Source organism: Hyla sarda, unplaced genomic scaffold, assembly GCF_029499605.1.
Source record: "Hyla sarda isolate aHylSar1 unplaced genomic scaffold, aHylSar1.hap1 scaffold_1789, whole genome shotgun sequence".
NCBI lineage: Eukaryota > Metazoa > Chordata > Amphibia > Anura > Hylidae > Hyla > Hyla sarda.
Window position 1 is genome coordinate 1 of NW_026608434.1, and position 69,197 is coordinate 69,197.

At 45.4% G+C, this 69,197-nt stretch overlaps 17 non-coding genes and 6 pseudogenes across 17 annotated transcripts; all 23 read right to left on the reverse strand.

Annotated features, from left to right (window-relative positions):
* Nucleotides 1-2,057: 2,057 nt before the first annotated feature.
* Nucleotides 2,058-2,248, reverse strand: LOC130313904 (U2 spliceosomal RNA). The gene has a single exon (XR_008861744.1). It is a non-coding gene; the product is annotated as a U2 spliceosomal RNA (small nuclear RNA).
* A 2,095-nt stretch (nt 2,249-4,343) lies between these two features.
* On the reverse strand, nt 4,344-4,527 carry LOC130313905 (U2 spliceosomal RNA). Its single transcript, XR_008861745.1, has one exon. It is a non-coding gene; the product is annotated as a U2 spliceosomal RNA (small nuclear RNA).
* A 1,452-nt stretch (nt 4,528-5,979) lies between these two features.
* LOC130313910 (U2 spliceosomal RNA) lies at nt 5,980-6,116 on the reverse strand (annotated as a pseudogene).
* A 2,101-nt stretch (nt 6,117-8,217) lies between these two features.
* LOC130313906 (U2 spliceosomal RNA) lies at nt 8,218-8,401 on the reverse strand. Its single transcript, XR_008861746.1, has one exon. It is a non-coding gene; the product is annotated as a U2 spliceosomal RNA (small nuclear RNA).
* A 1,452-nt stretch (nt 8,402-9,853) lies between these two features.
* Nucleotides 9,854-9,990, reverse strand: LOC130313911 (U2 spliceosomal RNA; annotated as a pseudogene).
* A 2,083-nt stretch (nt 9,991-12,073) lies between these two features.
* On the reverse strand, nt 12,074-12,264 carry LOC130313892 (U2 spliceosomal RNA). Its single transcript, XR_008861734.1, has one exon. It is a non-coding gene; the product is annotated as a U2 spliceosomal RNA (small nuclear RNA).
* Nucleotides 12,265-14,352: 2,088 nt separating this feature from the next.
* Nucleotides 14,353-14,543, reverse strand: LOC130313914 (U2 spliceosomal RNA). The gene has a single exon (XR_008861748.1). It is a non-coding gene; the product is annotated as a U2 spliceosomal RNA (small nuclear RNA).
* Nucleotides 14,544-16,627: 2,084 nt separating this feature from the next.
* LOC130313908 (U2 spliceosomal RNA) lies at nt 16,628-16,798 on the reverse strand (annotated as a pseudogene).
* Nucleotides 16,799-23,720: 6,922 nt separating this feature from the next.
* On the reverse strand, nt 23,721-23,911 carry LOC130313915 (U2 spliceosomal RNA). The gene has a single exon (XR_008861749.1). It is a non-coding gene; the product is annotated as a U2 spliceosomal RNA (small nuclear RNA).
* Nucleotides 23,912-26,004: 2,093 nt separating this feature from the next.
* LOC130313916 (U2 spliceosomal RNA) lies at nt 26,005-26,195 on the reverse strand. The gene has a single exon (XR_008861750.1). It is a non-coding gene; the product is annotated as a U2 spliceosomal RNA (small nuclear RNA).
* Nucleotides 26,196-28,283: 2,088 nt separating this feature from the next.
* LOC130313893 (U2 spliceosomal RNA) lies at nt 28,284-28,474 on the reverse strand. The gene has a single exon (XR_008861735.1). It is a non-coding gene; the product is annotated as a U2 spliceosomal RNA (small nuclear RNA).
* A 2,084-nt stretch (nt 28,475-30,558) lies between these two features.
* On the reverse strand, nt 30,559-30,749 carry LOC130313894 (U2 spliceosomal RNA). Its single transcript, XR_008861736.1, has one exon. It is a non-coding gene; the product is annotated as a U2 spliceosomal RNA (small nuclear RNA).
* A 2,103-nt stretch (nt 30,750-32,852) lies between these two features.
* Nucleotides 32,853-33,050, reverse strand: LOC130313907 (U2 spliceosomal RNA). Its single transcript, XR_008861747.1, has one exon. It is a non-coding gene; the product is annotated as a U2 spliceosomal RNA (small nuclear RNA).
* A 7,232-nt stretch (nt 33,051-40,282) lies between these two features.
* LOC130313895 (U2 spliceosomal RNA) lies at nt 40,283-40,473 on the reverse strand. The gene has a single exon (XR_008861737.1). It is a non-coding gene; the product is annotated as a U2 spliceosomal RNA (small nuclear RNA).
* Nucleotides 40,474-42,572: 2,099 nt separating this feature from the next.
* On the reverse strand, nt 42,573-42,763 carry LOC130313896 (U2 spliceosomal RNA). Its single transcript, XR_008861738.1, has one exon. It is a non-coding gene; the product is annotated as a U2 spliceosomal RNA (small nuclear RNA).
* A 2,095-nt stretch (nt 42,764-44,858) lies between these two features.
* On the reverse strand, nt 44,859-45,049 carry LOC130313897 (U2 spliceosomal RNA). The gene has a single exon (XR_008861739.1). It is a non-coding gene; the product is annotated as a U2 spliceosomal RNA (small nuclear RNA).
* A 2,080-nt stretch (nt 45,050-47,129) lies between these two features.
* Nucleotides 47,130-47,320, reverse strand: LOC130313901 (U2 spliceosomal RNA). The gene has a single exon (XR_008861743.1). It is a non-coding gene; the product is annotated as a U2 spliceosomal RNA (small nuclear RNA).
* A 2,097-nt stretch (nt 47,321-49,417) lies between these two features.
* Nucleotides 49,418-49,608, reverse strand: LOC130313898 (U2 spliceosomal RNA). The gene has a single exon (XR_008861740.1). It is a non-coding gene; the product is annotated as a U2 spliceosomal RNA (small nuclear RNA).
* A 5,153-nt stretch (nt 49,609-54,761) lies between these two features.
* On the reverse strand, nt 54,762-54,952 carry LOC130313899 (U2 spliceosomal RNA). The gene has a single exon (XR_008861741.1). It is a non-coding gene; the product is annotated as a U2 spliceosomal RNA (small nuclear RNA).
* Nucleotides 54,953-57,047: 2,095 nt separating this feature from the next.
* On the reverse strand, nt 57,048-57,217 carry LOC130313903 (U2 spliceosomal RNA; annotated as a pseudogene).
* Nucleotides 57,218-59,320: 2,103 nt separating this feature from the next.
* LOC130313909 (U2 spliceosomal RNA) lies at nt 59,321-59,475 on the reverse strand (annotated as a pseudogene).
* A 5,528-nt stretch (nt 59,476-65,003) lies between these two features.
* LOC130313912 (U2 spliceosomal RNA) lies at nt 65,004-65,082 on the reverse strand (annotated as a pseudogene).
* A 2,084-nt stretch (nt 65,083-67,166) lies between these two features.
* On the reverse strand, nt 67,167-67,357 carry LOC130313900 (U2 spliceosomal RNA). Its single transcript, XR_008861742.1, has one exon. It is a non-coding gene; the product is annotated as a U2 spliceosomal RNA (small nuclear RNA).
* Nucleotides 67,358-69,197: the final 1,840 nt, after the last annotated feature.

Below are 69,197 nucleotides of genomic sequence, written 5' to 3' on the forward strand. Positions count from 1 at the left end.
TCATGGGCACTATCACTGCTTGCTGTCAGGGAGGCTGCCAGACAATTTTCCATGCACACTCTGGGCTGGGGGGCAGTCAACCACCAGTACACACAGCAGAACCTAAACCCATACCATTATTGCTAAGCAGCAAGACAGGGGCCCATTGCACTCCCACGGGGCCTTTTTAAATGCAATCCATAACCCGGATTTGCCAGGAACCCTTCTTACTCCTCCTACTTGCATGTGACACTGGGCTTAGGATCTGCATAGGAAACACACACACAAGCACACACCTACCTTTGTTGCCTGCAGATGCCTCCTTGGCTGTCCCCAAACGGTATCAAACCAACACCCACGGGAAGCTGTAAGCATAGAGGACATGCCTGCACCCCATTGGACTTACCTGTGTGGGTTAAATCCGGGTTATTTGACAACCTATGGCGGTGATGGTTCTGCTCAGGCAGAGCAGTGCTGATGCTCCTCATAAAGCTGTCGCTGCTGTGAAGGTTCTAGGTGACATCACAAATCCCTATGGTTACATACACAACAAAGCTGGGTTGTTGTTGTTTACACTCTGCAAGGCCTGTGGAAGTGAGTGACATCATAGCACTGTAGTTCTGAGGGTTCTAGATGGATGCAACAATCTCCTGTTGCTTCTATGAAGGCCATAATAGACGACATCACCAAACAGCTCCATAGTCACATACACAGCAAAGGAGAGATGTTGTTTACACCTAGTGATGTCAGTGGTATTGAGTGACATCACAGCACAGTGCTAAGGCTCCTGGGCCTGGACACAGCAGCGGCTGCAATATCTCAACGGAGAATACGTTTATATATATGTGTGTGTGTGCGCGTATATATATATATATATATATATATATATATATATATATATATTTCTCCGCCGAAATCACTTTTAAACCCATTTCCACCTTTTTTTCCCTTCTCTTCCTCTTACTTTTTTTTCACGTTTTTTTACGTTTTTCTCCTTTTCGCCTCTTTTCTGGGCGTATTATTCTTCTTTTTCTTCTTTTTTTTCGTCTAATGCATACCCCATCAGTGCAGCAATGCTTATTCAATACCGCCAGCAGATGGAGACACTGGGGGATAATTTTCTAAGGATTTATACTGATTTTTCCTGTCTGAATTTGTCGCACAGAAAGTTGCAGGCCAAATATGTGTGACATTTCTGCGACTTTAGCTTCTAGAGCATTTTTACAACATTATACATAGGTGCTGAATACATAAAAAGCGACTGTTCAGCGACAGACAAGTCGCATCGGCTGAAAGTAGGCCAGAATGTCAGTCCATGTTGGAGCAGGTTTAGATACAGTCTAAAGTATAGATCTCAAAGTCTGTGCACAGAATTTAGCAAGGGCCTCGCACCTTCTGATGCATCAGGTAGGTGCACAATAGCATAGCCTAACCCTCTGTACTTTGGTCTATATTGATGCGGGACATAGACAGCCAGCTGATGACCAATCCATTAGTGCAATGGATGGCTGGAAGCATTTGTCTTTGCCTTTGCAATACCACAGAAGCAATGCATGGTCAATGTACAGCAATGACACACCTGTGTGAACAGCCAGGAGACCCCCCCCCCCCCCCCATGTTATGTTACATAGTTACATAGTTAGTACGGTCGAAAAAAGACATATGTCCATCAAGTTCAACCAGGGAATTAAGGGGTAGGGGTGTGGCGCGATATTGGGGAAGGGATGAGATTTTATATTTCTTCATAAGCATTAATCTTATTTTGTCAATTAGGAACATTCAGCACCCACCCGCTATCAAGGCAGCTGCCTATCATGTCATGCCCTACCTGCACAGGTGTGCTGGCTACTCAAATGATCCAATTAAGGAGGCCATTTAGTCAGCAGCAGCAGAAGTCCTGTGCCTGGACGCTCCAACAGCGGCCAGACACAAGCAGAAGCAGAAGCAGCAGAAGCAGCAGCAGCACCACCTTTTGTTTTTTGGCTGCAGCAGCAGCAAGGCCCACAGGGCTGGCTAGCTGGCTAGCCAGCAAGCAGGTAGCAATGAAAGTAGGAATCTTTCTTTTTAACCCTGTAAGGGGGTGGTGCACTGTACCCGAAGATACTGCCATATCGGGTCAATGCATAGGGCGACGGAAGCAAGCTTCGAAATCGGCCCCCGTTCTCAAAAATCCATTTAATATATGGTCCCCAGATAGGGGACGTATCAGATATTAAACTGATAAGAACAGATACTACACTTGATCTTAGCCAAAAGGCCGAGAAGCGATAACCGTGAAAGGGGCGGGCCCAACAAGGTGCCCTTCATGGGCACTATCACTGCTTGCTGTCAGGGAGGCTGCCAGACAATTTTCCATGCACACTCTGGGCTGGGGGGCAGTCAACCACCAGTACACACAGCAGAACCTAAACCCATACCATTATTGCTAAGCAGCAAGACAGGGGCCCATTGCACTCCCACGGGGCCTTTTTAAATGCAATCCATAACCCGGATTTGCCAGGAACCCTTCTTACTCCTCCTACTTGCATGTGACACTGGGCTTAGGATCTGCATAGGAAACACACACACAAGCACACACCTACCTTTGTTGCCTGCAGATGCCTCCTTGGCTGTCCCCAAACGGTATCAAACCAACACCCACGGGAAGCTGTAAGCATAGAGGACATGCCTGCACCCCATTGGACTTACCTGTGTGGGTTAAATCCGGGTTATTTGACAACCTATGGCGGTGATGGTTCTGCTCAGGCAGAGCAGTGCTGATGCTCCTCATAAAGCTGTCGCTGCTGTGAAGGTTCTAGGTGACATCACAAATCCCTATGGTTACATACACAACAAAGCTGGGTTGTTGTTGTTTACACTCTGCAAGGCCTGTGGAAGTGAGTGACATCATAGCACTGTAGTTCTGAGGGTTCTAGATGGATGCAACAATCTCCTGTTGCTTCTATGAAGGCCATAATAGACGACATCACCAAACAGCTCCATAGTCACATACACAGCAAAGGAGAGATGTTGTTTACACCTAGTGATGTCAGTGGTATTGAGTGACATCACAGCACAGTGCTAAGGCTCCTGGGCCTGGACACAGCAGCGGCTGCAATATCTCAACGGAGGATACGTTTATATATATGTGTGTGTGTGCGCGTATATATATATATATATATATATATATATATATATATATATATATATTTCTCCGCCGAAATCACTTTTAAACCCATTTCCACCTTTTTTTCCCTTCTCTTCCTCTTACTTTTTTTTCACGTTTTTTTACGTTTTTCTCCTTTTCGCCTCTTTTCTGGGCGTATTATTCTTCTTTTTCTTCTTTTTTTTCGTCTAATGCATACCCCATCAGTGCAGCAATGCTTATTCAATACCGCCAGCAGATGGAGACACTGGGGGATAATTTTCTAAGGATTTATACTGATTTTTCCTGTCTGAATTTGTCGCACAGAAAGTTGCAGGCCAAATATGTGTGACATTTCTGCGACTTTAGCTTCTAGAGCATTTTTACAACATTATACATAGGTGCTGAATACATAAAAAGCGACTGTTCAGCGACAGACAAGTCGCATCGGCTGAAAGTAGGCCAGAATGTCAGTCCATGTTGGAGCAGGTTTAGATACAGTCTAAAGTATAGATCTCAAAGTCTGTGCACAGAATTTAGCAAGGGCCTCGCACCTTCTGATGCATCAGGTAGGTGCACAATAGCATAGCCTAACCCTCTGTACTTTGGTCTATATTGATGCGGGACATAGACAGCCAGCTGATGACCAATCCATTAGTGCAATGGATGGCTGGAAGCATTTGTCTTTGCCTTTGCAATACCACAGAAGCAATGCATGGTCAATGTACAGCAATGACACACCTGTGTGAACAGCCAGGAGACCCCCCCCCCCCCCCCATGTTATGTTACATAGTTACATAGTTAGTACGGTCGAAAAAAGACATATGTCCATCAAGTTCAACCAGGGAATTAAGGGGTAGGGGTGTGGCGCGATATTGGGGAAGGGATGAGATTTTATATTTCTTCATAAGCATTAATCTTATTTTGTCAATTAGGAACATTCAGCACCCACCCGCTATCAAGGCAGCTGCCTATCATGTCATGCCCTACCTGCACAGGTGTGCTGGCTACTCAAATGATCCAATTAAGGAGGCCATTTAGTCAGCAGCAGCAGAAGTCCTGTGCCTGGACGCTCCAACAGCGGCCAGACACAAGCAGAAGCAGAAGCAACAGAAGCAGCAGCAGCACCACCTTTTGTTTTTTGGCTGCAGCAGCAGCAAGGCCCACAGGGCTGGCTAGCTGGCTAGCCAGCAAGCAGGTAGCAATGAAAGTAGGAATCTTTCTTTTTAACCCTGTAAGGGGGTGGTGCACTGTACCCGAAGATACTGCCATATCGGGTCAATGCATAGGGCGACGGAAGCAAGCTTCGAAATCGGCCCCCGTTCTCAAAAATCCATTTAATATATGGTCCCCAGATAGGGGACGTATCAGATATTAAACTGATAAGAACAGATTTTTTTTTAAGTTAGCCCTCAGAACTCAATCAGAGCTCCAAGATCTTATATGGACTCGATTGTTTTGTTCATCATCAGGTAACACTTTTATTTATTCCTAAAAAAAGACAAATTGAAATAAAATATTATAACAACAATAAAAATAATAAACATTCCAAAATTATAACAAATTCATTCCCTTTCTCCGGGCGTAAACTGCCAAGTAATCAATTAAACCATAGGTTAAGCTTCCTTTTTCCATTTCCCTTTTTACTGGGATGGCCAACCAGGCCGGTATTTTATAAGTTACCATAAATCGATCCACGTCAGGGCGAAAAGAATCATAAACTTTGTTTCTTACTGCAGGCAACTGGGCTTTAAAGGTGGATAATAGATCATCCAGGTCCTGTAAGAACAATTCTCTTTCCTCATCTGGAGCTCTCTCCAAAATAGTTTGGAAAGACCCTGAATATCCTCTTAAATCTCTCACCGGCTCTTCATTTTTCTTTTTACTCTTATGCTCTCCAATGTTCTTTTCTTCTACTATCATCTCTTTTCCAACAATTTTTGGCTCTTGGGTTACCACTTCCTTATCTTTTCTCACAGATCTTTTAATTTCTGGCTCTTGTTCAGAAACTTCTTCTTCTCTTTTCTTCTTCCTCTTTGGACAGTTCACATACATGTGACCAATTTTGTTACATAAATTACATTTACTTTTTTGGCTACAGGATTCGATTTCATGACCTTCTTTTTGGCATTTTTGGCACCACATTGAGGTGCACTCTTCCTTTAAATGGCCATATTTCTTGCATTTTCTACAGAAATTCTGCATACCTGCAAAAAACATATCTCCATTGATAACCCCTATTTTAAAACGGGCAGGGGGATAAAGAACTCTTCCATCTGCGTCTTCCTTGAACTTTACTTTAAATCTCCACTTTGTTTCCAGACTCCATACTGATTATAAATTTTCCCAAGTGGCGCAATTTCCTCACAAAATTGGGTCAAAAGAATTATAATATCCTCCTCAGGGACGTAAGGACTATACATCCTCACCGTTAAAATTCTTTCTCTCCTGGGAAAGTGGGGAATGACTTCCACGCCCTCCCACACTGGATCAGACTTGATTGTCTCAAATTTCTTCCAAAATAAATCATAATCCTCTTCGGAAACCAAAATAACATCAAAGCACCCCTTCTTTGGAAATTCCAACATGGAAAGGATTTGTGTCTTTGCAATTTCCAAAACTCCAAAAAGAATTTCCTCCATTACAAAGGAAAGTCCTCTTCTTTTCTTCTCAAGGTCTTTCAGCAGGATCCGGACCCCATTCTTGATCTTCCCAAAAAAAGGAACCTCCTCTCCAACAGATTGAGAGGTGTCCATGATCTCTTCCATCTTCAATAGGCGTGTCCAGGCAGGGACAGAAAAACACTCCCCCAACAAAGAGTGGGCAGTGAAGGGTGATCGCCCCCCGTTGTCTGGGGACTAAGCCGGCTCCCTAATAGCAGCAGGGGGGTGAAGTCCCTCCGTTAAGAAGGACGATCCCCCCAGGCCAAGGAGCCGGGTACCCCAGACACCCTCTGACCAGACCAAGTGAGCAGATACTACACTTGATCTTAGCCAAAAGGCCGAGAAGCGATAACCGTGAAAGGGGCGGGCCCAACAAGGTGCCCTTCATGGGCACTATCACTGCTTGCTGTCAGGGAGGCTGCCAGACAATTTTCCATGCACACTCTGGGCTGGGGGGCAGTCAACCACCAGTACACACAGCAGAACCTAAACCCATACCATTATTGCTAAGCAGCAAGACAGGGGCCCATTGCACTCCCACGGGGCCTTTTTAAATGCAATCCATAACCCGGATTTGCCAGGAACCCTTCTTACTCCTCCTACTTGCATGTGACACTGGGCTTAGGATCTGCATAGGAAACACACACACAAGCACACACCTACCTTTGTTGCCTGCAGATGCCTCCTTGGCTGTCCCCAAACGGTATCAAACCAACACCCACGGGAAGCTGTAAGCATAGAGGACATGCCTGCACCCCATTGGACTTACCTGTGTGGGTTAAATCCGGGTTATTTGACAACCTATGGCGGTGATGGTTCTGCTCAGGCAGAGCAGTGCTGATGCTCCTCATAAAGCTGTCGCTGCTGTGAAGGTTCTAGGTGACATCACAAATCCCTATGGTTACATACACAACAAAGCTGGGTTGTTGTTGTTTACACTCTGCAAGGCCTGTGGAAGTGAGTGACATCATAGCACTGTAGTTCTGAGGGTTCTAGATGGATGCAACAATCTCCTGTTGCTTCTATGAAGGCCATAATAGACGACATCACCAAACAGCTCCATAGTCACATACACAGCAAAGGAGAGATGTTGTTTACACCTAGTGATGTCAGTGGTATTGAGTGACATCACAGCACAGTGCTAAGGCTCCTGGGCCTGGACACAGCAGCGGCTGCAATATCTCAACGGAGGATACGTTTATATATATGTGTGTGTGTGCGCGTATATATATATATATATATATATATATATATATATATATATATATATATATATATTTCTCCGCCGAAATCACTTTTAAACCCATTTCCACCTTTTTTTCCCTTCTCTTCCTCTTACTTTTTTTTCACGTTTTTTTACGTTTTTCTCCTTTTCGCCTCTTTTCTGGGCGTATTATTCTTCTTTTTCTTCTTTTTTTTCGTCTAATGCATACCCCATCAGTGCAGCAATGCTTATTCAATACCGCCAGCAGATGGAGACACTGGGGGATAATTTTCTAAGGATTTATACTGATTTTTCCTGTCTGAATTTGTCGCACAGAAAGTTGCAGGCCAAATATGTGTGACATTTCTGCGACTTTAGCTTCTAGAGCATTTTTACAACATTATACATAGGTGCTGAATACATAAAAAGCGACTGTTCAGCGACAGACAAGTCGCATCGGCTGAAAGTAGGCCAGAATGTCAGTCCATGTTGGAGCAGGTTTAGATACAGTCTAAAGTATAGATCTCAAAGTCTGTGCACAGAATTTAGCAAGGGCCTCGCACCTTCTGATGCATCAGGTAGGTGCACAATAGCATAGCCTAACCCTCTGTACTTTGGTCTATATTGATGCGGGACATAGACAGCCAGCTGATGACCAATCCATTAGTGCAATGGATGGCTGGAAGCATTTGTCTTTGCCTTTGCAATACCACAGAAGCAATGCATGGTCAATGTACAGCAATGACACACCTGTGTGAACAGCCAGGAGACCCCCCCCCCCCCCATGTTATGTTACATAGTTACATAGTTAGTACGGTCGAAAAAAGACATATGTCCATCAAGTTCAACCAGGGAATTAAGGGGTAGGGGTGTGGCGCGATATTGGGGAAGGGATGAGATTTTATATTTCTTCATAAGCATTAATCTTATTTTGTCAATTAGGAACATTCAGCACCCACCCGCTATCAAGGCAGCTGCCTATCATGTCATGCCCTACCTGCACAGGTGTGCTGGCTACTCAAATGATCCAATTAAGGAGGCCATTTAGTCAGCAGCAGCAGAAGTCCTGTGCCTGGACGCTCCAACAGCGGCCAGACACAAGCAGAAGCAGAAGCAACAGAAGCAGCAGCAGCACCACCTTTTGTTTTTTGGCTGCAGCAGCAGCAAGGCCCACAGGGCTGGCTAGCTGGCTAGCCAGCAAGCAGGTAGCAATGAAAGTAGGAATCTTTCTTTTTAACCCTGTAAGGGGGTGGTGCACTGTACCCGAAGATACTGCCATATCGGGTCAATGCATAGGGCGACGGAAGCAAGCTTCGAAATCGGCCCCCGTTCTCAAAAATCCATTTAATATATGGTCCCCAGATAGGGGACGTATCAGATATTAAACTGATAAGAACAGATTTTTTTTTAAGTTAGCCCTCAGAACTCAATCAGAGCTCCAAGATCTTATATGGACTCGATTGTTTTGTTCATCATCAGGTAACACTTTTATTTATTCCTAAAAAAAGACAAATTGAAATAAAATATTATAACAACAATAAAAATAATAAACATTCCAAAATTATAACAAATTCATTCCCTTTCTCCGGGCGTAAACTGCCAAGTAATCAATTAAACCATAGGTTAAGCTTCCTTTTTCCATTTCCCTTTTTACTGGGATGGCCAACCAGGCCGGTATTTTATAAGTTACCATAAATCGATCCACGTCAGGGCGAAAAGAATCATAAACTTTGTTTCTTACTGCAGGCAACTGGGCTTTAAAGGTGGATAATAGATCATCCAGGTCCTGTAAGAACAATTCTCTTTCCTCATCTGGAGCTCTCTCCAAAATAGTTTGGAAAGACCCTGAATATCCTCTTAAATCTCTCACCGGCTCTTCATTTTTCTTTTTACTCTTATGCTCTCCAATGTTCTTTTCTTCTACTATCATCTCTTTTCCAACAATTTTTGGCTCTTGGGTTACCACTTCCTTATCTTTTCTCACAGATCTTTTAATTTCTGGCTCTTGTTCAGAAACTTCTTCTTCTCTTTTCTTCTTCCTCTTTGGACAGTTCACATACATGTGACCAATTTTGTTACATAAATTACATTTACTTTTTTGGCTACAGGATTCGATTTCATGACCTTCTTTTTGGCATTTTTGGCACCACATTGAGGTGCACTCTTCCTTTAAATGGCCATATTTCTTGCATTTTCTACAGAAATTCTGCATACCTGCAAAAAACATATCTCCATTGATAACCCCTATTTTAAAACGGGCAGGGGGATAAAGAACTCTTCCATCTGCGTCTTCCTTGAACTTTACTTTAAATCTCCACTTTGTTTCCAGACTCCATACTGATTATAAATTTTCCCAAGTGGCGCAATTTCCTCACAAAATTGGGTCAAAAGAATTATAATATCCTCCTCAGGGACGTAAGGACTATACATCCTCACCGTTAAAATTCTTTCTCTCCTGGGAAAGTGGGGAATGACTTCCACGCCCTCCCACACTGGATCAGACTTGATTGTCTCAAATTTCTTCCAAAATAAATCATAATCCTCTTCGGAAACCAAAATAACATCAAAGCACCCCTTCTTTGGAAATTCCAACATGGAAAGGATTTGTGTCTTTGCAATTTCCAAAACTCCAAAAAGAATTTCCTCCATTACAAAGGAAAGTCCTCTTCTTTTCTTCTCAAGGTCTTTCAGCAGGATCCGGACCCCATTCTTGATCTTCCCAAAAAAAGGAACCTCCTCTCCAACAGATTGAGAGGTGTCCATGATCTCTTCCATCTTCAATAGGCGTGTCCAGGCAGGGACAGAAAAACACTCCCCCAACAAAGAGTGGGCAGTGAAGGGTGATCGCCCCCCGTTGTCTGGGGACTAAGCCGGCTCCCTAATAGCAGCAGGGGGGTGAAGTCCCTCCGTTAAGAAGGACGATCCCCCCAGGCCAAGGAGCCGGGTACCCCAGACACCCTCTGACCAGACCAAGTGAGCAGATACTACACTTGATCTTAGCCAAAAGGCCGAGAAGCGATAACCGTGAAAGGGGCGGGCCCAACAAGGTGCCCTTCATGGGCACTATCACTGCTTGCTGTCAGGGAGGCTGCCAGACAATTTTCCATGCACACTCTGGGCTGGGGGGCAGTCAACCACCAGTACACACAGCAGAACCTAAACCCATACCATTATTGCTAAGCAGCAAGACAGGGGCCCATTGCACTCCCACGGGGCCTTTTTAAATGCAATCCATAACCCGGATTTGCCAGGAACCCTTCTTACTCCTCCTACTTGCATGTGACACTGGGCTTAGGATCTGCATAGGAAACACACACACAAGCACACACCTACCTTTGTTGCCTGCAGATGCCTCCTTGGCTGTCCCCAAACGGTATCAAACCAACACCCACGGGAAGCTGTAAGCATAGAGGACATGCCTGCACCCCATTGGACTTACCTGTGTGGGTTAAATCCGGGTTATTTGACAACCTATGGCGGTGATGGTTCTGCTCAGGCAGAGCAGTGCTGATGCTCCTCATAAAGCTGTCGCTGCTGTGAAGGTTCTAGGTGACATCACAAATCCCTATGGTTACATACACAACAAAGCTGGGTTGTTGTTGTTTACACTCTGCAAGGCCTGTGGAAGTGAGTGACATCATAGCACTGTAGTTCTGAGGGTTCTAGATGGATGCAACAATCTCCTGTTGCTTCTATGAAGGCCATAATAGACGACATCACCAAACAGCTCCATAGTCACATACACAGCAAAGGAGAGATGTTGTTTACACCTAGTGATGTCAGTGGTATTGAGTGACATCACAGCACAGTGCTAAGGCTCCTGGGCCTGGACACAGCAGCGGCTGCAATATCTCAACGGAGAATACGTTTATATATATGTGTGTGTGTGCGCGTATATATATATATATATATATATATATATATATATATATATTTCTCCGCCGAAATCACTTTTAAACCCATTTCCACCTTTTTTTCCCTTCTCTTCCTCTTACTTTTTTTTCACGTTTTTTTACGTTTTTCTCCTTTTCGCCTCTTTTCTGGGCGTATTATTCTTCTTTTTCTTCTTTTTTTTCGTCTAATGCATACCCCATCAGTGCAGCAATGCTTATTCAATACCGCCAGCAGATGGAGACACTGGGGGATAATTTTCTAAGGATTTATACTGATTTTTCCTGTCTGAATTTGTCGCACAGAAAGTTGCAGGCCAAATATGTGTGACATTTCTGCGACTTTAGCTTCTAGAGCATTTTTACAACATTATACATAGGTGCTGAATACATAAAAAGCGACTGTTCAGCGACAGACAAGTCGCATCGGCTGAAAGTAGGCCAGAATGTCAGTCCATGTTGGAGCAGGTTTAGATACAGTCTAAAGTATAGATCTCAAAGTCTGTGCACAGAATTTAGCAAGGGCCTCGCACCTTCTGATGCATCAGGTAGGTGCACAATAGCATAGCCTAACCCTCTGTACTTTGGTCTATATTGATGCGGGACATAGACAGCCAGCTGATGACCAATCCATTAGTGCAATGGATGGCTGGAAGCATTTGTCTTTGCCTTTGCAATACCACAGAAGCAATGCATGGTCAATGTACAGCAATGACACACCTGTGTGAACAGCCAGGAGACCCCCCCCCCCCCCCCCCATGTTATGTTACATAGTTAGTACGGTCGAAAAAAGACATATGTCCATCAAGTTCAACCAGGGAATTAAGGGGTAGGGGTGTGGCGCGATATTGGGGAAGGGATGAGATTTTATATTTCTTCATAAGCATTAATCTTATTTTGTCAATTAGGAACATTCAGCACCCACCCGCTATCAAGGCAGCTGCCTATCATGTCATGCCCTACCTGCACAGGTGTGCTGGCTACTCAAATGATCCAATTAAGGAGGCCATTTAGTCAGCAGCAGCAGAAGTCCTGTGCCTGGACGCTCCAACAGCGGCCAGACACAAGCAGAAGCAGAAGCAGCAGAAGCAGCAGCAGCACCACCTTTTGTTTTTTGGCTGCAGCAGCAGCAAGGCCCACAGGGCTGGCTAGCTGGCTAGCCAGCAAGCAGGTAGCAATGAAAGTAGGAATCTTTCTTTTTAACCCTGTAAGGGGGTGGTGCACTGTACCCGAAGATACTGCCATATCGGGTCAATGCATAGGGCGACGGAAGCAAGCTTCGAAATCGGCCCCTGTTCTCAAAAATCCATTTAATATATGGTCCCCAGATAGGGGACGTATCAGATATTAAACTGATAAGAACAGATACTACACTTGATCTTAGCCAAAAGGCCGAGAAGCGATAACCGTGAAAGGGGCGGGCCCAACAAGGTGCCCTTCATGGGCACTATCACTGCTTGCTGTCAGGGAGGCTGCCAGACAATTTTCCATGCACACTCTGGGCTGGGGGGCAGTCAACCACCAGTACACACAGCAGAACCTAAACCCATACCATTATTGCTAAGCAGCAAGACAGGGGCCCATTGCACTCCCACGGGGCCTTTTTAAATGCAATCCATAACCCGGATTTGCCAGGAACCCTTCTTACTCCTCCTACTTGCATGTGACACTGGGCTTAGGATCTGCATAGGAAACACACACACAAGCACACACCTACCTTTGTTGCCTGCAGATGCCTCCTTGGCTGTCCCCAAACGGTATCAAACCAACACCCACGGGAAGCTGTAAGCATAGAGGACATGCCTGCACCCCATTGGACTTACCTGTGTGGGTTAAATCCGGGTTATTTGACAACCTATGGCGGTGATGGTTCTGCTCAGGCAGAGCAGTGCTGATGCTCCTCATAAAGCTGTCGCTGCTGTGAAGGTTCTAGGTGACATCACAAATCCCTATGGTTACATACACAACAAAGCTGGGTTGTTGTTGTTTACACTCTGCAAGGCCTGTGGAAGTGAGTGACATCATAGCACTGTAGTTCTGAGGGTTCTAGATGGATGCAACAATCTCCTGTTGCTTCTATGAAGGCCATAATAGACGACATCACCAAACAGCTCCATAGTCACATACACAGCAAAGGAGAGATGTTGTTTACACCTAGTGATGTCAGTGGTATTGAGTGACATCACAGCACAGTGCTAAGGCTCCTGGGCCTGGACACAGCAGCGGCTGCAATATCTCAACGGAGAATACGTTTATATATATGTGTGTGTGTGTGCGCGTATATATATATATATATATATATATATATATATATTTCTCCGCCGAAATCACTTTTAAACCCATTTCCACCTTTTTTTCCCTTCTCTTCCTCTTACTTTTTTTTCACGTTTTTTTACGTTTTTCTCCTTTTCGCCTCTTTTCTGGGCGTATTATTCTTCTTTTTCTTCTTTTTTTTCGTCTAATGCATACCCCATCAGTGCAGCAATGCTTATTCAATACCGCCAGCAGATGGAGACACTGGGGGATAATTTTCTAAGGATTTATACTGATTTTTCCTGTCTGAATTTGTCGCACAGAAAGTTGCAGGCCAAATATGTGTGACATTTCTGCGACTTTAGCTTCTAGAGCATTTTTACAACATTATATATAGGTGCTGAATACATAAAAAGCGACTGTTCAGCGACAGACAAGTCGCATCGGCTGAAAGTAGGCCAGAATGTCAGTCCATGTTGGAGCAGGTTTAGATACAGTCTAAAGTATAGATCTCAAAGTCTGTGCACAGAATTTAGCAAGGGCCTCGCACCTTCTGATGCATCAGGTAGGTGCACAATAGCATAGCCTAACCCTCTGTACTTTGGTCTATATTGATGCGGGACATAGACAGCCAGCTGATGACCAATCCATTAGTGCAATGGATGGCTGGAAGCATTTGTCTTTGCCTTTGCAATACCACAGAAGCAATGCATGGTCAATGTACAGCAATGACACACCTGTGTGAACAGCCAGGAGACCCCCCCCCCCCCCCCCCCATGTTATGTTACATAGTTACATAGTTAGTACGGTCGAAAAAAGACATATGTCCATCAAGTTCAACCAGGGAATTAAGGGGTAGGGGTGTGGCGCGATATTGGGGAAGGGATGAGATTTTATATTTCTTCATAAGCATTAATCTTATTTTGTCAATTAGGAACATTCAGCACCCACCCGCTATCAAGGCAGCTGCCTATCATGTCATGCCCTACCTGCACAGGTGTGCTGGCTACTCAAATGATCCAATTAAGGAGGCCATTTAGTCAGCAGCAGCAGAAGTCCTGTGCCTGGACGCTCCAACAGCGGCCAGACACAAGCAGAAGCAGAAGCAGCAGAAGCAGCAGCAGCACCACCTTTTGTTTTTTGGCTGCAACAGCAGCAAGGCCCACAGGGCTGGCTAGCTGGCTAGCCAGCAAGCAGGTAGCAATGAAAGTAGGAATCTTTCTTTTTAACCCTGTAAGGGGGTGGTGCACTGTACCCGAAGATACTGCCATATCGGGTCAATGCATAGGGCGACGGAAGCAAGCTTCGAAATCGGCCCCCGTTCTCAAAAATCCATTTAATATATGGTCCCCAGATAGGGGACGTATCAGATATTAAACTGATAAGAACAGATACTACACTTGATCTTAGCCAAAAGGCCGAGAAGCGATAACCGTGAAAGGGGCGGGCCCAACAAGGTGCCCTTCATGGGCACTATCACTGCTTGCTGTCAGGGAGGCTGCCAGACAATTTTCCATGCACACTCTGGGCTGGGGGGCAGTCAACCACCAGTACACACAGCAGAACCTAAACCCATACCATTATTGCTAAGCAGCAAGACAGGGGCCCATTGCACTCCCACGGGGCCTTTTTAAATGCAATCCATAACCCGGATTTGCCAGGAACCCTTCTTACTCCTCCTACTTGCATGTGACACTGGGCTTAGGATCTGCATAGGAAACACACACACAAGCACACACCTACCTTTGTTGCCTGCAGATGCCTCCTTGGCTGTCCCCAAACGGTATCAAACCAACACCCACGGGAAGCTGTAAGCATAGAGGACATGCCTGCACCCCATTGGACTTACCTGTGTGGGTTAAATCCGGGTTATTTGACAACCTATGGCGGTGATGGTTCTGCTCAGGCAGAGCAGTGCTGATGCTCCTCATAAAGCTGTCGCTGCTGTGAAGGTTCTAGGTGACATCACAAATCCCTATGGTTACATACACAACAAAGCTGGGTTGTTGTTGTTTACACTCTGCAAGGCCTGTGGAAGTGAGTGACATCATAGCACTGTAGTTCTGAGGGTTCTAGATGGATGCAACAATCTCCTGTTGCTTCTATGAAGGCCATAATAGACGACATCACCAAACAGCTCCATAGTCACATACACAGCAAAGGAGAGATGTTGTTTACACCTAGTGATGTCAGTGGTATTGAGTGACATCACAGCACAGTGCTAAGGCTCCTGGGCCTGGACACAGCAGCGGCTGCAATATCTCAACGGAGAATACGTTTATATATATGTGTGTGTGTGCGCGTATATATATATATATATATATATATATATATATATTTCTCCGCCGAAATCACTTTTAAACCCATTTCCACCTTTTTTTCCCTTCTCTTCCTCTTACTTTTTTTTCACGTTTTTTTACGTTTTTCTCCTTTTCGCCTCTTTTCTGGGCGTATTATTCTTCTTTTTCTTCTTTTTTTTCGTCTAATGCATACCCCATCAGTGCAGCAATGCTTATTCAATACCGCCAGCAGATGGAGACACTGGGGGATAATTTTCTAAGGATTTATACTGATTTTTCCTGTCTGAATTTGTCGCACAGAAAGTTGCAGGCCAAATATGTGTGACATTTCTGCGACTTTAGCTTCTAGAGCATTTTTACAACATTATACATAGGTGCTGAATACATAAAAAGCGACTGTTCAGCGACAGACAAGTCGCATCGGCTGAAAGTAGGCCAGAATGTCAGTCCATGTTGGAGCAGGTTTAGATACAGTCTAAAGTATAGATCTCAAAGTCTGTGCACAGAATTTAGCAAGGGCCTCGCACCTTCTGATGCATCAGGTAGGTGCACAATAGCATAGCCTAACCCTCTGTACTTTGGTCTATATTGATGCGGGACATAGACAGCCAGCTGATGACCAATCCATTAGTGCAATGGATGGCTGGAAGCATTTGTCTTTGCCTTTGCAATACCACAGAAGCAATGCATGGTCAATGTACAGCAATGACACACCTGTGCGAACAGCCAGGAGACCCCCCCCCCCCCCCCCATGTTATGTTACATAGTTACATAGTTAGTACGGTCGAAAAAAGACATATGTCCATCAAGTTCAACCAGGGAATTAAGGGGTAGGGGTGTGGCGCGATATTGGGGAAGGGATGAGATTTTATATTTCTTCATAAGCATTAATCTTATTTTGTCAATTAGGAACATTCAGCACCCACCCGCTATCAAGGCAGCTGCCTATCATGTCATGCCCTACCTGCACAGGTGTGCTGGCTACTCAAATGATCCAATTAAGGAGGCCATTTAGTCAGCAGCAGCAGAAGTCCTGTGCCTGGACGCTCCAACAGCGGCCAGACACAAGCAGAAGCAGAAGCAGCAGAAGCAGCAGCAGCACCACCTTTTGTTTTTTGGCTGCAGCAGCAGCAAGGCCCACAGGGCTGGCTAGCTGGCTAGCCAGCAAGCAGGTAGCAATGAAAGTAGGAATCTTTCTTTTTAACCCTGTAAGGGGGTGGTGCACTGTACCCGAAGATACTGCCATATCGGGTCAATGCATAGGGCGACGGAAGCAAGCTTTGAAATCGGCCCCCGTTCTCAAAAATCCATTTAATATATGGTCCCCATATAGGGGACGTATCAGATATTAAACTGATAAGAACAGATTTTTTTTTTTTATTTATTTTTTTTTTTTTTAAACCTTCAGGTTTGGACATTAAAACATCAAAATCCAACTCCATACTTCGTCACTTAGACTTTCTGAAGTAAAGTCCAACTCATCATTAGGTCTTTCTTTTTATTTTCAATTTCAAACAAACATAAATACCATCACCAATTACAAACTTACAAGATATCTCCATTTCAAAAACTTCCATATCCCCTCAGCATCCTTATCCCCCAAATTCTTCCTATCACACAAATAAACAACATATAACCTATCTAGAATCATCTTAATACAACCCTCCACCGACACGTTATTTCTTTTGAATACACATAAATTCCTAACATCCCAAAGTACTTCTTTAATAATGGCAAGCAACACAAAAAAAACCCTTTCCTTATCTCTCCCTACCATACTAAGTCCAAACATAACCACATCATACGACATATACCTTATACCAGTCAATTCTTTAAACAGCAAACTCACCCCTTTCCACACACCTTGCGCCATTTCACAATTCCAAAATACATGCATCACACTCTCAATCCCATCACACCCATCTCTTGGACACCTCTCATACCTTCCAATCCCTCTATTTCTTTGAAATTCTCTTACCGGTAACGCACCATGCAAACTCTGCCATACTATCTCACGTTGTCTATTTGTTACTCCAACAGTCATTATACTCTTCCACACTCTCCCCACATCTACAGCTCTCACCATATTAATTGAACATTCAACTTCCTCTTTTTTAATGTACCCAATCATACTCTTTTTACTCACAAACACTTCTGGACCCACACCAATCAACCTATAATTCTCCAAAAATTTCACCACATATACATACCAACTAGGACACACAAAAGCATAAGGCACTCTCAAATCTCTTTCCAACCAACCCAATTTACATAACACACTGCCACCCAAATATCTCACCATACATGCACAACTCTTTTCACCTCCCATCATTCTTTTCAAAGCAAAAACAATATTCACACCCAGATACACATCAACATTCGGAAAGTCCATTCCTCCATTTTTACCATCTTTCATTACAATCTCTCTCTTAACTCTTTCCATCTTTGTACCCCACAAAAACACAAATAACATTCTTTTCACCTTTCGCAAAACCATATAACTTGGCGGAAACACAACAGCAACATATAACAGTATTGGCAAAATCACACTCTTCACTATCATAACCTTACCAACCATTGACAACTCTCTCAACCTCCAAAAATTCAATTTCTTTTGCACTCTCTTCCCCACATCCTCCCAACTATTTCTACCATCCAACCGTTCATCCATCTTAACCCCCAACACTTGAATAGGCCCTTCCACCCCTTCCATACCAACATCCTCACTCTGAGTCACACCACCAAAACATTTATATTCACTCTTTCCCCAATTGACCTTAAAACCAGACGCACCACAAAACAGACTTACCAATAACTTGGATCTTCTTACAGCCGCAACAGATTCACTTACCACACATACATCATCCATATAAGCCAACACTTTAACCTCTTTACCACGACCCCCCGGAACTCTCACACCTCTCACACATTTATCCTTACGCAATAATTCTAATAATGGTTCCATAGCACAAATAAAAGCAATAGGTGACAAGGGACATCCCTGTCTCACCCCTGAACATACTTTAATCTCCTCAGTCATCCATCCATTAATCAGAATCTTACTATACACTTCCTTATACAACATTCTCACAATATTCACAAAATCACCTGGAAACCCCATTTTAACTAGCACCTTAAACAAAAACCCATGCGACAAACGGTCAAAAGCTTTTTCAAAATCAATTGACAACACACGAACCACCTGCTTTCTACACATACCATCCCACAATATATCTCTCAACAAACACAAATTCTCACTAATTCTTCTTCCTGGCACACCACACACTTGCTCCTCCCCAATCACTTGCTCTATCACGTCCCTCATTCTATTTGTAATCAGCTTTGCAAATATTTTATAATCCACATTCAACAAAGTTATCGGCCTCCAATTCCTTATATCATTCACATCCCCTTTCTTATAAATCAAAACCACTATCCCACTCTTCATACTTTCCACCAATCTTCCATTAGCCCACATATACTTAAAGATACTCTCCATATCATCCTTCAGTACATCCCACAATTTCACATAAAACTCAGCCGGCAACCCATCCTCTCCAGGAGTCTTATTTTTAGCCATACTATCAACCGTCCTTTTAATCTCTTCCATTCCAATCTCTCTCATTAAACTCTCATACTCATTACAATCTACCTTCTTATCAATCACTTCCAGCACTTCCTCAGCCAAACCCCTATCACACTGTTTGACTGCATATAAGTCCTCATAAAACTCTTTCACCACATTCAGTACAGCTTTGCCTCTCACCAAACCACCATCCTTATCATACACACTCACTAAATCATCCTTTCTCCCAATCACTTTCTTAAAAAAATATCTTGAACACTTTTCATCCTTCTCCAATTTGTCCACTTTTGCTCTGTACATTAACTCTTTTCCTCTTTCATTCAACCAATCCTTTATATCTCTTTTCACAGCATCAATCTTACCATCCACTCTCCATCCCTTCTTTTTCAACTTATTGAGAAACCCCAACCTTTTATTCAGCCATTCATACTTCTTTCTTTCCCTAGCTTTCCTTTTATAACCTTCCCTCTTGAAAAAAACCTTAGTTCTTTCTTTAACCCACTCCCACCAACACAATAAATCCAAAAATTCTTTTTTCTTCTCACACCATAACTTATACTTCTTAATATACCTATCATATACCTCCTTTTCATCCAACAGTTTCACATTAAGCTTCCAGTAACCCCTCCCACTTATGCAAATCTCATCCAACACCAAACCACAACTCACACGCTCATGATCAGAATAAATCACTCTCTCTTGCTTATACCACATACATCCTATCATTTTGGACACAAAACACATATCTAATCTTGACTCACTCCTTCCACTCTCAGCATGATATGTTGCTAACACAGGATTCACACCACACACTTCAACCACATCTCTTAACTTGAAATCACTCACCATACTCTTAAGCATATTTCCAGAAACATCCGCATCCCTCCCAATCTCACAGTTGAAATCACCTACTAACAACACTGGTTCCTTCCCAGACAAAAACCCCTTAATTATTTCAAACAAACCCACCCTCTCCTCCTTATTCACAGGTGCATAAACATTAATTAACTTAAACTTAAACCCATGTAACCCAACCTCCACCAACACACACCTTCCTTCCCTTAACACCATTTGACTACAAACTTTAAACTTATTATTCCTAAACAAAACCCCAACTCCATCATTTCTATTTACATTAGAGCAAGACCACACTGCTGGTCCATATCTCCACTCCTCCTTTTTTGGAGGAAAATCCAATGCACATTTCCGGAAGACAAATTATGTCATTATTAGTTCCTGCCAATTCCTCCAGAATGGCCGCTCTTCTATTCTTATTTTTAAAGACTCTAACATTTGACAAACTAACCGAAAAAGACATATCAAATCAAATAACAACCCATAGGAAGAAAAAACCTAGAAGAGAGTTAATGAACTTTACGGCTCAGTGTCGAGGGAGAAGTTTCTTCTCCAATGCATTTATCCATTTCACCCTCAGATATTGCGGCAAAACGATTACTCGTCTCCACCACCGTCTGCTCCATCTTTTCACCACTGGCACCTCTCGCCGCCTTCCGTGGGGGACGAAAAAGATCTTCCTCTCTCTCTTTAGCACTTTCCTCTTCTGAATTCGACCATTCAACTTTTTGAGTGCCAGACACCTGAGGACTAGGCACCTCTTCAATTCTCACCTCCTCCTCCATCTCCTCTTCAATCTCCTCCTGCACCTTCTCTTCCACCACCGTTGCTTTCTCAATAATAGCAATCACACTCTTTTCTGCCATGTCTGCCTTTGCCTTTTCCCTTTTTTTAATTGCCAAATCTTTTCTGGCCTCTTTCTCCTTCTCCCTTTTAGCCACCTCCGGACAATTTCTATACACATGTCCAACAAGGCCACAAAGATCACAAGTTCTGGGCTGTGGACAAGCTCCCGCTTCATGCCCTGGCATTTTACAATTTCGGCACTTCTTATTACCTGGACAAGCCTCTTTAACATGTCCAAACAGCAAACAATCACGGCAAAACAATGGCTGGCCATAATAATAGACATAACCCCGGTTTCCGGCGATTGAAAAATTGGCCGGTGGGTGTTTCACTCCACCAATGCTCCCAGGATCCAGCTTCAGTTTTACAAAGAACTTCCATGTGCCATTAAACACACCCAAACTACTAGTTTGCTTCACTCCCCCTTGGACACTTTCACAGTAGATACTTAGAAAGTTCTTAATCATATCCGGGTCTAAGAATGGATTGTACATATGTACAAACAGAGTCTTCACTCCCATCTCAAACAGAGGAAAAAACTTTACATTTTCCAAGACAGGGTTATTGGCATTTCTTTTCAAACATTCATAGAAGTTCTGGCAATCAGCTTCATAGATGAAGGACACATCATATATTCCTTGCTTCCTATTCTCTTGCACACAGAACAAACTATCCATGCCAAAACCACCCAATTTCTCCACAAGTTCATGTCCAATGTACTCAATCCGATTCTTACCCCGGTCAGAAGTTTCCACCACAAAACGTACAGTCTTCTCAATCGCAGGGAGGTATTCCTTTCCAGCCATTGTTCTTCTCTTGTCTGTCGATTCCACAGTAAGATCACCACTCCGGATTCCTGCTCAGCAGAACACCCGCACCCCTGACCCAGACCAAGTTTACACTTGATCGGAGCCAAAAGGCCGAGAAGCGATAACCGTGAAAGGGGCGGGCCCAACAAGGTGCCCTTCATGGGCACTATCACTGCTTGCTGTCAGGGAGGCTGCCAGACAATTTTCCATGCACACTCTGGGCTGGGGGGCAGTCAACCACCAGTACACACAGCAGAACCTAAACCCATACCATTATTGCTAAGCAGCAAGACAGGGGCCCATTGCACTCCCACGGGGCCTTTTTAAATGCAATCCATAACCCGGATTTGCCAGGAACCCTTCTTACTCCTCCTACTTGCATGTGACACTGGGCTTAGGATCTGCATAGGAAACACACACACAAGCACACACCTACCTTTGTTGCCTGCAGATGCCTCCTTGGCTGTCCCCAAACGGTATCAAACCAACACCCACGGGAAGCTGTAAGCATAGAGGACATGCCTGCACCCCATTGGACTTACCTGTGTGGGTTAAATCCGGGTTATTTGACAACCTATGGCGGTGATGGTTCTGCTCAGGCAGAGCAGTGCTGATGCTCCTCATAAAGCTGTCGCTGCTGTGAAGGTTCTAGGTGACATCACAAATCCCTATGGTTACATACACAACAAAGCTGGGTTGTTGTTGTTTACACTCTGCAAGGCCTGTGGAAGTGAGTGACATCATAGCACTGTAGTTCTGAGGGTTCTAGATGGATGCAACAATCTCCTGTTGCTTCTATGAAGGCCATAATAGACGACATCACCAAACAGCTCCATAGTCACATACACAGCAAAGGAGAGATGTTGTTTACACCTAGTGATGTCAGTGGTATTGAGTGACATCACAGCACAGTGCTAAGGCTCCTGGGCCTGGACACAGCAGCGGCTGCAATATCTCAACGGAGAATACGTTTATATATATGTGTGTGTGTGCGCGTATATATATATATATATATATATATATATATATATATATATATATATCTCCGCCGAAATCACTTTTAAACCCATTTCCACCTTTTTTTCCCTTCTCTTCCTCTTACTTTTTTTTCACGTTTTTTTACGTTTTTCTCCTTTTCGCCTCTTTTCTGGGCGTATTATTCTTCTTTTTCTTCTTTTTTTTCGTCTAATGCATACCCCATCAGTGCAGCAATGCTTATTCAATACCGCCAGCAGATGGAGACACTGGGGGATAATTTTCTAAGGATTTATACTGATTTTTCCTGTCTGAATTTGTCGCACAGAAAGTTGCAGGCCAAATATGTGTGACATTTCTGCGACTTTAGCTTCTAGAGCATTTTTACAACATTATACATAGGTGCTGAATACATAAAAAGCGACTGTTCAGCGACAGACAAGTCGCATCGGCTGAAAGTAGGCCAGAATGTCAGTCCATGTTGGAGCAGGTTTAGATACAGTCTAAAGTATAGATCTCAAAGTCTGTGCACAGAATTTAGCAAGGGCCTCGCACCTTCTGATGCATCAGGTAGGTGCACAATAGCATAGCCTAACCCTCTGTACTTTGGTCTATATTGATGCGGGACATAGACAGCCAGCTGATGACCAATCCATTAGTGCAATGGATGGCTGGAAGCATTTGTCTTTGCCTTTGCAATACCACAGAAGCAATGCATGGTCAATGTACAGCAATGACACACCTGTGTGAACAGCCAGGAGACCCCCCCCCCCATGTTATGTTACATAGTTACATAGTTAGTACGGTCGAAAAAAGACATATGTCCATCAAGTTCAACCAGGGAATTAAGGGGTAGGGGTGTGGCGCGATATTGGGGAAGGGATGAGATTTTATATTTCTTCATAAGCATTAATCTTATTTTGTCAATTAGGAACATTCAGCACCCACCCGCTATCAAGGCAGCTGCCTATCATGTCATGCCCTACCTGCACAGGTGTGCTGGCTACTCAAATGATCCAATTAAGGAGGCCATTTAGTCAGCAGCAGCAGAAGTCCTGTGCCTGGACGCTCCAACAGCGGCCAGACACAAGCAGAAGCAGAAGCAGCAGAAGCAGCAGCAGCACCACCTTTTGTTTTTTGGCTGCAGCAGCAGCAAGGCCCACAGGGCTGGCTAGCTGGCTAGCCAGCAAGCAGGTAGCAATGAAAGTAGGAATCTTTCTTTTTAACCCTGTAAGGGGGTGGTGCACTGTACCCGAAGATACTGCCATATCGGGTCAATGCATAGGGCGACGGAAGCAAGCTTCGAAATCGGCCCCCGTTCTCAAAAATCCATTTAATATATGGTCCCCAGATAGGGGACGTATCAGATATTAAACTGATAAGAACAGATACTACACTTGATCTTAGCCAAAAGGCCGAGAAGCGATAACCGTGAAAGGGGCGGGCCCAACAAGGTGCCCTTCATGGGCACTATCACTGCTTGCTGTCAGGGAGGCTGCCAGACAATTTTCCATGCACACTCTGGGCTGGGGGGCAGTCAACCACCAGTACACACAGCAGAACCTAAACCCATACCATTATTGCTAAGCAGCAAGACAGGGGCCCATTGCACTCCCACGGGGCCTTTTTAAATGCAATCCATAACCCGGATTTGCCAGGAACCCTTCTTACTCCTCCTACTTGCATGTGACACTGGGCTTAGGATCTGCATAGGAAACACACACACAAGCACACACCTACCTTTGTTGCCTACAGATGCCTCCTTGGCTGTCCCCAAACGGTATCAAACCAACACCCACGGGAAGCTGTAAGCATAGAGGACATGCCTGCACCCCATTGGACTTACCTGTGTGGGTTAAATCCGGGTTATTTGACAACCTATGGCGGTGATGGTTCTGCTCAGGCAGAGCAGTGCTGATGCTCCTCATAAAGCTGTCGCTGCTGTGAAGGTTCTAGGTGACATCACAAATCCCTATGGTTACATACACAACAAAGCTGGGTTGTTGTTGTTTACACTCTGCAAGGCCTGTGGAAGTGAGTGACATCATAGCACTGTAGTTCTGAGGGTTCTAGATGGATGCAACACTCTCCTGTTGCTTCTATGAAGGCCATAATAGACGACATCACCAAACAGCTCCATAGTCACATACACAGCAAAGGAGAGATGTTGTTTACACCTAGTGATGTCAGTGGTATTGAGTGACATCACAGCACAGTGCTAAGGCTCCTGGGCCTGGACACAGCAGCGGCTGCAATATCTCAACGGAGAATACGTTTATATATATGTGTGTGTGTGCGCGTATATATATATATATATATATATATATATATATATATATATATATATATATTTCTCCGCCGAAATCACTTTTAAACCCATTTCCACCTTTTTTTCCCTTCTCTTCCTCTTACTTTTTTTTCACGTTTTTTTACGTTTTTCTCCTTTTCGCCTCTTTTCTGGGCGTATTATTCTTCTTTTTCTTCTTTTTTTTCGTCTAATGCATACCCCATCAGTGCAGCAATGCTTATTCAATACCGCCAGCAGATGGAGACACTGGGGGATAATTTTCTAAGGATTTATACTGATTTTTCCTGTCTGAATTTGTCGCACAGAAAGTTGCAGGCCAAATATGTGTGACATTTCTACGACTTTAGCTTCTAGAGCATTTTTACAACATTATACATAGGTGCTGAATACATAAAAAGCGACTGTTCAGCGACAGACAAGTCGCATCGGCTGAAAGTAGGCCAGAATGTCAGTCCATGTTGGAGCAGGTTTAGATACAGTCTAAAGTATAGATCTCAAAGTCTGTGCACAGAATTTAGCAAGGGCCTCGCACCTTCTGATGCATCAGGTAGGTGCACAATAGCATAGCCTAACCCTCTGTACTTTGGTCTATATTGATGCGGGACATAGACAGCCAGCTGATGACCAATCCATTAGTGCAATGGATGGCTGGAAGCATTTGTCTTTGCCTTTGCAATACCACAGAAGCAATGCATGGTCAATGTACAGCAATGACACACCTGTGTGAACAGCCAGGAGACCCCCCCCCCCCCCCCATGTTATGTTACATAGTTACATAGTTAGTACGGTCGAAAAAAGACATATGTCCATCAAGTTCAACCAGGGAATTAAGGGGTAGGGGTGTGGCGCGATATTGGGGAAGGGATGAGATTTTATATTTCTTCATAAGCATTAATCTTATTTTGTCAATTAGGAACATTCAGCACCCACCCGCTATCAAGGCAGCTGCCTATCATGTCATGCCCTACCTGCACAGGTGTGCTGGCTACTCAAATGATCCAATTAAGGAGGCCATTTAGTCAGCAGCAGCAGAAGTCCTGTGCCTGGACGCTCCAACAGCGGCCAGACACAAGCAGAAGCAGCAGAAGCAGCAGCAGCACCACCTTTTGTTTTTTGGCTGCAGCAGCAGCAAGGCCCACAGGGCTGGCTAGCTGGCTAGCCAGCAAGCAGGTAGCAATGAAAGTAGGAATCTTTCTTTTTAACCCTGTAAGGGGGTGGTGCACTGTACCCGAAGATACTGCCATATCGGGTCAATGCATAGGGCGACGGAAGCAAGCTTCGAAATCGGCCCCCGTTCTCAAAAATCCATTTAATATATGGTCCCCAGATAGGGGACGTATCAGATATTAAACTGATAAGAACAGATACTACACTTGATCTTAGCCAAAAGGCCGAGAAGCGATAACCGTGAAAGGGGCGGGCCCAACAAGGTGCCCTTCATGGGCACTATCACTGCTTGCTGTCAGGGAGGCTGCCAGACAATTTTCCATGCACACTCTGGGCTGGGGGGCAGTCAACCACCAGTACACACAGCAGAACCTAAACCCATACCATTATTGCTAAGCAGCAAGACAGGGGCCCATTGCACTCCCACGGGGCCTTTTTAAATGCAATCCATAACCCGGATTTGCCAGGAACCCTTCTTACTCCTCCTACTTGCATGTGACACTGGGCTTAGGATCTGCATAGGAAACACACACACAAGCACACACCTACCTTTGTTGCCTGCAGATGCCTCCTTGGCTGTCCCCAAACGGTATCAAACCAACACCCACGGGAAGCTGTAAGCATAGAGGACATGCCTGCACCCCATTGGACTTACCTGTGTGGGTTAAATCCGGGTTATTTGACAACCTATGGCGGTGATGGTTCTGCTCAGGCAGAGCAGTGCTGATGCTCCTCATAAAGCTGTCGCTGCTGTGAAGGTTCTAGGTGACATCACAAATCCCTATGGTTACATACACAACAAAGCTGGGTTGTTGTTGTTTACACTCTGCAAGGCCTGTGGAAGTGAGTGACATCATAGCACTGTAGTTCTGAGGGTTCTAGATGGATGCAACAATCTCCTGTTGCTTCTATGAAGGCCATAATAGACGACATCACCAAACAGCTCCATAGTCACATACACAGCAAAGGAGAGATGTTGTTTACACCTAGTGATGTCAGTGGTATTGAGTGACATCACAGCACAGTGCTAAGGCTCCTGGGCCTGGACACAGCAGCGGCTGCAATATCTCAACGGAGAATACGTTTATATATATGTGTGTGTGTGCGCGTATATATATATATATATATATATATATATATATATATATTTCTCCGCCGAAATCACTTTTAAACCCATTTCCACCTTTTTTTCCCTTCTCTTCCTCTTACTTTTTTTTCACGTTTTTTTACGTTTTTCTCCTTTTCGCCTCTTTTCTGGGCGTATTATTCTTCTTTTTCTTCTTTTTTTTCGTCTAATGCATACCCCATCAGTGCAGCAATGCTTATTCAATACCGCCAGCAGATGGAGACACTGGGGGATAATTTTCTAAGGATTTATACTGATTTTTCCTGTCTGAATTTGTCGCACAGAAAGTTGCAGGCCAAATATGTGTGACATTTCTGCGACTTTAGCTTCTAGAGCATTTTTACAACATTATACATAGGTGTTGAATACATAAAAAGCGACTGTTCAGCGACAGACAAGTCGCATCGGCTGAAAGTAGGCCAGAATGTCAGTCCATGTTGGAGCAGGTTTAGATACAGTCTAAAGTATAGATCTCAAAGTCTGTGCACAGAATTTAGCAAGGGCCTCGCACCTTCTGATGCATCAGGTAGGTGCACAATAGCATAGCCTAACCCTCTGTACTTTGGTCTATATTGATGCGGGACATAGACAGCCAGCTGATGACCAATCCATTAGTGCAATGGATGGCTGGAAGCATTTGTCTTTGCCTTTGCAATACCACAGAAGCAATGCATGGTCAATGTACAGCAATGACACACCTGTGTGAACAGCCAGGAGACCCCCCCCCCCCCCCCCATGTTATGTTACATAGTTACATAGTTAGTACGGTCGAAAAAAGACATATGTCCATCAAGTTCAACCAGGGAATTAAGGGGTAGGGGTGTGGCGCGATATTGGGGAAGGGATGAGATTTTATATTTCTTCATAAGCATTAATCTTATTTTGTCAATTAGGAACATTCAGCACCCACCCGCTATCAAGGCAGCTGCCTATCATGTCATGCCCTACCTGCACAGGTGTGCTGGCTACTCAAATGATCCAATTAAGGAGGCCATTTAGTCAGCAGCAGCAGAAGTCCTGTGCCTGGACGCTCCAACAGCGGCCAGACACAAGCAGAAGCAGAAGCAGCAGAAGCAGCAGCAGCACCACCTTTTGTTTTTTGGCTGCAGCAGCAGCAAGGCCCACAGGGCTGGCTAGCTGGCTAGCCAGCAAGCAGGTAGCAATGAAAGTAGGAATCTTTCTTTTTAACCCTGTAAGGGGGTGGTGCACTGTACCCGAAGATACTGCCATATCGGGTCAATGCATAGGGCGACGGAAGCAAGCTTCGAAATCGGCCCCCGTTCTCAAAAATCCATTTAATATATGGTCCCCAGATAGGGGACGTATCAGATATTAAACTGATAAGAACAGATACTACACTTGATCTTAGCCAAAAGGCCGAGAAGCGATAACCGTGAAAGGGGCGGGCCCAACAAGGTGCCCTTCATGGGCACTATCACTGCTTGCTGTCAGGGAGGCTGCCAGACAATTTTCCATGCACACTCTGGGCTGGGGGGCAGTCAACCACCAGTACACACAGCAGAACCTAAACCCATACCATTATTGCTAAGCAGCAAGACAGGGGCCCATTGCACTCCCACGGGGCCTTTTTAAATGCAATCCATAACCCGGATTTGCCAGGAACCCTTCTTACTCCTCCTACTTGCATGTGACACTGGGCTTAGGATCTGCATAGGAAACACACACACAAGCACACACCTACCTTTGTTGCCTGCAGATGCCTCCTTGGCTGTCCCCAAACGGTATCAAACCAACACCCACGGGAAGCTGTAAGCATAGAGGACATGCCTGCACCCCATTGGACTTACCTGTGTGGGTTAAATCCGGGTTATTTGACAACCTATGGCGGTGATGGTTCTGCTCAGGCAGAGCAGTGCTGATGCTCCTCATAAAGCTGTCGCTGCTGTGAAGGTTCTAGGTGACATCACAAATCCCTATGGTTACATACACAACAAAGCTGGGTTGTTGTTGTTTACACTCTGCAAGGCCTGTGGAAGTGAGTGACATCATAGCACTGTAGTTCTGAGGGTTCTAGATGGATGCAACAATCTCCTGTTGCTTCTATGAAGGCCATAATAGACGACATCACCAAACAGCTCCATAGTCACATACACAGCAAAGGAGAGATGTTGTTTACACCTAGTGATGTCAGTGGTATTGAGTGACATCACAGCACAGTGCTAAGGCTCCTGGGCCTGGACACAGCAGCGGCTGCAATATCTCAACGGAGAATACGTTTATATATATGTGTGTGTGTGCGCGTATATATATATATATATATATATATATATATATATATATATATTTCTCCGCCGAAATCACTTTTAAACCCATTTCCACCTTTTTTTCCCTTCTCTTCCTCTTACTTTTTTTTCACGTTTTTTTACGTTTTTCTCCTTTTCGCCTCTTTTCTGGGCGTATTATTCTTCTTTTTCTTCTTTTTTTTCGTCTAATGCATACCCCATCAGTGCAGCAATGCTTATTCAATACCGCCAGCAGATGGAGACACTGGGGGATAATTTTCTAAGGATTTATACTGATTTTTCCTGTCTGAATTTGTCGCACAGAAAGTTGCAGGCCAAATATGTGTGACATTTCTGCGACTTTAGCTTCTAGAGCATTTTTACAACATTATACATAGGTGCTGAATACATAAAAAGCGACTGTTCAGCGACAGACAAGTCGCATCGGCTGAAAGTAGGCCAGAATGTCAGTCCATGTTGGAGCAGGTTTAGATACAGTCTAAAGTATAGATCTCAAAGTCTGTGCACAGAATTTAGCAAGGGCCTCGCACCTTCTGATGCATCAGGTAGGTGCACAATAGCATAGCCTAACCCTCTGTACTTTGGTCTATATTGATGCGGGACATAGACAGCCAGCTGATGACCAATCCATTAGTGCAATGGATGGCTGGAAGCATTTGTCTTTGCCTTTGCAATACCACAGAAGCAATGCATGGTCAATGTACAGCAATGACACACCTGTGTGAACAGCCAGGAGACCCCCCCCCCCCCCCCCCATGTTATGTTACATAGTTACATAGTTAGTACGGTCGAAAAAAGACATATGTCCATCAAGTTCAACCAGGGAATTAAGGGGTAGGGGTGTGGCGCGATATTGGGGAAGGGATGAGATTTTATATTTCTTCATAAGCATTAATCTTATTTTGTCAATTAGGAACATTCAGCACCCACCCGCTATCAAGGCAGCTGCCTATCATGTCATGCCCTACCTGCACAGGTGTGCTGGCTACTCAAATGATCCAATTAAGGAGGCCATTTAGTCAGCAGCAGCAGAAGTCCTGTGCCTGGACGCTCCAACAGCGGCCAGACACAAGCAGAAGCAGAAGCAGCAGCAGCACCACCTTTTGTTTTTTGGCTGCAGCAGCAGCAAGGCCCACAGGGCTGGCTAGCTGGCTAGCCAGCAAGCAGGTAGCAATGAAAGTAGGAATCTTTCTTTTTAACCCTGTAAGGGGGTGGTGCACTGTACCCGAAGATACTGCCATATCGGGTCAATGCATAGGGCGACGGAAGCAAGCTTCGAAATCGGCCCCCGTTCTCAAAAATCCATTTAATATATGGTCCCCAGATAGGGGACGTATCAGATATTAAACTGATAAGAACAGATACTACACTTGATCTTAGCCAAAAGGCCGAGAAGCGATAACCGTGAAAGGGGCGGGCCCAACAAGGTGCCCTTCATGGGCACTATCACTGCTTGCTGTCAGGGAGGCTGCCAGACAATTTTCCATGCACACTCTGGGCTGGGGGGCAGTCAACCACCAGTACACACAGCAGAACCTAAACCCATACCATTATTGCTAAGCAGCAAGACAGGGGCCCATTGCACTCCCACGGGGCCTTTTTAAATGCAATCCATAACCCGGATTTGCCAGGAACCCTTCTTACTCCTCCTACTTGCATGTGACACTGGGCTTAGGATCTGCATAGGAAACACACACACAAGCACACACCTACCTTTGTTGCCTGCAGATGCCTCCTTGGCTGTCCCCAAACGGTATCAAACCAACACCCACGGGAAGCTGTAAGCATAGAGGACATGCCTGCACCCCATTGGACTTACCTGTGTGGGTTAAATCCGGGTTATTTGACAACCTATGGCGGTGATGGTTCTGCTCAGGCAGAGCAGTGCTGATGCTCCTCATAAAGCTGTCGCTGCTGTGAAGGTTCTAGGTGACATCACAAATCCCTATGGTTACATACACAACAAAGCTGGGTTGTTGTTGTTTACACTCTGCAAGGCCTGTGGAAGTGAGTGACATCATAGCACTGTAGTTCTGAGGGTTCTAGATGGATGCAACAATCTCCTGTTGCTTCTATGAAGGCCATAATAGACGACATCACCAAACAGCTCCATAGTCACATACACAGCAAAGGAGAGATGTTGTTTACACCTAGTGATGTCAGTGGTATTGAGTGACATCACAGCACAGTGCTAAGGCTCCTGGGCCTGGACACAGCAGCGGCTGCAATATCTCAACGGAGAATACGTTTATATATATGTGTGTGTGTGCGCGTATATATATATATATATATATATATATATATATATATATATATTATATATATATATTTCTCCGCCGAAATCACTTTTAAACCCATTTCCACCTTTTTTTCCCTTCTCTTCCTCTTACTTTTTTTTCACGTTTTTTTACGTTTTTCTCCTTTTTGCCTCTTTTCTGGGCGTATTATTCTTCTTTTTCTTCTTTTTTTTCGTCTAATGCATACCCCATCAGTGCAGCAATGCTTATTCAATACCGCCAGCAGATGGAGACACTGGGGGATAATTTTCTAAGGATTTATACTGATTTTTCCTGTCTGAATTTGTCGCACAGAAAGTTGCAGGCCAAATATGTGTGACATTTCTGCGACTTTAGCTTCTAGAGCATTTTTACAACATTATACATAGGTGCTGAATACATAAAAAGCGACTGTTCAGCGACAGACAAGTCGCATCGGCTGAAAGTAGGCCAGAATGTCAGTCCATGTTGGAGCAGGTTTAGATACAGTCTAAAGTATAGATCTCAAAGTCTGTGCACAGAATTTAGCAAGGGCCTCGCACCTTCTGATGCATCAGGTAGGTGCACAATAGCATAGCCTAACCCTCTGTACTTTGGTCTATATTGATGCGGGACATAGACAGCCAGCTGATGACCAATCCATTAGTGCAATGGATGGCTGGAAGCATTTGTCTTTGCCTTTGCAATACCACAGAAGCAATGCATGGTCAATGTACAGCAATGACACACCTGTGTGAACAGCCAGGAGACCCCCCCCCCCCCCCATGTTATGTTACATAGTTACATAGTTAGTACGGTCGAAAAAAGACATATGTCCATCAAGTTCAACCAGGGAATTAAGGGGTAGGGGTGTGGCGCGATATTGGGGAAGGGATGAGATTTTATATTTCTTCATAAGCATTAATCTTATTTTGTCAATTAGGAACATTCAGCACCCACCCGCTATCAAGGCAGCTGCCTATCATGTCATGCCCTACCTGCACAGGTGTGCTGGCTACTCAAATGATCCAATTAAGGAGGCCATTTAGTCAGCAGCAGCAGAAGTCCTGTGCCTGGACGCTCCAACAGCGGCCAGACACAAGCAGAAGCAGAAGCAGCAGAAGCAGCAGCAGCACCACCTTTTGTTTTTTGGCTGCAGCAGCAGCAAGGCCCACAGGGCTGGCTAGCTGGCTAGCCAGCAAGCAGGTAGCAATGAAAGTAGGAATCTTTCTTTTTAACCCTGTAAGGGGGTGGTGCACTGTACCCGAAGATACAGCCATATCGGGTCAATGCATAGGGCGACGGAAGCAAGCTTCGAAATCGGCCCCCGTTCTCAAAAATCCATTTAATATATGGTCCCCAGATAGGGGACGTATCAGATATTAAACTGATAAGAACAGATTTTTTTTTTTTTTTTTTTGTCTTTTTTCCTCAGTTACAGACTATTGTTTGAACGATCATCAGGTCTCCTACCAGGACTCGTCACTTAAAACAATGTCTGAAAAAACATCATGCGGAAAGACAAAAAAAAGGGAACCGAGGGTCAAGAACTTAAAACCAAAAGGTAAAAGCTGAAGGAAAACAAAAACATTTAAAAAACAAAACATAAACTGGTCAGACTTACAGTTTCCACCATTGGGTATATTTCCAGATCTTTTCAGCATTGTCTTCTCCCATTCTCTTCTTATCTAATAAATATGCAATAAAAAGTCTTCCGAGCAACAACCTCCTACATTCACTTGGAGAAATGGAAACATTTTTAAAAACAAGCAAATTCCTGGAGTCCCATAAAACTTCTTTAAAAACAGAAAAAATTATCCAAGTAACACGTGCATCATTCTTCATGTTAAAGTCCTGACCGATAAAAATTTTCTCAAAAGTAAAATCATTAAAACCCATAAGTGCAATAAAAAATCTTGTTAAAAGCCTAAAAACTTCCTTGGCATAAAAACAGTCCCACCACAAATGTACAATATCTTCTTTACCTCCACAACCCTCTCTTGGACACTGTTCACTCACTCTTATTCCTCTTCCTCTTAAAAACACTCGAGTTGGGAGGCAACCATGGTAAGACATCCATACCACATCTTTTTGTCTATTTGATAAACCAAAGGAATTAAAAAGGCTCCAAATCTTAACTGACTGTGCAATATTACAGAATGGTACTTCATTAAATTTTTCACTCTTTCTCAACTCATATTCTATTTTCTTCTTTTCAGGTTTCCCCAAGGAGCTCAAATTAAACTGATCATTGAAAGACCGAAGAACCACATAAAAGGTAGGTATAATCAGCGCCATTGGTTTCCTCAGATCCCTCTCACACCAGCCCCACTTAGAAAACAACCATCCTGCTAAATATTTACACATATCAGCTGTTTTACTATTGCACTGGATCGTCTTGAAAATTAAAAGAAAATAGTGTAACTTTAAAAACAAATCAATATTTGGAAAGTCATATCCACCATTCTTTACAGTACTCATTACCTTCTCTCTTTTCATTTTTTCCATTTTGGATCCCCAAAAGAAAACAAAAAGTCTTCTTGTTGTCTTCCTCATCCAATGCTTACCAGGTGGAAAAACCATCGCAGTATATAAAAGTAAAGGTAAAATCACAGTCTTAATAACAAGTACTTTCCCTTTAAGGGATAAACTCCTCAATTTCCAAAAATTCAATTTCTTTTCAATTTTACTGTCCAGCTTGTTGTAAGTCTCTCTCCCTTTAAGATTCTTTTCAAAAATGACCCCTAAAACTTCCACATTCTCCTTTATCTCTACTCCATCCACCAACACATCTTCGCATTTCCCAAAATTCACCAAATGACATTTGCCCCAGTTTACACACATTCCGGCCACACAGCAAAAAATTTGAATATGCAAATTCACTCTATTCAAATCTGCTTTTGAAGTACATGTAAACACAACATCATCCATGTAGCTTAAAACCTTAAGATCACTCCCACCACTGCCAGGTATAAAAACTCCTTTAACACATTTGTCTTTCTGAACATTCTTTAACAAGGCCTCTATTACACAGATGAAAAGGATTGGGGAGAGTGGGCAACCCTGCCGAACCCCTGATAAAATCTTAAAAGCAGGACCAACATGGCCATTCATTAAAACTTGTCCAGTAACACCATTATATAACCCTTTAATAACATGTAATAACTTCATTGGGATCCCCATATGTTTTAGGGCCGTAAACATAAATTTGTGTGCGACTTTATCATAGGCCTTCTCGAAATCCACTGACTCGACAAAAAGAGGCACCTTATTAAAATTACAATAATAAATAATATCCCTTAAAATCAATAAATTATCAGTAATTCTTCTCCCGGGTACAGCACATACTTGGTAATTATCTACCATATGGCCAATAATATTCCTAAGCCTGTTTGCAACAATTTTAGCAATAATTTTATAGTCACTGTTTAACAATGAAATTGGTCTCCAATTTTTTATATCACGTTCGTCACCTTTCTTATGTATTAGTGTGATAATTCCCTTCTTCATTGAATCAGCTAAAATCCCAAACTTAAAAACATATTGCACAACCCGAGTAAAAACATCTTTTAAAAGAGGCCAAAATACAACATAAAACTCAGCTGGAAGGCCGTCACTACCAGGGGTTTTACCTTTTGCCATTCCATTCAGCGCCATTCTAATTTCATTTTCACTAACATCTTCCACCAAAAAAACTTTCTCCTCATCTGGAATTTGATCCTCTAAAATGTTACAGTAGTCTTCCATTTCATTAATAGCAGCTTTACTTTCATTACTAAAAAGTGTTTCATAAAATTTACAAACCTCCTCCTCCATCTCCCTACCAACCACCTCACCACTTGAGGTTAAAACTGACTTAAAGACCCCCTTTGGCTTAAAACACTTTTTAAAAAAATATCGACTACATTGTTCATTCTCCTCCAAATGTTGCACCTTAGCCCTGTAAACAATATTCCTTCCTCTTTCCTTCAACCTTGTCTTCATCTCTTCCTTAATTTCACAAATTTCAGCATCCACCTCTAGACCAGCGTTCTTAAACTTAAAGAGAGTCTCCAACTGTGAAACTAAAGTCTCATCTCTCCGCCTCTTCTCCTGTGCTCTCTTAATGCAAACAGACTTAAAATAACCAGCAAAGTTCACTTTAGCCCAATCCCACCAGTCTAAAATATTTTTAAAACAGTCTTGTTTAGCAGCACAGGATAAAAATATATTTTTAAAACCTGCCATTACCTCCTCTTCTTCAAGTAAACTCACATTCAACTTCCAGAGTCCCCTACCAAAGGCAATGGACTCTGAGATGCTTATTTCAGCAGATAAAATTTTATGATCTGAGAAAATCGACATCATCTGATTACACCGGGCCACCTTCATCCCTTCAGACACAAAAATATAATCTATTCGGGATTTACAGTGACCACTATCCGATACATATGTATATCTATCATCAGTGTCAATCATCAGTCCAGCATCTATATAGTGTAAGTCTTGTACTAATTGATTTAAAGCATTAGAGGTAATGTCAGTTCGGACTTCAGCAGCACTCTCACGGTCATTAACAGTACGGATACAGTTAAAATCACCAGCCACTATAGTACTTTCCCGACCAGGGATAAAAAACTTCAAGGACTCTAAAAAAACCAACCGCTCTTTCTTCTCTGCTGGGGCATATACGTTAAAAACTCTAATCCTCTGGTCTAAAAACTCAAAGTTTAAAACCATGCAACGGCCTGGTATTAAAATCTGGCAATTTAAAACTTTGATATTGTTATTTTTGATTAAAAAACCAACTCCTTCATTTTTGTTATCCGTACTAGTTGACCAAAAAGATTGTCCCATCCTCCACTCATCAGCATAAGGTGCAGATTTAATTGCACACTCCTGTAAACATATTATATCAGCTCTCACATTCTCCAACACCTCAAAAATAGCAGCTCTTCTTACTTCTGATCCAATACTCCTGACATTAAGGGTTGTTAAGATAAGAGTCATAATAACCAAAATGAATAAAATCAAAACTTTAATATCCATCATAGTTAAAAATTACTGCTCTGACTCTCAACTTTCCTTAAAACATTTTCATAACAATCAGGCGACCCTGGATCAGAGTCCCTGTCCATTTCAACTCCTCTTCCAACCACTGGGTCCTCTTGATCCCCAGTCCAACTTCCTTTTTTACTTCTTTTACTTTCCACCCCCACCTCATCCTCCTCATCACTGCTGACAAATCTCTGAGCAGGTGTAAGGGACTTCTCAGATGACTGCACATTTTCTTGGAATTCCATTCCCTCCTCCTCCCCCACAACAGGGTCTGGACATTCCACATCACCACTCATGCTTCCACAAGGAAACACATCTCCATACACAGTTTCAATCTTCTTGACCTCCACCCCCTTTGCACATGTTACTTCACTTGTGGAGACCACTTTCTTATACTCCTGTTCAACCACCACACTTGTCTCCACAAAAGCCTCTTTAATCACATCCACCTGAGCAACAACATTTTTAACAATCGTACCACCTGCGCTCCTCCCGACTTCACATTCCCCCTCCACATTAGATTTTTCACCTCCATCCACACCTCCATCCACACCTCCATCCACACCTCCATCCACACCTCCATCCACACCTGTGGCTTCTGAAAAAGACCTCCTTCCCATTCCCTGTTCATTGCTCTGTCCACCTTTACTTCCAGCCGCATCAGCATAACTCCTTCTCTTGTACCATAAGTGACATCCTCTTGCCAAATGGGAATTACTCCCACAAATATCACAAGTCTTTTCCTCAACGCAAAAACTTGTTTCATGCCCAGTCTTGCCACAGTTCCTACAAACAACACCCTTCACAGGACATGCGTCCTGCACGTGGCCATATGCTTGACATTTGCGGCAAAACTGAAGCTGCCCCTCATAAAAACAAAAACCACGCTCTCCTCCAATGGAAAAAACTTGAGGAATACTCTTAATTCCCTCCTCCATAGACTCATCCTTCTTGAACTTCACAACATATTTCCTTTTACAGTTAAAAAAACCATGTCTGTTCTTTAGTTTTCCAAAAAACTTCACTTCTTCACAATAACGATAAAGAAAATTTGTTACCATTGAGTCTGTAACTTTGGGATTGTACATATGTACGATGACCACTTTCTCTGTACTCAGAAACAAAGGCTCTACTTTAACTTTCCTCATAATATCCGGCTCATTCTTTCTCTTCATTCCTTCCAGGTCCTTGTAGACCCTCTGACAAATCTCGGAATTAACAAATGTAACATCATAAATACCCTGTCTAGGGAAATCTTGCATTGCAAATACATCTGTTACCTTTAGGTACTGGAGCCTGCGTAGAATCTCCAGCACAATCTGGTCCAGGCCAACCGTTCCCCGATGTTCCGTTGGGACGAAAATCCTGACCGTGTCTTCCATTCCGCGAATCCTCTCTCCTCCACTCATTTTTGCAGGCGATGAAACCCACTATCGCAACTCCGAAATAACCCAGGGCCCCCCGCAAAGAGGGCCCCGATCACCACCCCCTTCAACTCCTAACCCGCCCGGTAAACCGCACGGGATCGAAGCCAAAAGGCCGAGAAGCGATAACCGTGAAAGGGGCGGGCCCAACAAGGTCCCCTTCATGGGCACTATCACTGCTTGCTGTCAGGGAGGCTGCCAGACAATTTTCCATGCACACTCTGGGCTGGGGGGCAGTCAACCACCAGTACACACAGCAGAACCTAAACCCATACCATTATTGCTAAGCAGCAAGACAGGGGCCCATTGCACTCCCACGGGGCCTTTTTAAATGCAATCCATAACCCGGATTTGCCAGGAACCCTTCTTACTCCTCCTACTTGCATGTGACACTGGGCTTAGGATCTGCATAGGAAACACACACACAAGCACACACCTACCTTTGTTGCCTGCAGATGCCTCCTTGGCTGTCCCCAAACGGTATCAAACCAACACCCACGGGAAGCTGTAAGCATAGAGGACATGCCTGCACCCCATTGGACTTACCTGTGTGGGTTAAATCCGGGTTATTTGACAACCTATGGCGGTGATGGTTCTGCTCAGGCAGAGCAGTGCTGATGCTCCTCATAAAGCTGTCGCTGCTGTGAAGGTTCTAGGTGACATCACAAATCCCTATGGTTACATACACAACAAAGCTGGGTTGTTGTTGTTTACACTCTGCAAGGCCTGTGGAAGTGAGTGACATCATAGCACTGTAGTTCTGAGGGTTCAAGATGGATGCAACAATCTCCTGTTGCTTCTATGAAGGCCGTAATAGACGACATCACCAAACAGCTCCATAGTCACATACACAGCAAAGGAGAGATGTTGTTTACACCTAGTGATGTCAGTGGTATTGAGTGACATCACAGCACAGTGCTAAGGCTCCTGGGCCTGGACACAGCAGCGGCTGCAATATCTCAACGGAGAATACGTTTATATCTATGTGTGTGTGTGCGCATATATATATATATATATATATATATATATATATATATATATTTCTCCGCCGAAATCACTTTTAAACCCATTTCCACCTTTTTTTCCCTTCTCTTCCTCTTACTTTTTTTTCACGTTTTTTTACGTTTTTCTCCTTTTCGCCTCTTTTCTGGGCGTATTATTCTTCTTTTTCTTCTTTTTTTTCGTCTAATGCATACCCCATCAGTGCAGCAATGCTTATTCAATACCGCCAGCAGATGGAGACACTGGGGGATAATTTTCTAAGGATTTATACTGATTTTTCCTGTCTGAATTTGTCGCACAGAAAGTTGCAGGCCAAATATGTGTGACATTTCTGCGACTTTAGCTTCTAGAGCATTTTTACAACATTATACATAGGTGCTGAATACATAAAAAGCGACTGTTCAGCGACAGACAAGTCGCATCGGCTGAAAGTAGGCCAGAATGTCAGTCCATGTTGGAGCAGGTTTAGATACAGTCTAAAGCATAGATCTCAAAGTCTGTGCACAGAATTTAGCAAGGGCCTCGCACCTTCTGATGCATCAGGTAGGTGCACAATAGCATAGCCTAACCCTCTGTACTTTGGTCTATATTGATGCGGGACATAGACAGCCAGCTGATGACCAATCCATTAGTGCAATGGATGGCTGGAAGCATTTGTCTTTGCCTTTGCAATACCACAGAAGCAATGCATGGTCAATGTACAGCAATGACACACCTGTGTGAACAGCCAGGAGACCCCCCCCCCCCCCCCCATGTTATGTTACATAGTTACATAGTTAGTACGGTCGAAAAAAGACATATGTCCATCAAGTTCAACCAGGGAATTAAGGGGTAGGGGTGTGGCGCGATATTGGGGAAGGGATGAGATTTTATATTTCTTCATAAGCATTAATCTTATTTTGTCAATTAGGAACATTCAGCACCCACCCGCTATCAAGGCAGCTGCCTATCATGTCATGCCCTACCTGCACAGGTGTGCTGGCTACTCAAATGATCCAATTAAGGAGGCCATTTAGTCAGCAGCAGCAGAAGTCCTGTGCCTGGACGCTCCAACAGGGGCCAGACACAAGCAGAAGCAGAAGCAGCAGAAGCAGCAGCAGCACCACCTTTTGTTTTTTGGCTGCAGCAGCAGCAAGGCCCACAGGGCTGGCTAGCTGGCTAGCCAGCAAGCAGGTAGCAATGAAAGTAGGAATCTTTCTTTTTAACCCTGTAAGGGGGTGGTGCACTGTACCCGAAGATACTGCCATATCGGGTCAATGCATAGGGCGACGGAAGCAAGCTTCGAAATCGGCCCCCGTTCTCAAAAATCCATTTAATATATGGTCCCCAGATAGGGGACGTATCAGATATTAAACTGATAAGAACAGATACTACACTTGATCTTAGCCAAAAGGCCGAGAAGCGATAACCGTGAAAGGGGCGGGCCCAACAAGGTCCCCTTCATGGGCACTATCACTGCTTGCTGTCAGGGAGGCTGCCAGACAATTTTCCATGCACACTCTGGGCTGGGGGGCAGTCAACCACCAGTACACACAGCAGAACCTAAACCCATACCATTATTGCTAAGCAGCAAGACAGGGGCCCATTGCACTCCCACGGGGCCTTTTTAAATGCAATCCATAACCCGGATTTGCCAGGAACCCTTCTTACTCCTCCTACTTGCATGTGACACTGGGCTTAGGATCTGCATAGGAAACACACACACAAGCACACACCTACCTTTGTTGCCTGCAGATGCCTCCTTGGCTGTCCCCAAACGGTATCAAACCAACACCCACGGGAAGCTGTAAGCATAGAGGACATGCCTGCACCCCATTGGACTTACCTGTGTGGGTTAAATCCGGGTTATTTGACAACCTATGGCGGTGATGGTTCTGCTCAGGCAGAGCAGTGCTGATGCTCCTCATAAAGCTGTCGCTGCTGTGAAGGTTCTAGGTGACATCACAAATCCCTATGGTTACATACACAACAAAGCTGGGTTGTTGTTGTTTACACTCTGCAAGGCCTGTGGAAGTGAGTGACATCATAGCACTGTAGTTCTGAGGGTTCAAGATGGATGCAACAATCTCCTGTTGCTTCTATGAAGGCCGTAATAGACGACATCACCAAACAGCTCCATAGTCACATACACAGCAAAGGAGAGATGTTGTTTACACCTAGTGATGTCAGTGGTATTGAGTGACATCACAGCACAGTGCTAAGGCTCCTGGGCCTGGACACAGCAGCGGCTGCAATATCTCAACGGAGAATACGTTTATATCTATGTGTGTGTGTGCGCATATATATATATATATATATATATATATATATATATATATATATATATTTCTCCGCCGAAATCACTTTTAAACCCATTTCCACCTTTTTTTCCCTTCTCTTCCTCTTACTTTTTTTTCACGTTTTTTTACGTTTTTCTCCTTTTCGCCTCTTTTCTGGGCGTATTATTCTTCTTTTTCTTCTTTTTTTTCGTCTAATGCATACCCCATCAGTGCAGCAATGCTTATTCAATACCGCCAGCAGATGGAGACACTGGGGGATAATTTTCTAAGGATTTATACTGATTTTTCCTGTCTGAATTTGTCGCACAGAAAGTTGCAGGCCAAATATGTGTGACATTTCTGCGACTTTAGCTTCTAGAGCATTTTTACAACATTATACATAGGTGCTGAATACATAAAAAGCGACTGTTCAGCGACAGACAAGTCGCATCGGCTGAAAGTAGGCCAGAATGTCAGTCCATGTTGGAGCAGGTTTAGATACAGTCTAAAGCATAGATCTCAAAGTCTGTGCACAGAATTTAGCAAGGGCCTCGCACCTTCTGATGCATCAGGTAGGTGCACAATAGCATAGCCTAACCCTCTGTACTTTGGTCTATATTGATGCGGGACATAGACAGCCAGCTGATGACCAATCCATTAGTGCAATGGATGGCTGGAAGCATTTGTCTTTGCCTTTGCAATACCACAGAAGCAATGCATGGTCAATGTACAGCAATGACACACCTGTGTGAACAGCCAGGAGACCCCCCCCCCCCCCCCCCCCATGTTATGTTACATAGTTACATAGTTAGTACGGTCGAAAAAAGACATATGTCCATCAAGTTCAACCAGGGAATTAAGGGGTAGGGGTGTGGCGCGATATTGGGGAAGGGATGAGATTTTATATTTCTTCATAAGCATTAATCTTATTTTGTCAATTAGGAACATTCAGCACCCACCCGCTATCAAGGCAGCTGCCTATCATGTCATGCCCTACCTGCACAGGTGTGCTGGCTACTCAAATGATCCAATTAAGGAGGCCATTTAGTCAGCAGCAGCAGAAGTCCTGTGCCTGGACGCTCCAACAGGGGCCAGACACAAGCAGAAGCAGAAGCAGCAGAAGCAGCAGCAGCACCACCTTTTGTTTTTTGGCTGCAGCAGCAGCAAGGCCCACAGGGCTGGCTAGCTGGCTAGCCAGCAAGCAGGTAGCAATGAAAGTAGGAATCTTTCTTTTTAACCCTGTAAGGGGGTGGTGCACTGTACCCGAAGATACTGCCATATCGGGTCAATGCATAGGGCGACGGAAGCAAGCTTCGAAATCGGCCCCCGTTCTCAAAAATCCATTTAATATATGGTCCCCAGATAGGGGACGTATCAGATATTAAACTGATAAGAACAGATACTACACTTGATCTTAGCCAAAAGGCCGAGAAGCGATAACCGTGAAAGGGGCGGGCCCAACAAGGTCCCCTTCATGGGCACTATCACTGCTTGCTGTCAGGGAGGCTGCCAGACAATTTTCCATGCACACTCTGGGCTGGGGGGCAGTCAACCACCAGTACACACAGCAGAACCTAAACCCATACCATTATTGCTAAGCAGCAAGACAGGGGCCCATTGCACTCCCACGGGGCCTTTTTAAATGCAATCCATAACCCGGATTTGCCAGGAACCCTTCTTACTCCTCCTACTTGCATGTGACACTGGGCTTAGGATCTGCATAGGAAACACACACACAAGCACACACCTACCTTTGTTGCCTGCAGATGCCTCCTTGGCTGTCCCCAAACGGTATCAAACCAACACCCACGGGAAGCTGTAAGCATAGAGGACATGCCTGCACCCCATTGGACTTACCTGTGTGGGTTAAATCCGGGTTATTTGACAACCTATGGCGGTGATGGTTCTGCTCAGGCAGAGCAGTGCTGATGCTCCTCATAAAGCTGTCGCTGCTGTGAAGGTTCTAGGTGACATCACAAATCCCTATGGTTACATACACAACAAAGCTGGGTTGTTGTTGTTTACACTCTGCAAGGCCTGTGGAAGTGAGTGACATCATAGCACTGTAGTTCTGAGGGTTCAAGATGGATGCAACAATCTCCTGTTGCTTCTATGAAGGCCGTAATAGACGACATCACCAAACAGCTCCATAGTCACATACACAGCAAAGGAGAGATGTTGTTTACACCTAGTGATGTCAGTGGTATTGAGTGACATCACAGCACAGTGCTAAGGCTCCTGGGCCTGGACACAGCAGCGGCTGCAATATCTCAACGGAGAATACGTTTATATCTATGTGTGTGTGTGCGCATATATATATATATATATATATATATATATATATATATATATATATATTTCTCCGCCGAAATCACTTTTAAACCCATTTCCACCTTTTTTTCCCTTCTCTTCCTCTTACTTTTTTTTCACGTTTTTTTACGTTTTTCTCCTTTTCGCCTCTTTTCTGGGCGTATTATTCTTCTTTTTCTTCTTTTTTTTCGTCTAATGCATACCCCATCAGTGCAGCAATGCTTATTCAATACCGCCAGCAGATGGAGACACTGGGGGATAATTTTCTAAGGATTTATACTGATTTTTCCTGTCTGAATTTGTCGCACAGAAAGTTGCAGGCCAAATATGTGTGACATTTCTGCGACTTTAGCTTCTAGAGCATTTTTACAACATTATACATAGGTGCTGAATACATAAAAAGCGACTGTTCAGCGACAGACAAGTCGCATCGGCTGAAAGTAGGCCAGAATGTCAGTCCATGTTGGAGCAGGTTTAGATACAGTCTAAAGCATAGATCTCAAAGTCTGTGCACAGAATTTAGCAAGGGCCTCGCACCTTCTGATGCATCAGGTAGGTGCACAATAGCATAGCCTAACCCTCTGTACTTTGGTCTATATTGATGCGGGACATAGACAGCCAGCTGATGACCAATCCATTAGTGCAATGGATGGCTGGAAGCATTTGTCTTTGCCTTTGCAATACCACAGAAGCAATGCATGGTCAATGTACAGCAATGACACACCTGTGTGAACAGCCAGGAGACCCCCCCCCCCCCATGTTATGTTACATAGTTACATAGTTAGTACGGTCGAAAAAAGACATATGTCCATCAAGTTCAACCAGGGAATTAAGGGGTAGGGGTGTGGCGCGATATTGGGGAAGGGATGAGATTTTATATTTCTTCATAAGCATTAATCTTATTTTGTCAATTAGGAACATTCAGCACCCACCCGCTATCAAGGCAGCTGCCTATCATGTCATGCCCTACCTGCACAGGTGTGCTGGCTACTCAAATGATCCAATTAAGGAGGCCATTTAGTCAGCAGCAGCAGAAGTCCTGTGCCTGGACGCTCCAACAGGGGCCAGACACAAGCAGAAGCAGAAGCAGCAGAAGCAGCAGCAGCAGCAGCACCTTTTGTTTTTTGGCTGCAGCAGCAGCAAGGCCCACAGGGCTGGCTAGCTGGCTAGCCAGCAAGCAGGTAGCAATGAAAGTAGGAATCTTTCTTTTTAACCCTGTAAGGGGGTGGTGCACTGTACCCGAAGATACTGCCATATCGGGTCAATGCATAGGGCGACGGAAGCAAGCTTCGAAATCGGCCCCCGTTCTCAAAAATCCATTTAATATATGGTCCCCAGATAGGGGACGTATCAGATATTAAACTGATAAGAACAGATACTACACTTGATCTTAGCCAAAAGGCCGAGAAGCGATAACCGTGAAAGGGGCGGGCCCAACAAGGTCCCCTTCATGGGCACTATCACTGCTTGCTGTCAGGGAGGCTGCCAGACAATTTTCCATGCACACTCTGGGCTGGGGGGCAGTCAACCACCAGTACACACAGCAGAACCTAAACCCATACCATTATTGCTAAGCAGCAAGACAGGGGCCCATTGCACTCCCACGGGGCCTTTTTAAATGCAATCCATAACCCGGATTTGCCAGGAACCCTTCTTACTCCTCCTACTTGCATGTGACACTGGGCTTAGGATCTGCATAGGAAACACACACACAAGCACACACCTACCTTTGTTGCCTGCAGATGCCTCCTTGGCTGTCCCCAAACGGTATCAAACCAACACCCACGGGAAGCTGTAAGCATAGAGGACATGCCTGCACCCCATTGGACTTACCTGTGTGGGTTAAATCCGGGTTATTTGACAACCTATGGCGGTGATGGTTCTGCTCAGGCAGAGCAGTGCTGATGCTCCTCATAAAGCTGTCGCTGCTGTGAAGGTTCTAGGTGACATCACAAATCCCTATGGTTACATACACAACAAAGCTGGGTTGTTGTTGTTTACACTCTGCAAGGCCTGTGGAAGTGAGTGACATCATAGCACTGTAGTTCTGAGGGTTCAAGATGGATGCAACAATCTCCTGTTGCTTCTATGAAGGCCGTAATAGACGACATCACCAAACAGCTCCATAGTCACATACACAGCAAAGGAGAGATGTTGTTTACACCTAGTGATGTCAGTGGTATTGAGTGACATCACAGCACAGTGCTAAGGCTCCTGGGCCTGGACACAGCAGCGGCTGCAACATCTCAACGGAGAATACGTTTATATCTATGTGTGTGTGTGCGCATATATATATATATATATATATATATATATATTTCTCCGCCGAAATCACTTTTAAACCCATTTCCACCTTTTTTTCCCTTCTCTTCCTCTTACTTTTTTTTCACGTTTTTTTACGTTTTTCTCCTTTTCGCCTCTTTTCTGGGCGTATTATTCTTCTTTTTCTTCTTTTTTTTCGTCTAATGCATACCCCATCAGTGCAGCAATGCTTATTCAATACCGCCAGCAGATGGAGACACTGGGGGATAATTTTCTAAGGATTTATACTGATTTTTCCTGTCTGAATTTGTCGCACAGAAAGTTGCAGGCCAAATATGTGTGACATTTCTGCGACTTTAGCTTCTAGAGCATTTTTACAACATTATACATAGGTGCTGAATACATAAAAAGCGACTGTTCAGCGACAGACAAGTCGCATCGGCTGAAAGTAGGCCAGAATGTCAGTCCATGTTGGAGCAGGTTTAGATACAGTCTAAAGCATAGATCTCAAAGTCTGTGCACAGAATTTAGCAAGGGCCTCGCACCTTCTGATGCATCAGGTAGGTGCACAATAGCATAGCCTAACCCTCTGTACTTTGGTCTATATTGATGCGGGACATAGACAGCCAGCTGATGACCAATCCATTAGTGCAATGGATGGCTGGAAGCATTTGTCTTTGCCTTTGCAATACCACAGAAGCAATGCATGGTCAATGTACAGCAATGACACACCTGTGTGAACAGCCAGGAGACCCCCCCCCCCCCCCCCATGTTATGTTACATAGTTACATAGTTAGTACGGTCGAAAAAAGACATATGTCCATCAAGTTCAACCAGGGAATTAAGGGGTAGGGGTGTGGCGCGATATTGGGGAAGGGATGAGATTTTATATTTCTTCATAAGCATTAATCTTATTTTGTCAATTAGGAACATTCAGCACCCACCCGCTATCAAGGCAGCTGCCTATCATGTCATGCCCTACCTGCACAGGTGTGCTGGCTACTCAAATGATCCAATTAAGGAGGCCATTTAGTCAGCAGCAGCAGAAGTCCTGTGCCTGGACGCTCCAACAGGGGCCAGACACAAGCAGAAGCAGAAGCAGCAGAAGCAGCAGCAGCACCACCTTTTGTTTTTTGGCTGCAGCAGCAGCAAGGCCCACAGGGCTGGCTAGCTGGCTAGCCAGCAAGCAGGTAGCAATGAAAGTAGGAATCTTTCTTTTTAACCCTGTAAGGGGGTGGTGCACTGTACCCGAAGATACTGCCATATCGGGTCAATGCATAGGGCGACGGAAGCAAGCTTCGAAATCGGCCCCCGTTCTCAAAAATCCATTTAATATATGGTCCCCAGATAGGGGACGTATCAGATATTAAACTGATAAGAACAGATACTACACTTGATCTTAGCCAAAAGGCCGAAAAGCGATAACCGTGAAAGGGGCGGGCCCAACAAGGTCCCCTTCATGGGCACTATCACTGCTTGCTGTCAGGGAGGCTGCCAGACAATTTTCCATGCACACTCTGGGCTGGGGGGCAGTCAACCACCAGTACACACAGCAGAACCTAAACCCATACCATTATTGCTAAGCAGCAAGACAGGGGCCCATTGCACTCCCACGGGGCCTTTTTAAATGCAATCCATAACCCGGATTTGCCAGGAACCCTTCTTACTCCTCCTACTTGCATGTGACACTGGGCTTAGGATCTGCATAGGAAACACACACACAAGCACACACCTACCTTTGTTGCCTGCAGATGCCTCCTTGGCTGTCCCCAAACGGTATCAAACCAACACCCACGGGAAGCTGTAAGCATAGAGGACATGCCTGCACCCCATTGGACTTACCTGTGTGGGTTAAATCCGGGTTATTTGACAACCTATGGCGGTGATGGTTCTGCTCAGGCAGAGCAGTGCTGATGCTCCTCATAAAGCTGTCGCTGCTGTGAAGGTTCTAGGTGACATCACAAATCCCTATGGTTACATACACAACAAAGCTGGGTTGTTGTTGTTTACACTCTGCAAGGCCTGTGGAAGTGAGTGACATCATAGCACTGTAGTTCTGAGGGTTCAAGATGGATGCAACAATCTCCTGTTGCTTCTATGAAGGCCGTAATAGACGACATCACCAAACAGCTCCATAGTCACATACACAGCAAAGGAGAGATGTTGTTTACACCTAGTGATGTCAGTGGTATTGAGTGACATCACAGCACAGTGCTAAGGCTCCTGGGCCTGGACACAGCAGCGGCTGCAATATCTCAACGGAGAATACGTTTATATCTATGTGTGTGTGTGCGCATATATATATATATATATATATATATATATATATATATATATATATATATATATATATTTCTCCGCCGAAATCACTTTTAAACCCATTTCCACCTTTTTTTCCCTTCTCTTCCTCTTACTTTTTTTTCACGTTTTTTTACGTTTTTCTCCTTTTCGCCTCTTTTCTGGGCGTATTATTCTTCTTTTTCTTCTTTTTTTTCGTCTAATGCATACCCCATCAGTGCAGCAATGCTTATTCAATACCGCCAGCAGATGGAGACACTGGGGGATAATTTTCTAAGGATTTATACTGATTTTTCCTGTCTGAATTTGTCGCACAGAAAGTTGCAGGCCAAATATGTGTGACATTTCTGCGACTTTAGCTTCTAGAGCATTTTTACAACATTATACATAGGTGCTGAATACATAAAAAGCGACTGTTCAGCGACAGACAAGTCGCATCGGCTGAAAGTAGGCCAGAATGTCAGTCCATGTTGGAGCAGGTTTAGATACAGTCTAAAGCATAGATCTCAAAGTCTGTGCACAGAATTTAGCAAGGGCCTCGCACCTTCTGATGCATCAGGTAGGTGCACAATAGCATAGCCTAACCCTCTGTACTTTGGTCTATATTGATGCGGGACATAGACAGCCAGCTGATGACCAATCCATTAGTGTAATGGATGGCTGGAAGCATTTGTCTTTGCCTTTGCAATACCACAGAAGCAATGCATGGTCAATGTACAGCAATGACACACCTGTGTGAACAGCCAGGAGACCCCCCCCATGTTATGTTACATAGTTACATAGTTAGTACGGTCGAAAAAAGACATATGTCCATCAAGTTCAACCAGGGAATTAAGGGGTAGGGGTGTGGCGCGATATTGGGGAAGGGATGAGATTTTATATTTCTTCATAAGCATTAATCTTATTTTGTCAATTAGGAACATTCAGCACCCACCCGCTATCAAGGCAGCTGCCTATCATGTCATGCCCTACCTGCACAGGTGTGCTGGCTACTCAAATGATCCAATTAAGGAGGCCATTTAGTCAGCAGCAGCAGAAGTCCTGTGCCTGGACGCTCCAACAGGGGCCAGACACAAGCAGAAGCAGAAGCAGCAGAAGCAGCAGCAGCACCACCTTTTGTTTTTTGGCTGCAGCAGCAGCAAGGCCCACAGGGCTGGCTAGCTGGCTAGCCAGCAAGCAGGTAGCAATGAAAGTAGGAATCTTTCTTTTTAAACCTGTAAGGGGGTGGTGCACTGTACCCGAAGATACTGCCATATCGGGTCAATGCATAGGGCGACGGAAGCAAGCTTCGAAATCGGCCCCCGTTCTCAAAAATCCATTTAATATATGGTCCCCAGATAGGGGACGTATCAGATATTAAACTGATAAGAACAGATACTACACTTGATCTTAGCCAAAAGGCCGAGAAGCGATAACCGTGAAAGGGGCGGGCCCAACAAGGTCCCCTTCATGGGCACTATCACTGCTTGCTGTCAGGGAGGCTGCCAGACAATTTTCCATGCACACTCTGGGCTGGGGGGCAGTCAACCACCAGTACACACAGCAGAACCTAAACCCATACCATTATTGCTAAGCAGCAAGACAGGGGCCCATTGCACTCCCACGGGGCCTTTTTAAATGCAATCCATAACCCGGATTTGCCAGGAACCCTTCTTACTCCTCCTACTTGCATGTGACACTGGGCTTAGGATCTGCATAGGAAACACACACACAAGCACACACCTACCTTTGTTGCCTGCAGATGCCTCCTTGGCTGTCCCCAAACGGTATCAAACCAACACCCACGGGAAGCTGTAAGCATAGAGGACATGCCTGCACCCCATTGGACTTACCTGTGTGGGTTAAATCCGGGTTATTTGACAACCTATGGCGGTGATGGTTCTGCTCAGGCAGAGCAGTGCTGATGCTCCTCATAAAGCTGTCGCTGCTGTGAAGGTTCTAGGTGACATCACAAATCCCTATGGTTACATACACAACAAAGCTGGGTTGTTGTTGTTTACACTCTGCAAGGCCTGTGGAAGTGAGTGACATCATAGCACTGTAGTTCTGAGGGTTCAAGATGGATGCAACAATCTCCTGTTGCTTCTATGAAGGCCGTAATAGACGACATCACCAAACAGCTCCATAGTCACATACACAGCAAAGGAGAGATGTTGTTTACACCTAGTGATGTCAGTGGTATTGAGTGACATCACAGCACAGTGCTAAGGCTCCTGGGCCTGGACACAGCAGCGGCTGCAATATCTCAACGGAGAATACGTTTATATCTATGTGTGTGTGTGCGCATATATATATATATATATATATATATATATATATATATATATATATATTTCTCCGCCGAAATCACTTTTAAACCCATTTCCACCTTTTTTTCCCTTCTCTTCCTCTTACTTTTTTTTCACGTTTTTTTACGTTTTTCTCCTTTTCGCCTCTTTTCTGGGCGTATTATTCTTCTTTTTCTTCTTTTTTTTCGTCTAATGCATACCCCATCAGTGCAGCAATGCTTATTCAATACCGCCAGCAGATGGAGACACTGGGGGATAATTTTCTAAGGATTTATACTGATTTTTCCTGTCTGAATTTGTCGCACAGAAAGTTGCAGGCCAAATATGTGTGACATTTCTGCGACTTTAGCTTCTAGAGCATTTTTACAACTGTTACGCCTAGCGCTCCGGGTCCCCGCTCCTCCCCGGAGCGCTCACGGCGTCTTTCTCCCTGCAGCGCTCCGGTCGGTCCCGCTGACCGGGAGCGCCGCACTGTCATGGCCGTTGGGGATGCGATTCGCACAGCGGGACGCGCCCGCTCGCGAATCGCATCCCAGGTCACTTACCCGTCCCGGTCCCCTGCTGTCATGTGCTGGCGCGCGCGGCTCCGCTCTCTAGGGCGCGCGCGCGCCAGCTCTCTGAGACTTAAAGGGCCAGTGCACCAATGATTGGTGCCTGGCCCAATTAGCTTAATTGGTTCCCACCTGTTCCCTGGCTATATCTAGTCTCCTCCCTTGCACTCCCTTGCCGGATCTTGTTGCCTTGTGCCAGTGAAAGCGTTTAGTGTGTCCAAAGCCTGTGTACCTGAACTTCTGCTACCCATCCTGACTACGAACCTTGCCGCCTGCCCCCGACCTTCTGCTACGTCTGACCTTGCCTCTGCCTAGTCCTTCTGTCCCACGCCTTCTCAGCAGTCAGCGAGGTAGAGCCGTTGCTAGTGGATACGACCTGGTTGCTACTGCCGCAGCAAGACCATCCCGCTTTGCGGCGGGCTCTGGTGAAAACCAGTAGCCTCTTAGAACCGGTCCACTAGCACGGTCCCCCGCCTATCCCTCGCTGACACAGAGGATCCACTACCTGCCAGCCGGAATCGTGACAGTAGATCCGGCCATGGATCCCGCTGAGGTGCCGCTGCCAAGTCTCGCTGACCTTACCACGGTGGTCGCTCAGCAATCGCAGCAGATTGCCCAACAAGGACAGCAGCTGTCGCAGTTGACCGCCACGTTACAGCAACTTCTGCCTCTGCTACAGCAGCCAACCATCTCCTCCGCCAGCTCCTGCACCTCCTCCGCAGCGAGTGGCCGCTCCTAGCCTCCGCTTGTCCCTGCCGGACAAATTTGATGGGGACTCCAGACTCTGCCGTGGATTTTTGTCTCAGTGTTCCCTGCATATGGAGATGATGTCGGACTTGTTTCCTTCAGAACGGTCTAAGGTGGCGTTCGTAGTAAGCCTTCTCTCAGGAAAGGCCTTGTCTTGGGCCACACCGCTCTGGGACCGCAATGATCCTGCCACAGCCACAGTCCAGGCCTTCTTCACTGAACTCCGGAGTGTCTTCGAGGAACCAGCCCGAGCTTCTTCTGCCGAGACGGCCCTGTTGAACCTGGTCCAGGGTAATTCTTCCGTTGGCGAGTATGCCGTACAATTCCGTACTCTTGCTTCAGAACTATCCTGGAATAACGAGGCTCTCTGCGCGACCTTTAAAAAAGGCCTATCCAGTCGCATCAAGGATGTGCTGGCCGCACGAGAGATTCCTGCCAATCTGCAAGAACTCATCCATCTAGCTACCCGCATTGACATGCGTTTTTCTGAGCGACACCAAGAGCTCCGCCAGGAAAAAGACTTAGATCTCTGGGCACCTCTCCCACAGTATCCGTTGCAATCTACGCCTGGGCCTCCCGCCGAGGAGGCCATGCAAGTGGATAAGTCTCGCCTGACCCAGGAAGAGAGGAATCGCCGCAGGGAAGAAAATCTCTGTCTTTACTGTGCCAGTACCGAGCATTTCTTGGTGGATTGCCCTATCCGCCCTCCACGCCTGGGAAACGCACGCACGCACCCAGCTCACGTGGGTGTGGCGTCTCTTGGTTCCAAGTCTGCTCCTCCACGTCTCACGGTACCCGTGCGGATTTCTTCTTCAGCCAGCTCCTCCCTCTCAGCCGTGGCCTGCTTGGACTCCGGTGCCTCAGGAAATTTTATTTTGGAGTCATTTGTTAATAAATTCAGCATCCCGGTGACCCGTCTCGTCAAGCCGCTCTACATTTCCGCGGTCAACGGAGCCAGATTGGACTGCACCGTGCGTTACCGCACTGAGCCCCTCCTCATGTCTATTGGACCCCACCTTGAGAGGATTGAATTTTTCATTCTCCCCAACTGTACCTCTGAGGTTCTCCTTGGTCTGCCTTGGCTCCGGCTTCATTCCCCCACCATTGATTGGACCACCGGGGAGATCAGGAACTGGGACTCTGCCTGCCACAGGAAGTGCCTCTCCCCCCCCTCCCAGTCCCGTCAGGCAAGCCTCTGTGCCACCCGCCATGGCCCCCGTCCTGGTGTCACACTGCCCCGTGCCAGGTCTCGCCCTCTGCCCTCCCTCCCCATTCCCACTCCTGTTGTACTGCCTGCCGTTGAGGAAACCCTCCATTCTTTCCCCGGTGTCCTCATCCCAGGGGAGGCAGTTACTGGACAAAGAGAAGGGGGAGACCTAAGGGGGGGGGGTACTGTTACGCCTAGCGCTCCGGGTCCCCGCTCCTCCCCGGAGCGCTCACGGCGTCTTTCTCCCCTGCAGCGCTCCGCGTCGGTCCCCGCTGACCGGGAGCGCCGCACTGTCATGGCCGTTGGGGATGCGATTCGCACAGCGGGACGCGCCCCGCTCGCGAATCGCATCCCAGGTCACTTACCGTCCCGGTCCCCTGCTGTCATGTGCTGGCGCGCGCGGCTCCGCTCTCTTAGGGCGCGCGCGCGCCAGCTCTCTGAGACTTAAAGGGCCAGTGCACCAATGATTGGTGCCTGGCCCAATTAGCTTAATTTGGTTCCCCACACCTGTTCCCTGGCTATATCTAGTCCTCCTCCCTTGCACTCCCTTGCCGGATCTTGTTGCCTTGTGCCAGTGAAAGCGTTTAGTGTGTCCAAAGCCTGTGTACCTGAACTTCTGCTACCCATCCTGACTACGAACCTTGCCGCCTGCCCCCGACCTTCTGCTACGTCTGACCTTGCCTCTGCCTAGTCCTTCTGTCCCACGCCTTCTCAGCAGTCAGCGAGGTAGAGCCGTTGCTAGTGGATACGACCTGGTTTGCTACTGCCGCAGCAAGACCATCCCGCTTTGCGGCGGGCTCTGGTGAAAACCAGTAAGCCTCTTAGAACCGGTCCACTAGCACGGTCCCCCGCCTATCCCTCGCTGACACCAGAGGATCCACTACCTGCCAGCCGGAATCGTGACAACAACATTATACATAGGTGCTGAATACATAAAAAGCGACTGTTCAGCGACAGACAAGTCGCATCGCGTGAAAGTAGGCCAGAATGTCAGTCCATGTTGGAGCAGGTTTAGATACAGTCTAAAGCATAGATCTCGAAAGTCTGTGCACAGAATTTAGCAAGGGCCTCGCACACTTCTGATGCATCAGGTAGGTGCACAATAGCATAGCCTAACCCTCTGTACTTTGGTCTATATTGATGCGGGACATAGACAGCCAGCTGATGACCAATCCACTAGTGCAATGGATGGCTGGAAGCATTTGTCTTTGCCTTTGCAATACCACAGAAGCAATGCATGGTCAATGTACAGCAATGACACACCTGTGTGAACAGCCAGGAGACCCCCCCCCCCCCCCCCCCCCCATGTTATGTTACATAGTTACATAGTTAGTACGGTCGAAAAAAGACATATGTCCATCAAGTTCAACCAGGGAATTAAGGGGTAGGGGGGTGTGGCGCGATATTGGGGAAGGGGATGAGATTTTATATTTCTTCATAAGCATTAATCTTATTTTGTCAATTAGGAACATTCAGCACCCACCCGCTATCAAGGCAGCTGCCTATCATGTCATGCCCCTACCTGCACAGGTGTGCTGGCTACTCAAATGATCCAATTAAGGAGGCCATTTAGTCAGCAGCAGCAGAAGTCCTGTGCCTGGACGCTCCAACAGGGGCCAGACACAAGCAGAAGCAGAAGCAGCAGAAGCAGCAGCAGCACCACCTTTTGTTTTTTGGCTGCAGCAGCAGCAAGGCCCACAGGGCTGGCTAAGCTGGCTAGCCAGCAAGCAGGTAGCAATGAAAGTAGGAATCTTTCTTTTTAACCCTGTAAGGGGGTGGTGCACTGTACCCGAAGATACTGCCATATCGGGTCAATGCATAGGGCGACGGAAGCAAGCTTCGAAATCGGCCCCCGTTCTCAAAAATCCATTTAATATATGGTCCCCAGATAGGGGACGTATCAGATATTAAACTGATAAGAACAGATACTACACTTGATCTTAGCCAAAAGGCCGAGAAGCGATAACCGTGAAAGGGGCGGGCCCAACAAGGTCCCCTTCATGGGCACTATCACTGCTTGCTGTCAGGGAGGCTGCCAGACAATTTTCCATGCACACTCTGGGCTGGGGGGCAGTCAACCACCAGTACACACAGCAGAACCTAAACCCATACCATTATTGCTAAGCAGCAAGACAGGGGCCCATTGCACTCCCACGGGGCCTTTTTAAATGCAATCCATAACCCGGATTTGCCAGGAACCCTTCTTACTCCTCCTACTTGCATGTGACACTGGGCTTAGGATCTGCATAGGAAACACACACACAAGCACACACCTACCTTTGTTGCCTGCAGATGCCTCCTTGGCTGTCCCCAAACGGTATCAAACCAACACCCACGGGAAGCTGTAAGCATAGAGGACATGCCTGCACCCCCATTGGACTTACCTGTGTGGGTTAAATCCGGGTTATTTGACAACCTATGGCGGTGATGGTTCTGCTCAGGCAGAGCAGTGCTGATGCTCCTCATAAAGCTGTCGCTGCTGTGAAGGTTCTAGGTGACATCACAAATCCCTATGGTTACATACACAACAAAGCTGGGTTGTTGTTGTTTACACTCTGCAAGGCCTGTGGAAGTGAGTGACATCATAGCACTGTAGTTCTGAGGGTTCAAGATGGATGCAACAATCTCCTGTTGCTTCTATGAAGGCCGTAATAGACGACATCACCAAACAGCTCCATAGTCACATACACAGCAAAGGAGAGATGTTGTTTACACCTAGTGATGTCAGTGGTATTGAGTGACATCACAGCACAGTGCTAAGGCTCCTGGGCCTGGACACAGCAGCGGCTGCAATATCTCAACGGAGAATACGTTTATATCTATGTGTGTGTGTGCGCATATATATATATATATATATATATATATATATATATATATATATATTTCTCCGCCGAAATCACTTTTAAACCCATTTCCACCTTTTTTTCCCTTCTCTTCCTCTTACTTTTTTTTCACGTTTTTTTACGTTTTTCTCCTTTTCGCCTCTTTTCTGGGCGTATTATTCTTCTTTTTCTTCTTTTTTTTCGTCTAATGCATACCCCATCAGTGCAGCAATGCTTATTCAATACCGCCAGCAGATGGAGACACTGGGGGATAATTTTCTAAGGATTTAGACTGATTTTTCCTGTCTGAATTTGTCGCACAGAAAGTTGCAGGCCAAATATGTGTGACATTTCTGCGACTTTAGCTTCTAGAGCATTTTTACAACATTATACATAGGTGCTGAATACATAAAAAGCGACTGTTCAGCGACAGACAAGTCGCATCGGCTGAAAGTAGGCCAGAATGTCAGTCCATGTTGGAGCAGGTTTAGATACAGTCTAAAGCATAGATCTCAAAGTCTGTGCACAGAATTTAGCAAGGGCCTCGCACCTTCTGATGCATCAGGTAGGTGCACAATAGCATAGCCTAACCCTCTGTACTTTGGTCTATATTGATGCGGGACATAGACAGCCAGCTGATGACCAATCCATTAGTGCAATGGATGGCTGGAAGCATTTGTCTTTGCCTTTGCAATACCACAGAAGCAATGCATGGTCAATGTACAGCAATGACACACCTGTGTGAACAGCCAGGAGACCCCCCCCCCCCCCCCCATGTTATGTTACATAGTTACATAGTTAGTACGGTCGAAAAAAGACATATGTCCATCAAGTTCAACCAGGGAAATAAGGGGTAGGGGTGTGGCGCGATATTGGGGAAGGGATGAGATTTTATATTTCTTCATAAGCATTAATCTTATTTTGTCAATTAGGAACATTCAGCACCCACCCGCTATCAAGGCAGCTGCCTATCATGTCATGCCCTACCTGCACAGGTGTGCTGGCTACTCAAATGATCCAATTAAGGAGGCCATTTAGTCAGCAGCAGCAGAAGTCCTGTGCCTGGACGCTCCAACAGGGGCCAGACACAAGCAGAAGCAGAAGCAGCAGAAGCAGCAGCAGCACCACCTTTTGTTTTTTGGCTGCAGCAGCAGCAAGGCCCACAGGGCTGGCTAGCTGGCTAGCCAGCAAGCAGGTAGCAATGAAAGTAGGAATCTTTCTTTTTAACCCTGTAAGGGGGTGGTGCACTGTACCCGAAGATACTGCCATATCGGGTCAATGCATAGGGCGACGGAAGCAAGCTTCGAAATCGGCCCCCGTTCTCAAAAATCCATTTAATATATGGTCCCCAGATAGGGGACGTATCAGATACTACACTTGATCTTAGCCAAAAGGCCGAGAAGCGATAACCGTGAAAGGGGCGGGCCCAACAAGGTCCCCCTTCATGGGCACTATCACTGCTTGCTGTCAGGGAGGCTGCCAGACAATTTTCCATGCACACTCTGGGCTGGGGGGCAGTCAACCACCAGTACACACAGCAGAACCTAAACCCATACCATTATTGCTAAGCAGCAAGACAGGGGCCCATTGCACTCCCACGGGGCCTTTTTAAATGCAATCCATAACCCGGATTTGCCAGGAACCCTTCTTACTCCTCCTACTTGCATGTGACACTGGGCTTAGGATCTGCATAGGAAACACACACACAAGCACACACCTACCTTTGTTGCCTGCAGATGCCTCCTTGGCTGTCCCCAAACGGTATCAAACCAACACCCACGGGAAGCTGTAAGCATAGAGGACATGCCTGCACCCCATTGGACTTACCTGTGTGGGTTAAATCCGGGTTATTTGACAACCTATGGCGGTGATGGTTCTGCTCAGGCAGAGCAGTGCTGATGCTCCTCATAAAGCTGTCGCTGCTGTGAAGGTTCTAGGTGACATCACAAATCCCTATGGTTACATACACAACAAAGCTGGGTTGTTGTTGTTTACACTCTGCAAGGCCTGTGGAAGTGAGTGACATCATAGCACTGTAGTTCTGAGGGTTCAAGATGGATGCAACAATCTCCTGTTGCTTCTATGAAGGCCGTAATAGACGACATCACCAAACAGCTCCATAGTCACATACACAGCAAAGGAGAGATGTTGTTTACACCTAGTGATGTCAGTGGTATTGAGTGACATCACAGCACAGTGCTAAGGCTCCTGGGCCTGGACACAGCAGCGGCTGCAATATCTCAACGGAGAATACGTTTATATCTATGTGTGTGTGTGCGCATATATATATATATATATATATATATATATATATATATATATATATATTTCTCCGCCGAAATCACTTTTAAACCCCATTTCCACCTTTTTTTCCCTTCTCTTCCTCTTACTTTTTTTTCACGTTTTTTATACGTTTTTCTCCTTTTCGCCTCTTTTCTGGGCGTATTATTCTTCTTTTTCTCTCTTTTTTTTTCGTCTAATGCATACCCCATCAGTGCAGCAATGCTTATTCAATACCGCCAGCAGATGGAGACACTGGGGGATAATTTTCTAAGGATTTATACTGATTTTTCCTGTCTGAATTTGTCGCACAGAAAGTTGCAGGCCAAATATGTGTGACATTTCTGCGACTTTAGCTTCTAGAGCATTTTTACAACATTATACATAGGTGCTGAATACATAAAAAGCGACTGTTCAGCGACAGACAAGTCGCATTCGGCTGAAAGTAGGCCAGAATGTCAGTCCATGTTGGAGCAGGTTTAGATACAGTCTAAAGCATAGATCTCAAAGTCTGTGCACAGAATTTAGCAAGGGCCTCGCACCTTCTGATGCATCAGGTAGGTGCACAATAGCATAGCCTAACCCTCTGTACTTTGGTCTATATTGATGCGGGACATAGACAGCCAGCTGATGACCAATCCATTAGTGCAATGGATGGCTGGAAGCATTTGTCTTTGCCTTTGCAATACCACAGAAGCAATGCATGGTCAATGTACAGCAATGACACACCTGTGTGAACAGCCAGGAGACCCCCCCCCCCCCATGTTATGTTACATAGTTACATAGTTAGTACGGTCCGAAAAAAAGACATATGTCCATCAAGTTCAACCAGGGAATTAAGGGGTAGGGGTGTGGCGCGATATTGGGGAAGGGATGAGATTTTATATTTCTTCATAAGCATTAATCTTATTTTGTCAATTAGGAACATTCAGCACCCACCGCCCTATCAAGGCAGCTGCCTATCATGTCATGCCCTACCTGCACAGGTGTGCTGGCTACTCAAATGATCCAATTAAGGAGGCCATTTAGTCAGCAGCAGCAGAAGTCCTGTGCCTGGACGCTCCAACAGGGGCCAGACACAAGCAGAAGCAGAAGCAGCAGAAGCAGCAGCAGCACCACCTTTTGTTTTTTGGCTGCAGCAGCAGCAAGGCCCACGAGGGCTGGCTAGCTGGCTAGCCAGCAAGCAGGTAGCAATGAAAGTAGGAATCTTTCTTTTTTAACCCTGTAAGGGGGTGGTGCACTGTACCCGGCGACGGAAGCAAGCTTCGAAATCGCCCCCCGTTCTCAAAAATCCATTTAATATATGGTCCCCAGATAGGGGACGTATCAGATATTAAACTGATAAGAACAGATAAGGTTTCAACAAAATTTTATTGAATAAATAAGAAACCATACAAAATTTAAAATGCAAAATAATAAAAGGTTCACAAAAGTTTTAAAGTACAAATAATAAAACCGGTAATAAAAGGAGAAAAAATAAAAATGGCAGGATAAAACATTATACAAATATCATATAAAAACTGATTATACTGTTATTTCGTTCCATAGAGGCAGACACCACATGGATGCTGCCTCGCTGGCCCCCAACTGTTTCTTGTCTCTTAGGTAATAGATGTACATCTCACTCAGGGCCAGCTTTATACAGTTTTTAACATCAATAAAATCATGTTTAAAAAGTAAGATGTTCCTAACTTTCCAGATGGCATTTTTAAAACAATTAATAATCATCCAGCAGATCATCTGCTGTTTAAAATTGGGGCAGTTAAAAAGACCGTAAAAGACACATTCGTGATTAAAATCTTTTAGGCCGCAGGCCCACTTCAAAAGTGGGCCTACCTTCCTCCAAAGCTCCCGTGCAAAAGGGCAGTTCCAAAATATGTGCAGCACCGTTTCGTCCACTCCGCAGCCATCTCTCGGGCACTTGGCTCTCGCCACCAGTCCTCGCCTGTGCTGGAACTCACGAGTAGGGAGGCACTGGTGGACGATTGCCCAGGCAAGATCCCTGTGTACATTCGCCAGAAACTTCCCGTACACGTTCCGCCATACCTTTTTGGATCTTGCCTGTGTGAAATTGGACACTGCCAGGGTAACCTCACTCCGCCTGAGGACCTTTGATACCTTTCTCTGGTCCCCCAGTATGTCAGGCTCCAAATCTTGGAGACCTAGGAGCCTGACTGTCTTTTCCAACACCACATAATGTTTTGGGGGACACAGAAGCACCGGAGCGTTCAGAGGGATGCGCAACCATCTTTTAAAAACCATGCCCGCAGCGTACCTTAAAAAGCAGCTAAAAATGCCATCGGATTTAATAATTTTAAAACAGAAACAGAAATACTTTATGTAAAAGAAAGTAAAAAGGTTAGGAACATCTTTCCCGCCATTATCTTTACTTTTGTACATAAAATCACGCTTTAATTTCTCCATTTTTGAACCCCATAAAAAAGTAAAAACAATTCTAGTTACTTTTTTAATGTATAAAATAGATGGAGGAAATACCATGGCAATGTATAGCATAATAGGGAGTAAAACCATCTTTATTATTAAAATCTTCCCCTCCATGGTAAGGTTTCTAAGATTCCACATTAAAATCTTCTTCTCCATCTTAGCTATAGCTGAATCCCAGTTAGGGCTCCCATCATTGACCTGGTTAAAAACAATACCTAAAACTTTAATTTGATCCTGTTGCATTGTAACTCCTGGGGTGATGGATGAATCCCAGGAGCCAATATAAAAACAGTCACATTTATCTGTGTTTAGCTTAAAACCAGAGACCTCGCAGAAATAGCTGGTGTTCCTCAATGCCCCCCTCATGGATGGAGAGTCCGGGCACAGTATGGTGACATCATCCATGTACCCCAACACCTTTAGATGGGTCCCTCCTCCACCAGGTATCAGTACGCCTCTTACTACCCGGTCTTTTCTGAGGAGGGCCATCAGTGGTTCGATTGCGCAAATAAAAAGGAGTGGGGACAGGGGGCAGCCCTGTTTGACACCTGATAAAAGAGGAACACCGCTGGTTAAAAAGCCATTAACAGAGACTTGACTAAAACAGGATCGGTATAAAAGCATGATTCGGCTTAAAATCGTTTCAGGCACTGCCATCTTTTTAAGAACTAAAAACAGGTATTCATGGGAGACCCTATCAAAGGCTTTTTCAAAGTCTAAGGATAAAATTGCTACAGTTTGATTTCTATCCTTAAAATACCATAAAACATCTCTTAAAATATTTAGGGATTCAGCTATAGACCTTCCAGGTACCCCACAAACCTGATTTGGGTGAATTAATTTATGAATAAAAGGTTTAAAACGGACAGCTAATAACTTGGCTAAAACTTTATAATCGACATTTAAAAGTGTGATGGGGCGCCAATTTTTTAGCATATCCTTTTCACACTTTTTAAAAAGTAATGATACAATCCCCCTCCTCCAGGAAGGGGGAAGTTCATTAACAATAAAAGTTTCTTTATACAATAAAACCATATCATCCTTTAAAATATCCCAAAAAGCTAAATAAAATTCGATGGGTAAACCATCTTCCCCAGGGGCCTTCCCACTAGAAAAACTTTTAAAAACAAATAAAAGTTCATCTAAGTTAAGATCACGGGATAAAACCTCCTGGTCTAAAACATCTAGCTTAAAATCAAGGGAATTAAGAACATGTTCTAAAAAGGATGGATTAAGATCTTTCTTATTAAAAAGAAGCTGGTAGAAGTTAAAAACTGCATCTAACATGCCTTTTGGAGTGGATTCACCCTCAAGGTTTTGGATGATATCCCTCCTATTCATCACTTTTTTAAAAAAGAAACGGGAACATTTCTCGCCCTCCTCCAGGTGCTGCACATGTGAGTTAAAAATGATTTGTTTCCCTTTCTTTTCTATGGCATGTTTTATTTCAGTTTTAAGGTTTAAAATATCATTTTCTACATCCATACCAGCTTCTTTCAATTTAAAAAGTACATTTAAACGCATGTTAAGAACATAAAACCACTGTTTTTCCATTTTTGCCTTCTTCTTACCTGCTTTGATAAAAAAATATCTGATTTTAGATTTGGTGCCCTCCCACCAGTGCAGCATAGGCTCGTGGGGTTTTCTTTGTGATTGCCAGCATTGGTAGGTCCGCACAAACTCCTCTTTTATCTCAGGGTCCTCTAGGAGTGTGGTGTTTAATCTCCAGAGGCCCCTTTTTGCTTTTTGCTCCCCCTCTAGCTCCAGGCCCACCAAGAGGAGCTTTTGATCAGAGAAGATATTCTGCTCGAGCGTGCATTTCAGGGGTTTAAAAGCTCTAGAGGAAAAAATAAAATCGATTCTGGAGCTCACTCTTCCATTGGACCATGTGGCGCCCGGGTCCTCCGGCAAGAGATCCTTCCAGCAATCTTTCAAATTAAAATCATCAATAAAATTTTTAAGCAGGTAAGAAGTGCGGTCTTTACGATTAATATCCCCACCCTGCCGGTGTTCCCCATCACGTATGCAGTTAAAATCACCTCCCACCAGCAGGAGGGAAGACCCAACACAAAACAGTGGTAAAATTTCAAATAGTTCTGCCCGCTCCTGTTTATCAGGAGGGGCATACACATTTAAAACACGAATTAAAAGTCCATTAAAATATAGATGAATTAAAAGAGCTCTGCCAGGCACAATCTCAGTTACTGTATGAATAGAAAAGGACTGGCCTCGGCAGAGCAGCCCAACACCCACAGAACGACAGTCATTTGCACCGGACCATATGGATGGGCCCAGCTTCCAGTCTTCTTTTAAGTCTTTATAGTCCATTTTACTAGGGATTCCACATTCTTGTAGCAGGCAAAGGTCAAAGTCACATGTCTCTAGATAAGAAAATAAAGCAGCCCTGCGATCAGGGCTCTTTAAGGACCTCACATTGAGTGAGGCAATTTTTACAGGGATAGGCATAGTTTATGGAGAGTCCGTGCTTGGAGAATCAAAGTCAATAATAAGCTGCGTACCGTCATCCCCCGCCTGCGGGGTCATCAGCTCCTTGATGTTCTGAGGGTCGGAGCTTGAGATCGATGATGCCCCGACCCTGAGCTCGCTCTCGTCCGAACTACGGCACGCCGCTTTCCTGAATGTCTTCCTCTTCTTCTTCTCTTTGTCTTTTAAATGTCACACTGCTGTCCATATCCTCTGTGTTGCTCTCACTCGATGTAATCTCTGGCCCCCGGCTGATGGATCTGCGTCTTCTTTCATCTTTTGACGACTGGAACTGCTGCACAGGGGCCTGTGAGGCCTCTTTTCCGGAACCTTTGCCGCTACCCTGGGAAGTTTTCATCGCTTGTTCCCCAGCAAGCGTTGCTGAGGACTGTTGCTCCAACTTCCCCATCGATCGACGATGGCCAGTTTTACCCACCGGGTCCACTGCTGGCGGGGCAGCAAACCCTGGTTTGGCGCCACTTGTCTTCTTGGCCCTGTCCTGTATAGGCGGAGTAACAGGACCGGGCTCAGACCTGGCCACCTGGCTCCCCTTCCGGCGGGCTTTCACCGGGGCCTCTTCGTCCGGAGCAGGGCGACCCTGGGCCAAGCCAGTACCTGGCTTATGTTGCAATTTTGGGTCCACCTCTGCCCCCACCGAGGCCCGTCGGCTGCCACCCGCCACAGGTGAGCCCCCTTCAGAAGTTTCGGCGGGCTCTTGAGCCAGGTAGGAAGTCGATCGACGTCTTTCAATTTCCCGGGCAGTAAACTCGATCACCCGCCCGGGCTTCGTGGAATCCCCATGGCCTCCCCCTAGCACTACCACCGGTGGGCCCCCCGATGGAGCACCAGAGGTCTTGGGCCTGGACCCATCAGTACCTGCCATCTGGGGTTTGGGCATCTTAAAAAAGGATGTCTTTTGTCCTGTCCCCTCTTTGGGTGGGCCCAGCCTTGACCCACCCATCATAGTTTTTGCTTTATGGGGACAGGAATTAAAATCGTGATTTTCCTCTCCGCAGAGGTTGCACCTTATCGTGTGGCTACATCTTGAGGCTATGTGACCTTCTTGGCCACACCTATTGCAGCGAATCACACGCTCCGCGCCGCAGGTCTCCTGGGTGTGGCCAAACCTCAAGCAATTTCGGCAATACATAGGCATTTGAGGATAGAACAGGAAGCCCCGAACTCTCCCGATGGCAAAATTTGGGGGCGGATGGCAAAGACCCCCAATACCACCGGGATCCTTACGGAGCTTGACCCAGAACTTCCTCTTGCCGTTCCAGAACCGCACGGAGTTCAAGATTTTGTTTGCGAATCGCACCTCTTCGCAGTATCGCCGAAGAAAAGTGGCTATATCCTCCGTGGTCACATGAGGGCTGTGCATAGCCACCACCAACGGTATATGTTCCTCACCATAGAGGAACTGGAACGAAAGACCGTCGAGTCGATCGTCCCTCTGGTCCGCACCAGACAAGGTTGCATAGATGTTATCGCAACACGCCGTGGCCGTGAAGGTGACGGTATACAGGCCACGGCTTTCCTGGTCATTTAGACACAGGATGTCCTCCCTATTGAGGCGGAAGTAGTCAAGAAGAATCACCTCCGCAATGAAGCGGAGGTTCTTCAACTGACGATGGCTCTCCGACACCTCTATGCGGATGGTATTTCGCATCGACATTTCCCCAGAGGGGAAAGCCCAGGAGAACGGCATCTTCCACACCCAGGGACTAAGCCCCTTCCCCAATAGCAGCAGGGGCTCGGAATCCCGCTATAAAAGCGGAACCCTTACCCAAGGCAGAGGTCGGGGGTACCCTAGGTGCTTCCGAAGCTACAGGTAACGCTCAACGTACCGAAAATGCCTTCTGAGACACAAGGTCCCAGAGACAGGGGGATCGCAACCCGTTGTCTGTGGACTAAGCCCGCTCCCCAATAGCAGCAAGGGGGTGAAGTCCCTCCGTAAGGAGAGACAATCCCCCAAGGCCGAGAAGCAGGGTACCACAGACACCTTCCGACCAGACCAAATGCAGATACTACACTTGATCTTAGCCAAAAGGCCGAGAAGCGATAACCGTGAAAGGGGCGGGCTCAACAAGGTCCCCTTCATGGGCACTATCACTGCTTGCTGTCAGGGAGGCTGCCAGACAATTTTCCATGCACACTCTGGGCTGGGGGGCAGTCAACCACCAGTACACACAGCAGAACCTAAACCCATACCATTATTGCTAAGCAGCAAGACAGGGGCCCATTGCACTCCCACGGGGCCTTTTTAAATGCAATCCATAACCCGGATTTGCCAGGAACCCTTCTTACTCCTCCTACTTGCATGTGACACTGGGCTTAGGATCTGCATAGGAAACACACACACAAGCACACACCTACCTTTGTTGCCTGCAGATGCCTCCTTGGCTGTCCCCAAACGGTATCAAACCAACACCCACGGGAAGCTGTAAGCATAGAGGACATGCCTGCACCCCATTGGACTTACCTGTGTGGGTTAAATCCGGGTTATTTGACAACCTATGGCGGTGATGGTTCTGCTCAGGCAGAGCAGTGCTGATGCTCCTCATAAAGCTGTCGCTGCTGTGAAGGTTCTAGGTGACATCACAAATCCCTATGGTTACATACACAACAAAGCTGGGTTGTTGTTGTTTACACTCTGCAAGGCCTGTGGAAGTGAGTGACATCATAGCACTGTAGTTCTGAGGGTTCAAGATGGATGCAACAATCTCCTGTTGCTTCTATGAAGGCCGTAATAGACGACATCACAAAACAGCTCCATAGTCACATACACAGCAAAGGAGAGATGTTGTTTACACCTAGTGATGTCAGTGGTATTGAGTGACATCACAGCACAGTGCTAAGGCTCCTGGGCCTGGACACAGCAGCGGCTGCAATATCTCAACGGAGAATACGTTTATATCTATGTGTGTGTGTGCGCATATATATATATATATATATATATATATATATATTTCTCCGCCGAAATCACTTTTAAACCCATTTCCACCTTTTTTTCCCTTCTCTTCCTCTTACTTTTTTTTCACGTTTTTTTACGTTTTTCTCCTTTTCGCCTCTTTTCTGGGCGTATTATTCTTCTTTTTCTTCTTTTTTTTCGTCTAATGCATACCCCATCAGTGCAGCAATGCTTATTCAATACCGCCAGCAGATGGAGACACTGGGGAATAATTTTCTAAGGATTTATACTGATTTTTCCTGTCTGAATTTGTCGCACAGAAAGTTGCAGGCCAAATATGTGTGACATTTCTGTGACTTTAGCTTCTAGAGCATTTTTACAACATTATACATAGGTGCTGAATACATAAAAAGCGACTGTTCAGCGACAGACAAGTCGCATCGGCTGAAAGTAGGCCAGAATGTCAGTCCATGTTGGAGCAGGTTTAGATACAGTCTAAAGCATAGATCTCAAAGTCTGTGCACAGAATTTAGCAAGGGCCTCGCACCTTCTGATGCATCAGGTAGGTGCACAATAGCATAGCCTAACCCTCTGTACTTTGGTCTATATTGATGCGGGACATAGACAGCCAGCTGATGACCAATCCATTAGTGCAATGGATGGCTGGAAGCATTTGTCTTTGCCTTTGCAATACCACAGAAGCAATGCATGGTCAATGTACAGCAATGACACACCTGTGTGAACAGCCAGGAGACCCCCCCCCCCCCCCCCCCATGTTATGTTACATAGTTACATAGTTAGTACGGTCGAAAAAAGACATATGTCCATCAAGTTCAACCAGGGAATTAAGGGGTAGGGGTGTGGCGCGATATTGGGGAAGGGATGAGATTTTATATTTCTTCATAAGCATTAATCTTATTTTGTCAATTAGGAACATTCAGCACCCACCCGCTATCAAGGCAGCTGCCTATCATGTCATGCCCTACCTGCACAGGTGTGCTGGCTACTCAAATGATCCAATTAAGGAGGCCATTTAGTCAGCAGCAGCAGAAGTCCTGTGCCTGGACGCTCCAACAGGGGCCAGACACAAGCAGAAGCAGAAGCAGCAGAAGCAGCAGCAGCACCACCTTTTGTTTTTTGGCTGCAGCAGCAGCAAGGCCCACAGGGCTGGCTAGCTGGCTAGCCAGCAAGCAGGTAGCAATGAAAGTAGGAATCTTTCTTTTTAACCCTGTAAGGGGGTGGTGCACTGTACCCGAAGATACTGCCATATCGGGTCAATGCATAGGGCGACGGAAGCAAGCTTCGAAATCGGCCCCCGTTCTCAAAAATCCATTTAATATATGGTCCCCAGATAGGGGACGTATCAGATATTAAACTGATAAGAACAGATACTACACTTGATCTTAGCCAAAAGGCCGAGAAGCGATAACCGTGAAAGGGGCGGGCCCAACAAGGTCCCCTTCATGGGCACTATCACTGCTTGCTGTCAGGGAGGCTGCCAGACAATTTTCCATGCACACTCTGGGCTGGGGGGCAGTCAACCACCAGTACACACAGCAGAACCTAAACCCATACCATTATTGCTAAGCAGCAAGACAGGGGCCCATTGCACTCCCACGGGGCCTTTTTAAATGCAATCCATAACCCGGATTTGCCAGGAACCCTTCTTACTCCTCCTACTTGCATGTGACACTGGGCTTAGGATCTGCATAGGAAACACACACACAAGCACACACCTACCTTTGTTGCCTGCAGATGCCTCCTTGGCTGTCCCCAAACGGTATCAAACCAACACCCACGGGAAGCTGTAAGCATAGAGGACATGCCTGCACCCCATTGGACTTACCTGTGTGGGTTAAATCCGGGTTATTTGACAACCTATGGCGGTGATGGTTCTGCTCAGGCAGAGCAGTGCTGATGCTCCTCATAAAGCTGTCGCTGCTGTGAAGGTTCTAGGTGACATCACAAATCCCTATGGTTACATACACAACAAAGCTGGGTTGTTGTTGTTTACACTCTGCAAGGCCTGTGGAAGTGAGTGACATCATAGCACTGTAGTTCTGAGGGTTCAAGATGGATGCAACAATCTCCTGTTGCTTCTATGAAGGCCGTAATAGACGACATCACCAAACAGCTCCATAGTCACATACACAGCAAAGGAGAGATGTTGTTTACACCTAGTGATGTCAGTGGTATTGAGTGACATCACAGCACAGTGCTAAGGCTCCTGGGCCTGGACACAGCAGCGGCTGCAATATCTCAACGGAGAATACGTTTATATCTATGTGTGTGTGTGCGCATATATATATATATATATATATATATATATATATATATATTTCTCCGCCGAAATCACTTTTAAACCCATTTCCACCTTTTTTTCCCTTCTCTTCCTCTTACTTTTTTTTCACGTTTTTTTACGTTTTTCTCCTTTTCGCCTCTTTTCTGGGCGTATTATTCTTCTTTTTCTTCTTTTTTTTCGTCTAATGCATACCCCATCAGTGCAGCAATGCTTATTCAATACCGCCAGCAGATGGAGACACTGGGGGATAATTTTCTAAGGATTTATACTGATTTTTCCTGTCTGAATTTGTCGCACAGAAAGTTGCAGGCCAAATATGTGTGACATTTCTGCGACTTTAGCTTCTAGAGCATTTTTACAACATTATACATAGGTGCTGAATACATAAAAAGCGACTGTTCAGCGACAGACAAGTCGCATCGGCTGAAAGTAGGCCAGAATGTCAGTCCATGTTGGAGCAGGTTTAGATACAGTCTAAAGCATAGATCTCAAAGTCTGTGCACAGAATTTAGCAAGGGCCTCGCACCTTCTGATGCATCAGGTAGGTGCACAATAGCATAGCCTAACCCTCTGTACTTTGGTCTATATTGATGCGGGACATAGACAGCCAGCTGATGACCAATCCATTAGTGCAATGGATGGCTGGAAGCATTTGTCTTTGCCTTTGCAATACCACAGAAGCAATGCATGGTCAATGTACAGCAATGACACACCTGTGTGAACAGCCAGGAGACACCCCCCCCCCCCCATGTTATGTTACATAGTTACATAGTTAGTACGGTCGAAAAAAGACATATGTCCATCAAGTTCAACCAGGGAATTAAGGGGTAGGGGTGTGGCGCGATATTGGGGAAGGGATGAGATTTTATATTTCTTCATAAGCATTAATCTTATTTTGTCAATTAGGAACATTCAGCACCCACCCGCTATCAAGGCAGCTGCCTATCATGTCATGCCCTACCTGC